The following is a 71,723-nucleotide window of genomic DNA, read 5'->3' on the forward strand; positions in this document are numbered from 1 at the left end:
TGCATTACAATATCAGCCTTCCCTGTGGCTCAGTTGGTAGAGCATGGTGTTTGGTAGAGCATGGTGTTTGCAACGCCAGCATGGTGTGTGCAACGCCAGGGTTGTGGGTTCGATTCCCACGGGGGGCCAGTACAAAAAAAAAAAAAAATGCATGAAATGAAATGAATGCACTCACTACTGTAAGTCGCTCTGGATAAGAGCGTCTGCTAAATGACTAAAATGTAAATTTACTGTAAATGTAATGGAAAAGCATAGTGCGTATCCTGCAGACTTACCGGTTTTCTTGGCGAAATGTTCTCATTATCAAATTGACAAATTGATCTTTTTAGATCGGGGTGAACTAATTTGGCAGCCTATGCCATGGTAAGGCTTCTGTTTGCCACATGGTCAATGACGATGACCCGGGCTTCATTAGACACAACAGTTCCCTGACGGGGCCCATGCCCACGTCTTCGACCTCTTATTGTTTTAAAAAACAGCCTTTTTGAGATGTTTTGAGTTGTGAAATTTTACCACATATTTGCGAAAATAGTCCCAAAGTGATTAAAAAAATCAGTGTTTCCCAAACAGCTCTAAGCACGCCACGTGGAAAAAGCAAGGGGGTGAGACCAGACACTGTCGAAGGCGGGTGTGACTAGCTCAGCGGTAAGAGGAGTGTACATGAAGGCAGGGTAAAGTGACTAGACATCAGCATAGATAATAATGTATTAGAGGTAGATATGTACATGAAGGCAGGGTAAAGTGACTAGACATCAGCATAGATAATAATGTATTAGAGGTAGATATGTACATGAAGGCAGGGTAAAGTGACTAGACATCAGCATAGATAATAATGTATTAGAGGTAGATATGTACATGAAGGCAGGGTAAAGTGACTAGGCATCAGGATAGATAATAATGTATTAGAGGTAGATATGTACATGAAGGCAGGGTAAAGTGACTAGACATCAGCATAGATAATAATGTATTAGAGGTAGATATGTACATGAAGGCAGGGTAAAGTGACTAGACATCAGCATAGATAATAATGTATTAGAGGTAGATATGTACATGAAGGCAGGGTAAAGTGACTAGACATCAGCATAGATAATAATGTATTAGAGGTAGATATGTACATGAAGGCAGGGTAAAGTGACTAGACATCAGCATAGATAATAATGTATTAGAGGTAGATATGTACATGAAGGCAGGGTAAAGTGACTAGACATCAGCATAGATAATAATGTATTAGAGGTAGATATGTACATGAAGGCAGGGTAAAGTGACTAGACATCAGCATAGATAATAATGTATTAGAGGTAGATATGTACATGAAGGCAGGGTAAAGTGACTAGACATCAGCATAGATAATAATGTATTAGAGGTAGATATGTACATGAAGGCAGGGTAAAGTGACTAGACATCAGCATAGATAATAATGTATTAGAGGTAGATATGTACATGAAGGCAGGGTAAAGTGACTAGACATCAGCATAGATAATAATGTATTAGAGGTAGATATGTACATGAAGGCAGGGTAAAGTGACTAGACATCAGCATAGATAATAAGAACATAAACAACATAGTAGCAGCAGCATATGATGTGTAGAAGTGTATGCGTGTGTGTGTGTGTGTGTGCGCGCGCGTATGTAAATGTGTGAGGGTTTTGTGTGAGAGTGTCAGTGTAGTGTGTGTGTATATATAGTCTTGTGAGTGTGCATAGAGTCAGGGTCAGTGTGGATAGTCCTGGTAACCACTAATCAACTATGTAGCAGTCTTATGGCTATTTAGCAGTATTATGGCATGGGGATAGAAGCTGTTGCAGAGCCTGTTGGTCCAAGAGCTGATGTTCCGGTACCATACACTTTCAAGCACAAGCTCTCTCTATCTCTCGCACACACACATGTATGTGTTGACACACACACACACACACACACACACACACACACACACACACACACACACACACACACACACACACACACACACACTAGTTTTGTTATGATTTGTTACGATAATACTTCGGTTTGTAGCCAGCCTTATACAATTGTTGTAAGGTTGCTTCAGCCTCAATTACAGGATGCTGCTTTGGCTTCATAATAGTATTTATTAGCATATTTTTTTTTGGCAAACAATGAAAGTGTACATTACAATATTAATAAAGCAGATACATACACTATGATACAACATAATTTGTACCACTAAACATTTAACAAAGATCTTAAAAGAAGAAGAAGATTTACAGTAGATTTTAGGAAGACCTCATATTATGGCTTTGGGCTGTAATGATCCTTCATTTTACTAACTGGAATGAGGCATTCATTTTCTATGGCAAAGCTGCTGTTATTTAAAGCTTTATCACATGCAGGTATACAGTAGCTGGATCAGCTTAAATTAGGGCGGAGAGCATCTTATGTTCATTCATATGTCCATTCAACCCTCAACACCAATCAGATCCTCCATCTAACCAGCGGACTGCATTTAACATGATGTAATCATGGTACCATGTAATAACATTTTGATAAACATGTTAATAATAATTGATTAAAATGTAATGTTATGTGCAGGACTTTTTCCTGATCATGTGACCTAACCAGGTCCTAGTTATAGGTCTTAGGCAGATGATTACGAAAAAAAAACTGCTAGTCCTACGATTCTTTATCTGTTTGGCCTTAAAAGTTGACCCGTTGGGTTTAGAGATGAGTTGAGGTTATAGGACAGGTGAAGCCTCATGGTAGTATGTGGCTGTAAGGTCAAGGTGTTGAGGTGTGGAGGTGTTTGGACTAAGGCTTCAGTGAGCATCAGAGCTCCTGATCAGGCTGCACTAAGGTCAGTTCAGTGGTGAAGGTGGCGAGGGACATGGGAGGTAGTGCAGTGGTGAGAGAGTCAGTTAGCCAATGCCCCCAAAATAACCCTATGCACTTGGGACCTGTAAGTCTATCAGAGGGCAGGGTGGAGCTATCCCCATATTGCTTAGGACTAGAGTCTGGAGAATGTCTTGGTCAAGTGAAACCCCTGGCCCTACTTACACCCATCCGATCCTTTCAGATCTAAGTGCCTAGGGGTGATTTTGGGACTGGGCCATTGTCTCACTCTCCAGGCAGGCCTGAGCTGGAGGTTGGTGGGACCAGGGAGACTCGAGGCCCCTTGGTTCATCTGTTGCCCCCAGAGCCGTTGTAGGCATTGTAGGGTAGAGGGTAGACACTGGAGGCCTGGTTCATCCAGCCGTGGTCCCCTCCTCTCCTCTGGTTCTCCTGCTGCTGCTGCTCTATGTACTGGTTCAGCAGTGCTCCCACCTGCTCCTGGTCCTTGAAGGGACTGGGGCGGAAACTGGCCCGCAGCCACGCCCGGTACTGGAGAAAGAAGAAAGAAAGAAAGAAAGAAAGAAAGAAGAAAGAAAGAAAGAAAGAAAGAAAGAAAGAAAGAAAGAAAGAAAGAAAGAAAGAAAGAAAGAAAGAAAGAAAGAAAGAAAGAAAGAAAGAAAGAAAGAAAGAAAGAAAGAAAGAAAGAAAGAAAGAAAGAAAGAAAGAAAGAAAGAAAGAAAGAAAGAAAGAAAGAAAGAAAGAAAGAAAGAAAGAAAGAAAGAAAGAAAGAAAGAAAGAAAGAAAGAAAGAAAGAAAGAAAGAAAGAAAGAAAGAAAGAAAGAAAGAAAGAAAGAAAGAAAGAAAGAAAGAAAGAAAGAAGAGACCATGTTCGATGGTTCAGATCAATTAGTGTTCTATGGTCCCCCAAGGGTGGGATGTCAGAACAGAGTGTTCTGGTGTCAGAGAAGAGTGCTCTGGTGTCAGAGAAGAGCAGAGTGGGCTGGTGTCAGAAAAGAGCAGAGTGGGCTGGTGTCAGAGCAGAGCAGAGTGGGCTGGTGTCAGAGCAGAGCAGAGTGGGCTGGTGTCAGAGCAGAGCAGAGTGGGCTGGTGTCAGAGCAGAGCAGAGTGGGCTGGTGTCAGAGCAGAGCAGAGTGGGCTGGTGTCAGAGCAGAGCAGAGTGGGCTGGTGTCAGAGCAGAGCAGAGTGGGCTGGTGTCAGAGCAGAGCAGAGTGGGCTGGTGTCAGAGCAGAGCAGAGTGGGCTGGTGTCAGAGCAGAGCAGAGTGGGCTGGTGTCAGAGCAGAGCAGAGTGGGCTGGTGTCAGAGCAGAGCAGAGTGGGCTGGTGTCAGAGCAGAGCAGAGTGGGCTGGTGTCAGAGAAGAGCAGAGTGGGCTGGTGTCAGAGAAGAGCAGAGTGGGCTGGTGTCAGAGAAGAGCAGAGTGGGCTGGTGTCAGAGATGAGCAGAGTGGGCTGGTGTCAGAGATGAGCAGAGTGGGCTGGTGTCAGAGCAGAGCAGAGTGGGCTGGTGTCAGAGCAGAGCAGAGTGGGCTGGTGTCAGAGCAGAGCAGAGTGGGCTGGTGTCAGAGCAGAGTGGGCTGGTGTCAGAGCAGAGTGGGCTGGTGTCAGAGCAGAGTGGGCTGGTGTCAGAGCAGAGTGGGCTAGATCAATCTCTGTGTGTGGTTGGCAAACGGATGGCAGACATTCCTGAAAACGAGGGACTTTCCTCGACAGCTCAGAGAGCCATAAGAGGTCCAACAGCTACGACCCCAACACACTCACTCTGGCTTTAACAACATTGTTTCTGGGCTTTATCCCAACTTGAGTTCTGTGCACGTAAATCATGCATTGATGTCATTGCATGTGTAACTTGTGAAAATTCAAGTTACACATGCTGATCTCAAGATGAGATGTGACCTTCTATGAGGAGTGTAAGTATCATATCCTTACACAGACAATGTCCTCTAAAATGGCCTAGTGTCTGTGTTTTCTGGGTTTAACGGTACACAGGGATTAGTCCTGGTTAGAGGGCCTCGAGGAGGCAGCAGGGGTTGGGTGGGAAACCCCTGGCAGAAGTCTCAGGTCTTTAGCCCAGCGGTCAATGGGTCCACATAGGGACCAGTGAGAGCTGAGGAAAGGGTGGGGAAAGCTAGCTCTGAATCAGAGCTTTACCAGGAACCTGCCTCCACTTCTGTCACTTCTCCTCTGACATTTCTGCTCACACAGTAGCTACAGGGCTCTCAGCAAAAACAGATCTAGGACCAGCTTAGATTGTAGTGACTGTGCAAGTGATGTCTCCCAATTCCATTGAAGCTTGTAGAAAAGTACACTTTACAAAAAAGGACTTAGGCAAATTGCAATTGGTTCAGAACAGGGCAGCACGGCTGGCCCTTGGATGTAGACAGAGAACTAATATTAATAATATGCATGTCAATCTCTCCTGGCTCAAAGTGAAGGAGAGATTGACTTTATCACTGCTTGTATTTATGAGAGGTATTGACATGTTGAATGCACTGAGCTGTCTGTTTGAACTACTGGCACACAGCTCAGACACCCATGCATACAACACAAGACATGTCACAAGAGGTCTCTTCACAGTCCCCAAGTCCAGAACAGACTATGGAAGGTGCACAGTACTAAATAGAGCCATGACTACATGGAATATGTGGTAGTGGTGGAGTAGGGGCCTGAGGGCACACAGTACTACATAGTGCCATGACTACATGGAATACGTGGTAGTGGTGGAGTAGGGGCCTGAGGGCACACAGTACTAAATAGTGCCATGACTACATGGAATACGTGGTAGTGGTGGAGTAGGGGCCTGAGGGCACACAGTACTAAATAGTGCCATGACTACATGGAATATGTGGTAGTGGTGGAGTAGGGGCCTGAGGGCACACAGTACTACATAGTGCCATGACTACATAGAATATGTGGTAGTGGTGGAGTAGGGGCCTGAGGGCACAAGGTACTACATAGTGCCATGACTACATGGAATATGTGGTAGTGGTGGAGTAGGGGCCTGAGGGCACACAGTGTGTTGTGAAATCTGTGAATGTATTGTAATGTTTTTAAAATTGTATAAACTGCCTTAATTTTGCTGGACCCCAGGAAGAGTAGCTGCTGCCTTGGCAGCAGCTAATGGGGATCCATAATAAATACAAATACACAAGAAATTGTATTTTAACGATATTGTTTTTTATTTCTTCTTTTCATATGTGTTCTATTTCTATGTCAGTCCTGGTGATTCTGTAAGTGTGACACACCATATGTTAATTGAACATTACCCAGCCCTCCTCTTACCAGAGTGGAACCACAGCCTGTGGGACATGCTCCATCTTGCCCTTATAGTAAATCTCTAACCATTTACGTCAACAAGTCCAACAGACCATCCAGATCTGCGGTTTCTGGAGGGAATCCAGGAAATAACCATCTAATCATTTGTTGTGAAACACCATATACAGTGGAGCAAAAAAGTATTTAGTCAGCCACAAATTGTGCAAGTTCTCCCACTTAAAAAGATGAGAGAGGCCTGTAATTTTCATCATAGGTACACGTCAACTATGACAGACAAAATGAGAAAAAAAATCCAGAAAATCACATTGTAGGATTTTTAATGAATTTATTTGCAAATTATGGTGGAAAATAAGTATTTGGTCACCTACAAACAAGCAAGATTTCTGGCTCTCACAGACCTGTAACTTCTTCTTCAAGAGGCTCCTCTGTCCTCCACTCGTTACCTGTATTAATGGCACCTGTTTGAACTTGTTATCAGTATAAAAGACACCTGTCCACAACCTCAAACAGTCACACTCCAAACTCCACTATGGCCAAGACCAAAGAGCTGTCAAAGGACACCAGAAACAAAATTGTAGACCTGCACCAGGCTGGGAAGCCTGAATCTGCAATAGGTAAGCAGCCTGGTTTGAAGAAATCAACTGTGGGAGCAATTATTAGGAAATGGAAGACATACAAGACCACTGATAATCTCCCTCGATCTGGGGTTCCACGCAAGATCTCACCCCGTGGGGTCAAAATGATCACAAGAACGGTGAGCAAAAATCCCAGAAGCACACGGGGGGACCTAGTGAATGACCTGCAGAGAGCTGGGACCAAAGTAACAAAGCCTACCATCAGTAACACACTACGCCGCCAGGGACTCAAATCCTGCAGTGCCAGACGTGTCCCCCTGCTTAAGCCAGTACATATCCAGGCCCGTCTGAAGTTTGCTAGAGAGCATTTGGATGATCCAGAAGAGGATTGGGAGAATGTCATATGGTCAGATGAAACCAAAATAGAACTTGTTGGTAAAAACTCAACTCGTCGTGTTTGGAGGACAAAGAATGCTGAGTTGCATCCAAAGAACACCATACCTACTGTGAAGCATGGGGGTGGAAACATCATGCTTTGGGGCTGTTTTTCTGCAAAGGGACCAGGACGACTGATCCGTGTAAAGGAAAGAATGAATGGGGCCATGTATCGTGAGATTTTGAGTGAAAACCTCCTTCCATCAGCAAGGGCATTGAAGATGAAATGTGGCTGGGTCTTCCAGCATGACAATGATCCCAAACACACAGCCCAGGCAACGAAGGAGTGGCTTCGTAAGAAGCATTTCAAGGTCCTGGAGTGGCCTAGCCAGTCTCCAGATCTCAACCCCATAGAAAATCTTTGGAGGGAGTTGAAAGTCCGTGGTGCCCAGCGACAGCCCCAAAACATCACTGCTCTTGAGGAGATCTGCATGGAGGAATGGGCCAAAATACCAGCAACAGTGTGTGAAAACCTTGTGAAGACTTCCAGAAAACGTTTGACCTGTGTCATTGCCAACAAAAGGTATATAACAAAGTATTGAGATAAACTTTTGTTATTGACCAAATACTTATTTTCCACCATAATTTGCAAATAAATTAATTAAAAATCCTACAATGTGATTTTCAGGATTTTTTTCTTCTCATTTTGTCTGTCATAGTTGAAGTGTACCTATGATGAAAATACAGGCCTCTCATCTTTTTAAGTGGGAGAACTTGCACAATTGGTGGCTGACTAAATACTTTTTTGCCCCAGTGTATATTGCGAAATAGGATGAACTGAATGTATCTCTGAAAGAAATATGGAATTATGTTCCATTTCAGTAACGCAATATGAATACAAAGAGGGAACTGTAGATTATAAGGAGACAAATAAAATTGTTCACACTAGTGTGAGCCTAATGAACCTAAACATTCAGTTTCTTTTTGCTTCAGTTGTCACATACCTTTTGGCACCTGTGTGTTCACTAATCAAGGTTATGCAGCTTAGATGTGTTCCACACTGCTGGGCTTCTGGTAGACAGGTGTTGAACAGCACATCATGGGCTTCTGGTAGACAGGTGTTGAACAGCACAGGCTTCTGGTAGACAGGTGTTGAACATCACAGGCTTCTGGTAGACAGGTGTTGAACAGCACATCATGGGCTTCTGGTAGACAGGTGTTGAACATCACATCATGGGCTTCTGGTAGACAGGTGTTGAACATCACATCATGGGCTTCTGGTAGACAGGTGTTGAACATCATGGGCTTCTGGTAGACAGGTGTTGAACATCATGGGCTTCTGGTAGACAGGTGTTGAACATCATGGGCTTCTGGTAGACAGGTGTTGAACAGCACATCATGGGCTTCTGGTAGACAGGTGTTGAACAGCACATCATGGGCTTCTGGTAGACAGGTGTTGAACAGCACAGGCTTCTGGTAGACAGGTGTTGAACAGCACATCATGGGCTTCTGGTAGACAGGTGTTGAACAGCACATCATGGGCTTCTGGTAGACAGGTGTTGAACAGCACATCATGGGCTTCTGGTAGACAGGTGTTGAACAGCACATCATGGGCTTCTGGTAGACAGGTGTTGAACATCATGGGCTTCTGGTAGACAGGTGTTGAACAGCACATCATGGGCTTCTGGTAGACAGGTGTTGAACATCATGGGCTTCTGGTAGACAGGTGTTGAACATCATGGGCTTCTGGTAGACAGGTGTTGAACATCACGGGCTTCTGGTAGACAGGTGTTGAACATCACGGGCTTCTGGTAGACAGGTGTTGAACATCATGGGCTTCTGGTAGACAGGTGTTGAACAGCACATCATGGGCTTCTGGTAGACAGGTGTTGAACAGCACATCATGGGCTTCTGGTAGACAGGTGTTGAACATCATGGGCTTCTGGTAGACAGGTGTTGGATGGAGTGGTAGGTGGCTACTAGTATCAATGCATAGCCACCAATGTGATAGTCCAACAAAAGATTGTAATGCGTATTTATTTAGTGATGTTCTTATAAATAACCTATACACTACTGTAATAAATTATAGGTAAACAAACTAGTGGCACATTATTTACATTAGATGGGTAATCATGATGTACAGTGTAATTTTTACGTTATATCAAAATAGTATTACAGACTTCCCATCATAAATTCAGGAGTTCCAGATGAACCAAGAAAGTTCCCATGTCTGGTAATAGAGAAGAGTTGTGTTGAGGTGTGTCACTGTGAAGTATGTATCCACCCACACAACCTTCAGGTGTCACAGCAACTCCCACACATTACCTCCATCCATAACCAGCCATACAACATACTCAAACCTCTTTACAAGAACATGCACTGTGTTACAAAAATACACACCAAGGAAGGTAGAATGAACAGTTAGACTACATATGACAAGGACAGACGGGAGACTTGAGTACCAAACCCAGCTTTGAGTCAGACTCTCCACCATCCCTTTATCAGTTTTCACTTCCGGATCATCAATTCATGAGAAAAGGATTACTCAAAATTGGAACAAATTATGTCAATTTCAGTTTTGTTTGCTTGAAAACGCCTCTCTGCTTTGAATCCATTCAAAGTAATTCAAAGTCAAAACTGAGAAACAATGATCTGGACACAACCCCTAAGACACTATCACACTTACTGAACCTTCCGCTCAACAAAACACCCACGTAATAACGCATTTATAATCATTTTTAACAACAGACATGCCTTAGTTGTATCAGTGTTTTAGGCAAAGTGTTGTGAAATAAAAAAAAAATACAATTGATCACCCCTATATACAATACTAGATAAAACTATTGGTATGACAATAGCAAATTCTCTCTAAGACACAGTCATGGGAAAAGCATGATGAAAGGAATCCCATTTCCCCTTTGATCCTCAAAATCACTGTCAACTCAACCAAACAATAAGAACAACAACAAATATTTCTTTCTTCTGTGAAGACATTTTGCAAGCCTCTGACAGTAATTACAGTCACGTGATGGTTAGTACCAGGCTAATGCAATTTCAGCAAGCCCCTCCAGTTCCCCTTCTGTATACGACACACACGTCCTGACTACCACTGGCTGGGTGCATGTCATCAGCTAGAGAGACAAAGCCCTTCTCAGCAACCTCCATACACAGCTCTCTTTGCAGCATGTTCTAGAAACGTGTGTGTGTGTGCATCTGTGCGTGTGCATGTCACACATCATTTCACAGGTTTGAAGTCTGATGTGTGTGGAAATAGCTGCCCCACAACAGGAAAGCCATTTTCTCACACCACTACATCTTCTGTGAATAATATGCAGATGGATATAAATAAACTGACAACACAGATACTCACTTTGAAACCAGCAAACACTTTGGTGTAGATCTAGTGACATGAGAGTGAAGGAGGTTGAAGTCACGGTTAATATACACGATGATGGTACTTCTAATTAAATAACTTATGTATTTCTGGTGGACCAGACAAAAGGCACATAGTAACAGTTTACACAGGATCTAATAGTCTTCTGTTGGCCTCAATACATCGAGGGTTCATAACCCATCTCAGGCATAACAGCAAGTCCAGACAAGCCATCAGCCATCACAGAGATCATCTCCCAGTATGATGAGTTTAGGAAGATCCCTGGTAGGTCATATAAAGTTGAGACAGGCAACCAGGAAGGATGGGCTCCAGGTTTACTGTCAGAGACCCACCTCCATCCACAGAAGTGAAAGTAAACCAAAAGTATGAACCTGACAGGGCAGGAGTGGCCTTGTAAAAAACAGCTGCATCATTAATGAGTGGGAGTAAGTGGGAGTAAGCTAACAGTTTGGCTTCCGAGTGGGTGTTAGAGAAAAGGTGGGCCTTAACCGGCATTCTTCTTACTCACTGAAATTGTTCACCGTTGATAGGCCTGAACTATGCAAGTCTAAATATTACACCTGAGCTGTGTTACAGGCTGTTTTTCTGCCCACATTGAATTGCGGGAAGCTGTAGAATAATAATAATAATAATAATAATTTGGGGTTGCTTATATTTGTCCTGTTATTTGTTGCATATCCCAACTCCCCCTGAGACACCCGCAGAGAGTGGGGTCACGTCCAGGGTCACCAATGTACAGCACCCCTGGATCATTAAGGGTTAAGTGCCTTGCTCAAGGGCACAGCGACTATATTTTTGTGGTTAGGGGACATCATTATGTTATCTATACAGGGTGTGTGTATGTATATTGTGTGTTTCAATGTGTATGTAACTACCTCTGTGACTTGGTTCATCTGGTACTCCTGTAGTTGATGTTGGAAGCCATAATTCGGGCCTACGAAGGAACGCACAGCCTTGACAGCCGACAGACACTCCTCCCAGCTGTAGGTGGTGACGGTCATCAGGTAGGCCACCACCATGGTAGTACTACGGGACACACCGGCCAGGCTGCATTATGGGACAGGGAGAGCATAGTCATGAGGGGTCAGGTACGGTCAACAGAAAGTTAGTGGTTTATGGTTAGGTGGTGTAAGTACCAGTGCACCAGACAGGCCCCTCCATTTAGACGACATTCGTGGATGAACCTGATGCTCTCTTTGAAATGCTGTGACCTGCAAAGACAAAAACACATAGCCTTATAGGTACAGAATAAACAGTGTAGTGTAAAAAGTGTATCGCTGATCATATCAGGATGTGGATTGTCTTGTCATAGGTGAGACTAGGGCTGTTAAGATGACCATATTACCGCCACACCGGCGGTCACGAGTCATGACCATTTAGTCACGGTAATTAGGCTTCTCCAAGCTCTGATGCTGCCGATGGTCATTAGTAGCCTACCTAACTTGCTAACTGCTTGGTACTCAGCACTCTTTTGTCCCTCTAATCCCTTTGACATCAATGCAAAATGTATTTGAAAATCTAAATCAAGCACTTCATGACAGCCCATGAGCTCATGTTGTGCAACATTTCTATAGGCTATGCAATTGCATGAGAAAATAGAGTGATGGCCTCTATTAAAAAGAGGAGGATCACATCAGCCTTCTATAGGCTAGGCCTACTATAGTTATTTCTCAACTTTCCTAATACTAAGCAAATTGATTATATTTACAACAGGAGTATAGCCTACCTGGCTGGCATGAAAATAAATAAACCACGAGAAAAGCATCCTCCATTCGCTATTTAAGTGCATAGATTACATGTATTTTTTCCCCCTGCCCCTGTTTCAAGACAGGGGTATGATAAATCAAAACTTCCCACATATATTATTTAGTAAATGTAAAGACAAGATTAAATCAAGAATAGTCTGATGGGTGACAATATTAGCCTATCACTTGTGAATGATTCCCAGATTAAGGCAAGAAACAGTGCATGGCTTTTTTGGGGGACTTTTTCAAATCATAGTCGCACACCTCATGTAGCCTAGCCCATAGGCCTATATGTTTTGATAAGGTTTGCATCACAACTGAAATGGCCAAATAACTTCTTAAAATGAAGCACATTAATCAGTTTTACAATGGGTGAGAGACTAACTGGCATACATATGCAGCGCATGAGTTTCAAGTTTGGGGAAAATAATTTTCACCATAAAAATTTACTTTTATAATAAAAGCATTACATTCATCATCGCATTTGCGGTCACTTTTGAGAATGGTGTTTTCCTGCTAATGGAAGATTTGCGTTTATAGCCTACTACGGTGTGCACATTGCTGCGCTTATAGTGTGAAGAAATAGCCTAATAGTTTAGCAACATTTTAAGCTACATTTTCGGGAGAAGGGAATTATAATTATTATATTCAGCCCAAGGGCACAATGGCCACTGGCTGCAAAATACATCGATTTTTGACATTACAGCCACACAAAGGGGATGCGACCGGAACCTTCTATGTATTATCAAGTGCTTGTCAAATTGTGAATGAGAGACTGGTGAAGTGTGTACAGCTTGTGCAAAAAACAAAGCAGAGCTCGTGCCTTTTTCATGCAACTTTTTTCAAATCAACATTAGAGTCGCATCATGCAGCCTTAGAATGTATTAAACATCAGAACATATAGCCCAATGTTTGTATCACAACCAAAGTTACATAAATAACTCGAAATTAAGTATTTAGGAGTACCTGTTTCTTTGTTAACCACTCAACACAGAATAACTGCATATTTGCATTCCTTTAAAATGTTTGGAGAAAATATCCTTTCTATTTTATTCAGCTATGTTGAATTGTATTCTTCATACTATACAATAATGTAAAACAATGCCGCAGAATTCTAAGCAAATCTTGTCTGCTAAATGAACTAGTGTAGCCCACAGCCATATGGCACAGCCAGATCAGGGCCTAACATAAGGACAACTCAGAGTATGCTATTATGTTCTTCTGAAATAGACTTCATTTTCTTCATATCATGTTTCTTTTGATCTGTCTAAAATACGTAACGGATTTATTGTGATGGTGTAGGCTATATTACATGGATTTATTAGACTTTTTAAAATGTAGATGTTCCAATGGTCTGCATCAGTGTGGAAGCCAGGAGAGTCTAAAACGTGTTTATGTTAATTAACGGTCAATTACTTGACAATCACTGGCTGACAAAATGTCATGACAGTCACAGCCCTCAGTGAGACCAGATCTATAACTATATAAATAGATTTCAGGTCACATTTTATGGGATATGAGAAGGAACAGGAAGAAGTGAAACTAAGGTGTAAAAGTCATCTGGACCCCATCTCTGCACAGCACAAGTTACTTCAATCCGTTTCATCTTAGTCATGACGTCCAGATAGATACCTGTCCTGTCTTATACCCAAGTAACCATGTATCTGTGTCCAATCATCACATCACTGGGAAGTCCCAGGGCATATTTTCTATAGTTCAGTAATTTAGCAGATGCTCTTATCTAGAACATTTACATTTAAGTCATTTAGCAGACGCTCTTATCCAGAGCGACTTACAAATTGGTGCATTCACCTTATGATATCCAGTGGAACAACCACTTTACAATAGTGCATCTAAATCTTTTAAGGGGGGGGGGGGGGGGGTAGAAGGATTACTTTATCCTATCCTAGGTATTCCTTAAAGAGGTGGGGTTTCAGGTGTCTCCGGAACGACTTACATTCGTGCATTCATCTTAAAATAGCTACTGTAGGTGAGACAACACATCACAATTGGATGAAGTACATTTTTCCCTCAACAAAGTATTTATCAGCAAAGTCAGTGCTAGTAGGAAAAGACATAACGATGTTATGGAGGGCGAAGGGATGGGTAGCTTACTCTGGAGATGGTGGTGGAAGTGATCCGCCCTATACAGTTGTCTTGTTTAGTAGCACTCTCCACTGGACACTACTAGGAGAACCAACAAGTATTTTCTATTCAACTTCCACTGTCATCCAAGAAAGTCATAATATCTCTCATACAACCCGTTGGTTTGTCAATTCAAGCACCTTTGATAGGACTGTGAGGTAATGAGAGTATAGGGGACTCCTATATGGCTTCCCCTCCCAGACTTTACAACCACTATCATTCCATCTTTAGAGATCATCTTTTCATGTAGATCAATACAGCATACACCAACTAACATTCTCCTTCCATCTACCATATACTGTGTCTTGATCTGTTTTTTGGTGTTGGTGTATGACTACCACACCAAACACTATTGGGAAATCGTAGTGAAGCGTTGCGCAATAGGAGAGTCATATGGTGGGGAGCATTGTCCTCTAACAGCAAAGGCTGCTTGGTTACCCAACCAACTCAACAGCCAGGGGCTAAAATAGATGGATTGCACGTTCCCTCCTTCTCACTTGGAGCCAAACTCTTGCTGAAAGATGTCTCCTCAGCACTTTTCAAATTATTTCTGGTCCAGCAGTTTCCGGCTATCTTGTTAAATGTGCAGAAATGTATTAGGTGGCGATTATTTTGTGTTTTGACAGGCTGAACTCCAAATGAAAACAAAAATAATTAGGATCTTACACCGAGTATACAAAACATTAAGAACACCTGCTCTTTCCATGACAGACTGACCAGGTGAATCCAGGTGAAAGCTATGGTCCCTTGTCTAGGAGATACACAATCCGTGTCTCAAGGCTTAAGAATTTTTCTTTAGCCTGTCTCTGCCCCTTCATCTACACTGATTGAATTGGATTTAACAAGTGACATCAATAAGGGACCATAGCTTTCACCTGGATTCACCTAGTCAGTCTGTCATGGAAAGAGCAGGTGTTCTTAATGTTTTGTATACTCGGTGTAAGATCCTAATTCTTTTTGTTTTCATTTGGAGTTCAGCCTGTCAAAACACAAAATAATCGCCACCTAATACATTTCTGCACATTTAACAAGATAGCCGGAAACTGCTGGACCAGAAATAATTAGAAAAGTGCTGAGGAGACATCTTTCAGCAAGAGTTTGGCCATTCAGAGGGTGAATGGGCAAGACAAAATAGTGCCTTTGAAAGGGGTATGGTAGTAGGTGCCAGGTGCACCGGTTCGTGTCAAGAACTGCAATGGGGGGGTTGGTATACTCAGTGTATATTTAAGCAATAAGGCCCAAGGAGGTGTGGTATATAGCCAATATACCACGGCTAAGGGCTGTTCGTGGTATACTGGCCATATATCACAAACCCCCGAGGTGCCTTATTGCTATTATAAACTGGTTACAAACGTAATTAGAGCAGTAAAAATACATGTTTTGTCATACACGTGGTATACGGTCTGATATACCACGGCTGTCAGCCAATCAGCATTCAGGGCTCGAACCACCCATATTAAAATCACAAATGAAGGACAGTGGCAAACTGTATGGTTGTATCCAAACAAAGACTCTGTGGTGCTTTAGTTTTGTGATATCTGGTAACTGAAGATATAGGACATGTCCACCTGATTCTAATTATAATTCTTGGATCTTGAGTGTTTAATAAAACAACACGAAGTGGGGGTCAGGTCCGCATCCTACCACAATCATTTGACACACTGAGACTCATCAGGAGCTCACAGATATTTATTTATTTCACCTTTATTTAACCAGGTAGGCCAGTTGAAAACAAGTTCTCATTTACAACTGCGACCTGGCCAAGATAAAGCAAAGCAGTGCGACAAAAACAACAACACAGAGTTACACAAAGTCCAAGCCCCTAGGGCCCCTAGCTATGTCAGTCCCTGGCCTGGTCTCTAAAAGCGGGGAACAGGGGGACGTGATGAAACCAGCGGGACGACCGTTAGCCCTGTTTTCCCAGCCTAGGGATTGTGACAGAGAGGGACTATAATAGGCCTGGTGACCGTGGCACAGCAGGATGTCACAGCAAGGCTTCCTTCCTGCTGCCTGCAGACCAGTTGGTTGCGACAGGGGGGTCAGAGGCACCCCAACCCAACAACAACATCCCCTCCTCCCCAACCTCCAACCACCCTCATCATTATCATCATCATCATCATCTCTCCTTCTTATTTTCCTCTGAGAAGACAAGTGATTGACAGACTGAGTTATGCTCTGCTTGCGGGAGGTTTAAAAAAAATACTTAGTAGTCGCGTTACGGAGAATGTCTAACACTAGTGTCTGTCTCTTTCTGACTGACTGGCAGACAGGGTGTTTCTGTCCAGGTATGAAAAGCAGGGTAGGACATCCCACCCTGGAAGTTATCCTTACTGCGCTACACAGCGTGCTACAATACTAATGTAATGAGCAGTAATTAATGTGGACAGTGGACACAGAACAAACTCAACAGATGGTGCTGGTCATAGGTACCAGGGGAGTAGCTAGCTCTCTCTTATAGGAGCTCTAATAGTGGTGCGTGGCACAAAGGTTATGGCTAAAGTATGACTAAAGACCAGAGTTGAATAACTGAAACCGGGTTACTGAGATTTACTGCCCAAACCAACTCCCTTTTCCTGGAGTAAATAACTGAGAAACCGGTAGATTATAATAAATGATTTATACGAACAGCATGACGTGAAATGGAACTGTTACATTATATGTGATGTATAAATCTGGCTTCTCTATGGCCTTCTATTTGATATCTGCTGGACCAATCATCTCGCCATGGTAACTTTTTTCTTGTGACAGGTAGACCCTACATTTGCTGCAGCATTGCCTATGGTAGAGTAATATAGGGACTGAATACACATCTAATTTATACATCTCCATCTGGCTTTCGGGGGTCACCAATTTTTTTGTAAAGATTATTTTATTTATTTCTTGCAGCTGCAGGGTTTTAAAACAGCCTATCACTCAAATATCGTTGCTCTCTCACAGTCTCTCTCTCTCCATCAATTATATTCAAATTTCATTTAAAAATAGATAATCCATAAAAAAAATACACACACACACACACACACACACACACACACACACACACACACACACACACACACTACCAGTCAAAGGTTTGGACACACCTACTCATTCCATGTTTTTTCTTTATTTTTACTATTTTCTATATTGTAGAATAATAGTGAAGACATCAAAACTATGAAATACCACATATGCAATCATGTAGAAACCAAAAAAGTGTTAAATAAATCAAAATATATTTTATATGAGATTCTTCAAAATAGCCACCCTTTGCCTTGATGACAGCTTTGCACACTTTTGGCATTCTTTCAACCAGCTTCATGAGGTAGTCACCTGGAATGCATTTCAATTAACAGGTGTGCCTTGTTAAAAGTACATTTGTGCAATGTTTAATCCTTCTTAATGCGTTTGAGGTAATCAGTTGTGTTGTGACAAGGTAGGGTTGGTATACAGAAGCCCTATTTGGTAAAAGACCAAGTCCATGTTATGGCAAGAACAGCTCAAATAAGCAAAGAGAAACGACAATCCATCATTACAAGATCAGTCAATACGGAACATTTCAAGAACTTTGAAAGTTTCTTCAAGTGCAGTCGCAAAAACCATCAAGCGCTGTGATGAAACTGGCTCTCATGAGGACCACCACAGGAAAGGAAGACCCAGAGTTACCTCTGCTGCAGAGGATAAGTTCATTAGAGTTACCAGCCTCAGAAATTGCAGCCCAAATAAATGCTTCACAGAGTTCAAGTAACAGACACATCTCAACATCAACTGTTCAGAGGAGACGGTGTGAATCAGGCCTTCATGGTCAAATTGCTGCAAAGAAACCCTGACTAAAGGACACCAATAAGAAGAGACTTGCTTGGCCAAGAAACACGAGCAATGGACATTAGACTGGTGGAAATCTGTCCTTTTGTCAGATGAGTCCAAAATTGAGATTTTTGGTTCCAACCGCCATGTCTTTGTGAGACGCAGAATAGGTGAATGCTGTGGTAGCCATGCTGGTTAAGTGTGCCTTGAATTCTAAATAAATTACCGACAGTGTCACCATCAAAGTACCCCCACACCATCACACCACCTCCTCCATGCTCCATGGTCGGAGCCACACATGTGGAGATCATCCGTTCTGCAGCGATACGCCATCCCAACTGGTTTGTGATTAGTGGGACTATCGTTTGTTTTTCAACAGGACAATGACCCAACACACCTCCAGGCTGTGTAAGGGCTATTTGACCATGAAGGAGAGTGAGGGAGTGCTGCATCAGATGACCTGGCCTCCACAATCACCCGACCTCAACCCAATTGAGATGGTTTGGGATGAGTTGGACCGCAGAGTGAAGGAAAAGCAGCCAACAAGTGCTCAGCATATGTGGGAACTCCTTCAAGGCTTTTGGGAAAGCATTCCAGGTGAAGTCGGTTGAGAGACTGCCAAAAGTGAGAATGCCAAAATGCCAAAAATGCCAAAATCAAGGCAAAGGGTGGCTACTTTGATGAATCTAATATATATATATTTTTTAATTTGTTTAACACTTTTTTGGTTACTACATGATTCCATCTGTGTTATTTCATACTTTTGATGTCTTCACTATTATTCTACAATGTAGAAAATAGTAAAAATAAAGAAAAACCCTTGGATGAGTAGGTGTGTCCAAACTTTTGACTTTCAGGAAATAAATCCAATGCAGTACTAGCTTTATATTTAGAGAATGAATGATGGGTTTATGCATAAGCTTCTAACTTATAGCCTCTGTCTTTGGCGCAATATGTACCTCCGCTCCACTGGCCTCTCTCCTTAATAAAAAACGCTCCTTAGCTCTTGTTGTCCCAGAAAAAGCTTGCCAGACATTTTTGTTGTTGTTGCATTTGTTATATTTGAAGAGGGATGCAAGCTCTTGTTTGCTGAACGTTAAATACAGTAGCCAATAGAACTCACCGGGAGTTTAAAAGAAGAGAGAACAGGCAATGGTGGTAGGCTAAAGCAGTTATTTGTTCAGACCCATAACCATTCAATCTTCGTGAAGAAAAGTGAAAGCCATCTGGATCTGATTCTAGCCCAACATTATTCAAGCATGTCATTACAATGAAGATAAAGACAATGAAACGTATTTCATTTAACTCTTGAAAAAAATAAGGAATGAAGCAACAACAGAGAGAGAGAGAGAGAGAGAGAAAGAGGAGGCTAAAATGCACATCGCACAACATTAGGGGAACTATTATTAAAGGTATATATGCTAATTAAAGAAATTTATATTAGGGCTGTTATGGTGACCATATTACCACCACACAAGTGGTCACGAGTCATGACGGCAGTAAAATTACAGGTGACCGTTTAGTCATGGTAATTAGGCTTCTCCAAGCTCTGATGCTGCTGATGGTCATTAGTAGCCTACCTAACTGCCTGATTCTCAGCACTCTTTTGTCCCTCTAAATCACTCTGACATCAATGCAAATGTAATTGAAAATATAATCAAACACTTCATGAGAGCCCATGAGCTCATGTTGTGCAACATTTCTATAGGCTATGCAATTGCGTGAGAAAACAGAGTGATGGCCTCTATTAAAAAGAGGAGGATCCCATCAGCTTTCTATAGGCTAGGCCTACTATATTTATTTCTCAACTTTCCTAATATTAAGCACATTGCTTCTCTTTACAACATGAGTATAGCCTACAAAGCTGGCATGAAAATGAACCACAGGAAAAGCATCCTCCCTTCGCTATTTACGTGCATAGATGTATTTTTTCAATAATGGTCTATTCTAAATCAAATAAAATGTCACACATATATTATTTAGTATTTGAAAAGACAAAATTAAATCAAGAATAGTCTGATGGGTGACAATAGTAGCCTATCACTTGTGAATTATATATTATCACTTGATGCCCCGCTTAAGTCAAGAAACAGCGCATGCCTTTTTTTTTGTGACTTTATCAAATCGTAGTCGCACACCTCATGTAGCCTAGCCCATAGACCTATAGGTTTTGATAAGGTTTGTATCACAACTAAAGTGGCCAAATAACTTCTTAAAATTAAGCATATTAATCCGCTTTACAACGGGTGTAGAGCCAAACTGGCATACATACGAAGCGCGTGAGTTTCAAGTCTGGGGAAGGTCACCTTCACCATAGAAATGCACCTTAATAATAAAAGCATTACATGCATAATTGCAGTGGCGGTTCTAGTTTGTATGGCTCCCTCGGCGAACCCCCCCTTCAGCACCATTCTGCACTAACTGTCATTTTTTTTAATCAGACATTTGGAACAACACACCTTTTATTTCACCTTTACTTAACCAGGTAGGCTTGTTGAGAACAAGTTATCATTTACAACTGCGACCTGGCCAAGATAAAGCAAAGCAGTGCGACAAAAAACAACAACAACACAGAGTTACACGTGGGATAAACAAAAGTACAGTCAATAACACAATAGAAAAATATATATACATTGTGTGCAAATGGAGTAAGGAGGTAAGGCAATAAATAGGCCATAGTAGCGAAGTAATTACAATTTAGCAAATGAACACTGGAGTGATCGATGTGCAGATGAGGATGTACAAGTAGAAATACTGGTGTGCAAAAAAGCAACAAAAAAAAAGTTAATAAAACAATATGGGGATGAGGTAGGTAGTTGGGTGGGCTATTTACAGATGGGCTGTGTACAGTTGCAGCAATCGGTAAGCTGCTCAGATAGCTGATGCTTAACATTAGTGAAGGAGATATAAGTCTCCAACTTCAGCGATTTTTGCAATTCGTTCCAGTCATTGGCAGCAGAGAACTGTAAGAAAAGGCGGCTAAAGGAGATGTTGGCTTTGGGGATGACCAGTGAGATATACCTGCAGGAGCGCGTGCTATGGGTGGGTGTTGTTAAGGTGACCAGTGAGCTGAGATAAGGCAGAGATTTACCTAGCAAAGACTTATAGATGACCTGGAGCCAGTGGGTCTGGCGACGAATACGTAGCAAGGGCCAGCCGACAAGAGCATACAGGTCGCAGTGGTGGGTGGTATATGAGGCTTTGGTGACAAAACAGATGGCACTGTGATAGACTGCATCCAGTCTGCTGAGTAGAGTGTCGGAGGCTATTTTGGAAATGACATTGCCGAAGTCGAGGATCAGTAGAATAGTCAGTTTTACGAGGGTATGTTTGGCAGCATGAGTGAAGGAGGCTTTGTTGCGAAATAGGAAGCCGACTCTAGATGTAATTTTGGATAGGTGATGCTTAATATGAGTCTGGAAGGAGAGTTTACAGTCTAGCCAGACAGTTGAAGAGCATGCATTTGGTTTTACTAGCGTTTAAGAGCAGTTGGAGGCCACGGAAGGAGTGTTGTATGGCATTGAAGCTTGTTCGGAGGTTTGTTAACCTGTTGGGTCTAGGGGGCAGCATTTGCACGTCTGGATAAAAAAAATGTACCCGATTTAATCTGGTTACTAATCCTACCCAGTAACTAGAATATGCATATACTTATTATATATGGATAGAAAACACTCTAAAGTTTCTAAAACTGTTTGAATGGTGTCTGTGAGTATAACAGAACTCATTTGGCAGGCAAAACCCTGAGACATTTTCTGACAGGAAGTGGATACCTGATGTGTTGTATTGACTTTAAACCTATCCCATTGAAAAACACAGGGGTTTAGGAATATTTTGGCACTTCCTATTGCTTCCACTAGATGTCACCAGCCTTTACAAAGTGTTTTGAGTCTTCTGGAGGGAGATCTGACCGAACAAGAGCCATGGAACGATGATGTCCCATTAGACACCTGGCGCGCGAGTTCATGTTGGGTACCCTCGTTCCAATACGTTATAAAAGAGTATGCATTCGTCCACCTTGAATATTATTCGTGTTCTGGTTAAAAAAGGCCCTAATGATTTATGCTATACAACGTTTGACATGTTTGAACGAATGGAAATATATTTTTTCCCCTCGTTCATGACGAGAAGTCCGGCTGGCTTACATCATGTGCTAACGAGACGGAGATTTTTGGACATAAATGATGAGCTTTTTTGAACAAAACTACATTCGTTATGGACCTGTGATACCTGGAAGTGACATCTGATGAAGAGAATCAAAGGTAATGGATTATTTACATAGTATTTTCGATTTTAGATCTCCCCAACATGACGTCTAGTCTGTATCGCAACGCGTATTTTTCTGGGCGCAGTGCTCAGATTATTGCAAAGTGTGATTTCCCAGTAAGGTTATTTTTAAATCTGGCAAGTTGATTGCGTTCAAGAGATGTAAATCTATAATTCTTTAAATGACAATATAATATTTTACCAATGTTTTCTAATTTTAATTATTTAATTTGTGACGCTGACTTGACTGCCGGTTATTGGAGGGAAACGATTTCCTCAACATCAATGCCATAGTAAAATGCTGTTTTTGGATATAAATATGAACTTGATAGAACTAAAAATGCATGCATTGTCTAACATAATGTCCTAGGAGTGTCATCTGATGGAGATTGTAAAAGGTTAGTGCATCATTTTAGCTGGTTTTATGGTTTTGGTGACCCTGTCTTTGACTTGACAAAACATTACACACAACTCTTGTAAATGTACTGTCCTAACATACTCTAAATTTATGCTTTCGCCGTAAAACCTTTTTGAAATCGTAAAACGTGGTTAGATTAAGGAGATGTTTATCTTTCAAATGGTGTAAAATAGTTGTATTTTTGAAAAATTTGAATTTTGACATTTATTTGGATTCAAATTTGCCGCTCTTGAAATGCACCTGCTGTTGATGGAGTGCACCACGGGTGGCACGCTAGCGTCCCACCTAGCCCCAAGAGGTTAACACAGTGTCCAAAAAAGGGCCAGAAGTATACAGAATGGTGTCGTCTGCGTAGAGGTGAATCAAGGAATCACCCGCAGCATTGATATATACAGAGAAAAGAGTCGGCCCGACAATTGAACCCTGTGGTACCCCATAGAGACTGCCAGAGGTCCGGACAACAGGCCCTCTCCGATTTGACACACTGAACTCTATCAGAGAAGTAGTTGGTGAACCAGGCGAGGCAGTCATTTGAAAAACCGAGACTGTTCAGTCTGCTGATAAGAATACAGTGATTGACAGAGTCGAAAGCCTTGGCCAGGTCGATGAAGAAGGCTGCACAGTACTGTCTTTTATCGATGGCGATTATGATATTGTTTAGTACCTTGAGCGTGGCTGAGGTGCACCCGTGACCAGCTCGGAAACCGGATTGCACAGCGGAGAAGGTACGGTGGAATTTGAAATGGTCAGTGATCTGTTTGTTAACTTGTCTTTCGAAGACTTTAGAAAGGTAGGGCAGGATGGATATAGGTCTGTAACAGTTTGGGTCTAGAGTGTCACCCCCTTTGAAGAGGGGGAAGACCGCGGCAGCTTTCCAATCTTTAAGAATCTCGGATGATACGAAAGGGAGGTTGAACAGACTAGTAATAGGGGTTGCAACAATGGCAGCAGATACTTTTAGAAAGAGAGGGTCCAAAATGTCTAGCCAAGCTGATTTGTAAGAGTCCAGGTTTTGCAGCTCTTTCAGAACATCTGCTATCTGGATTTGGTTGAAGGAGAGGGGAGGGGAGGCTTGGGCAAGTAGCTGCGGGGGATCCGGAGCTGTTGGCCGGGGTTGGGGTAGCCAGGAGGAAAGCATGGCCAGCCGTAGAGAAATGCTTGTTGAAATTCTCGATTATCGTGGATTTATCGGTGACAGTGTTTCCTAGACTCAGTGCAGTGAGCAGCTGGGGGAGGTGCTCTTATTCTCCATGGACTTTACAGTGTCCCAAAACATTTTGGAGTTAGAGCTACAGGATGCAAATTTCTGTTTGAAAAAGCTAGCCTTTGCTTTCCTAACTGACTGTGTGTATTGGTTCCTGACTTCCCTGAAAAGTTGCATATATCGCAGGGACTATTCGATGCTAGTGCAGTACACCACAGGATGTTTTTGTGCTGGTTGAGGGATGTCAGGTCTGGAGTGAACCATGGGCTATATCTGTTCTTAGTTCTACATTTTGAAAGGGGCATGCTTATTGAAGATGGTGAGGAAATTACTTTTAACCTCTATGGGCTAGGTGGGACGCTTGCGTCCCACCTACTCAACAGCCAGTGTAATCCCGTGGCGCGTTATTCAAATACCTCACCATTTTAAAGACAAGACTCTCGTTAATCTAACCACACTGTCCGATTTCAAAAAGGCTTTACAACGAAAACAAAACATTAGATTATGTCAGCAGAGTACCCAGCCAGAAATAATCAGACACCCATTTTTCAAGCTAGCATATAATGTCACATAAACCCAAACCACAGCTAAATGTAGCACTAACCTTTGATGATCTTCATCAGATGACAACCCTAGGACATTATGTTATACAATACATGCATGTTTTGTTCAATCAAGTTCATATTTATATCAAAAACCAGCTTTTTACATTAGCATGTGACTAGCATGTGACTAGCATTCCCACCGAACACTGCCGGTGAATTTACTAAACTCCGTACGTCACAAAAAACATAACAATTATTTTAAGAATTATAGATACAGAACTCCTCTATGCACTCGATATGTCCGATTTTAAAAAAGCTTTTCGGTGAAAGCACATTTTGCAATGTTCTCAGTAGATAGCCCGGCATCACAGGGCTAGCTATTTAGACACCCAGCAAGTTTAGCACTCATCAAAGTCAGATTTACTATAAGAAAAATGTTATTACCTTTGTTGTCTTCGTCAGAATGCACTCCCAGGACTTCTACTTCAATAACAAATGTTGGTTTGGTCCAAAATAATCCATCGTTATATCCAAACAGCGGCGTTTTGTTCGTGCGTTCAAGACACTATCCTAAAGGGTAAATAAGGGTGGCGAGCATGGCGCAATTCGTGACAAAATAAATCTAAATATTCCATTACCGTACTTCGAAGCATGTCAACCGCTGTTTAAAAATCAATTTTGATGCCATTTTTCTCATAAAAAAGCGATAATATTCCGACCGGGAATCTGCGTTTAGGTAAACAGACAAAGGAAAAGAAAGGATTCGGTCGATGCGGGCACGCGCCTAAGCCCATAGTACTCTGAGTGGCCACTTGCCAAAAGCGATAAAGTGTTTCAGCCAGAGCCTGCCTCGATATCGTTCAGCTTTTTCCCGGGCTCTGAGAGCCTATGGAAGCCGTAGGAAGTGTCACGTTATTGCACAGATCCTGAGTCTTCAATAAAAAGAGCCAAGATGAAACACTACTTCTCAGACAGGCCACTTCCTGCTTGAAATCTTCTCAGGTTTTGGCCTGCCATATGAGTTCTGTTATACTCACAGACACCATTCAAACAGTTTTAGAAACTTTAGGGTGTTTTCTATCCAAAGCCAATAATTATATGCATATTCTAGTTACTGGGCAGGAGTAGTAACCAGATTAAATCGGGTACGTTTTTTATCCGGCTGTGTCAATACTGCCCCCTAGCCCTAACAGGTTAAAGAACAACCAGGCATCCTCTACTGACGGGATGAGATCAATATCCTTCCAGGATACTCGGGCCAGGTCGATTAGAAAAGGCCTGCTCGCAGAAGTGTTTTAGGGAGCGTTTGACAGTGATGAGGGGTGGTCGTTTGACCACGGACTCATTGTGGACGCAGGCAATGAGGTAGTGATCGCTGAGATCCTGGTTGAAAACAGCAGAGGTGTATTTGGAGGGCAAGTTGGTCAGGATAATATCTATGAGGGTGCCCATGTTTACGGATTTAGGGTTGTGCCTGGTGGGTTCCTAATTTGTGTGAGATTTAGGGCATCTAGCTTAGACTGTATGGCGGCCGGGGTGATAAGCATATCCCAGTTTAGGTCACCTAACAGAACGAACTCTGAAGATGGATGGGGGGCAATCAATTCACATATGGTGTCCAGGGCACAGCTGGGAGCTGAGGGGGGGTCTATAACAGGCAGCAATAGTGAGACTTATTTCTGGAGATATTCATTTTTAAAATTAGAAGCTCGAACTGTTTGGGCATAGACCTGGAAAGTATGACAGAACTTTGCAGGCTAACTCCTCCCCCTTTGGCAGTTCTATCTTGATGGAAAATGTTGTAGTTGGGGATGGAAATCTCGGAATTTTTGGTGGCCTTCCTAAGCCAGGATTCAGACACGGCAAGGACATCAGGGTTGGCGGAGTGTGCTAAAGCAGTGAGTAAAACAAACAAGGAGGTTTCTGATGTTAACATGCATGAAACCAAGGCTTTTACGGTTACAGAAGTCAACAAATGAAAGCGCCTGGGGACACACAGGGCCTGGGTTAACCTCTACATCCCCCGAGGAACAGAGGACGAGTAGGATGAGGGTACGGCTGAAGGCTATCAAAACTGGTCCTCTAGTGCGTTGGGGACAGAGAATAAAAGGAGCAGATTCCTGGGCGTGGTAGGATAGATTCAGGGCATGATGTACAGACAGGGGTATCGTAGGGTGTGGGTACAATGGAGGTAAACCTAGGGATTGAGTAACAATAAGAGAGGTTGCATCTCTGGAGGCACTAGTTATGCTAGGTGAGGTCGTCGCATGTTTGGGAGGTGGGGCAAAAGAGCTATCTGAGGCATGTTGAGTGGTACTAGGGGCTCTGCAGTAAAATAAAACAATGATAACTACCCTAAACAACAGTTTACAAGACATATGGACATTAGAGAGAGACATAAAGCGAGGCATAAAGCAATCACAGGTGTTGATTGGGAGAGTTAGCTAAGACAACAACGGGTAAGACAACAGCAGCTAATCAGCTAAGACAACCACAACAGGTAAAAAGGCGATAGCTACACACAGAGCCTGAGTTTGAGGCTGGGGCCGACAGATGAACAAAATGGAGTACCGTGATTAATGAACAGTCCAGCAGGCATCAGCTAAGTAGCCAAGTGATCACAGGATCCAGTGAACAGCAATAGATGAAACAGGGACGCCGTTAGGCAATCGTTACTGCGCTAGCAAGCTGGAGACACGGCATTCATAAAGTTAGCAGGCCGGGGCTAGCAGAAGCGTCTTCACCGACGTCCAGCAAAGGCCGGTTGAGGGCACATTGGACAGAATTACGTCGGTGGACCAGTCGTGATGGATCGGCAGGGCTCCGTGTCGACAAAGGGTCCAGGCCAATTGGCAAAAGAGGTATTGTAGCTGGAGTAATTCTGTTTGCTAGCCGGGAGATGCGCCTGGCTCGAGGCTAACTGGTGCTAGCTTCGGGACAAGGGCGTTAGCCATTATAGCCACTCGGTAGCAGCGAGGTAAATAAATAATCATAACATTTAAAACTATATAAATATAAAAATACATACAAAAATAAGACTCATAAATATCAAAAAGAAGTAATAAAGACAAATAGAAACAAAATTGTGTTGATTTGGCACTTGAGCATCAATACATAACCCATCCCCCAACACTGTCAACCAAGAGTCAAGACTAAACCAATTCACCTTGGTGGTGTGCATACTTGCTTTTATATTATTCTTAACGATTTCACCACAAACAAGAAACAAATGCTATAAATTGTCTGTGAAACTATATATTCACAGTATTATGAAGGAATTGTGGTTTATTTGGTAGCATTTCGTAGTGTGATTGACTTTACTAATTGCATTAGTACTGTACAAAGTTAGAGGTGCGCTATTTGATAAGATTCCCTCGCTCCCCCTACCTCAGGCTTCCAGTGGGGAGACCTGAGTTCAAACTACGCCCAACACCCTCCCCATCTCGTACTTCTGAGTGGGAGACCTTCCAAGGCAGTAGCCTGCCTAGCTCACAAACGAGAATCAGGGTGCCCAGTCCGACAATGTTAATTGATCCACAGTCCCAAATGGTGACATGATATCATTGACGTGACATGCAAATGAGCGATAGAAAACCGATCGCGCGGCCGGTGCCGCCCCCGGGAAGATGCAGCCCTGGGTGGCTGCCCATGTCGCCTATACCTAAATCCGCCACTGCATAATCGCATTTGCGGTCACTTTTGAGAATGGTGTTTTCCTGCTAATGGAAAATGCGCGCTTATAGCCTACTGCTGTGTGCGCATTGCTGCGCCTATAATGTGAAAAACTAGCCTAATAGTTTCTCAACATTTTAAGCAAAACATTCTGATCAGTTGCGTCAGGCACATTGCTTAAAACAGGTTTTTTTTTATGCTAGTGGTTGGATTCATTTGGGATCTATCACATCCCACAACTGTCCCAGACTATGTTTGGAATATTTATTTCTCACACAGAGTAGGTCAACTTTTGTACTATGGGGATAGTAGATTGACATAGGCTAGTGCTTTTGCTGTTCGTTAGGCCTACTCATCTTGTTGGCTGACGAAAAGCAAATGTGGACAGTTATTCCAATATCTTCAACATGCACCTGGGAATTGGATACGGACGTGCGCAGATGCATCCCAGATGTGTCCATCTTCACTTGTGACCTGTGAGAAAGACCGTCACAGAGCCATGTGAGTGAGAGGTGCTTCGGCAAGCAGAAGGGAATTATAATAATTATATTCAGCCCAAGGGCACAACGGCCACTGGCCGCAAAAGGCATGGATTTGAGGCATGGAGTTATTTGCTTGACAATCACCAGGTGACAAAATTTTCATGACAGCCACATCCCTAATAATAATAATAATAATGAATAATTACAAATTAAATCAAATTCGCTAGCCTATAATTGCAACTTTGTAGGCCACATGTCCTGCACCAGCAACATATGTTCTCTCCCAGCTTCATGGTTTGAACAAGGTGCGTAATTCTAGTCCATATAATACAATACAATACAGTAATACAGTCTACACTCAAAAAGATTACTGGCGCTTGTTTCATTTATTTAGCCAAGAGAGCATAGCTACATCTATCGGCTTATGTTTTTCTGTCCCGCATAATGTGCGGCTATGTATTGGATAACGACACAATCATTTGGGCTTAGGCTCATAAAATGTCTTTAATGCAGAGCTCATAAAATGTCTTTAATCAGGCTCAGGTAGCATCAGGCTTGAATTTTCATGCCGATCAAAGCTCTAATCTATTCCAGACATACTTGCCCAGTGTACAAAATATTGTTCTTTCTATGACATAGACTGACCAAATGAATCCAGGTTAGAGGTCGACCAACTATGATTTTTCAATACCGATATCTATTATTGGAGGTACAAAAAAAGCCGATACCGATTAATCGGCTGATTTTTATACATATATTTGTAATAAATGACAATTACAACAATACTGAATGTACAATGAACACTTTTATTTTAATTAATACATAAATAAATCTATTTAGTCTCATAAATAATGAAACGTGTTCAATTTGGTTTAAATAATGTAAAAACACAGTGTTGGAGAAGAAAGTAAAAGTGGAATATGTGCCATGTAAAAAAGCTAACATTTAAATTCCTTGCTCAGAACATGAGAACATATGAAAGCTGGTGGTGCCTTTTAACATGAGTCTTCAATATTCCCAGTTAAGAAGTTTTAGGTTGTAGTTATTATAGGAATTATAGTACTATTTCTCTCTATACCATTTGTATTTCATATACCTTTGACTATTGGCTGTTCTAATAGGCACTTTAGTATTGCCAGCCTAATCTCAGGGGTTGATAGACTTGAAGTGATAAACAGCGCTGTGCATCCCAACATTGCTAAGAGCTGCTGTTTGAATGAATGCTTACGAGCCAGCTGCTGCCTACCACCGCTCAGTCAGACTGCTCTATCAAATATCAAATCATATCATATACTTAATTATGATATGACAAACACACAAAAATACGAGCCTTTGGTCATTAATATGGTCAAATCCGGGAACTATCATTTCGAAAACAAAACGTTTATTCTTTCAGTGAAATACGCAACCGTTCCGTATTTTATCTAACGGGTTGTATCCCTAAGTCTAAATATTGCTGTTACATTGCACAAACTTCAATGTTATGTCATAATTATGTAAAATTCTGGTAAATTAATTACGGTCTTTGTTAGGAATAAATGGCCTTTCAACAGTTGGCAACGAGCCAGGCGGCCCAAACTGCTGCATATACCCTGACTCTGCTTGCACTGAACGCAAGAGAAGTGACACAATTTCCCTAGTTAATATTGCCTGCTAACATGAATTTATTTTAACTACATATGCAGGTTTAATACTTGTGTATGGATTTTAAGAATAGGCATTGATGTTTACGGTTAGGTACATTACTGCAACGATTGTGCTTTTTTCGCGAATGCGCTTTTGTTAAATCAAGTTGAAGTAGGCTGTGATTCGATGAGAAATTAACAGGCACCGCTTTGATTATATGCAATGCAGAACAAGCTAGTTAACCTGGTAATATCATCAACCATGTGTAGTTAACTAGTGATGATGTGAAGATTGATTGTTTTTTTATAAGATAAGTTTAATGCTAGCTAGCACCTTACCATGGCTCCTTGCAGCCACAAGGTCCTTTTGATGCTGCACTCGCGTAACAGGTGGTCAGCCTGCCACGCAGTCTCCTCATGGATTGCAGTGTAATCGGCCATAATAAGCTGTTTACCGATTGTTATGAAAACTTGAAATCGGCCCTAATTAAATCGGCCATGACCTCTAATCCTGGTGAAAGCTATCATCACTTAATGATATCACTTGTTAAATCCACTTCAATCAGTGTACAAGAAGGGGAAGAGACAGGTGGAAAAATGATTTTTAAGCCTTGTGACAATTGAGACATGGATTGTGTATGTGTGCCATTCATTGGGTGAATGGGCAAGACAAAATATTTAAGTGCCTTTGAACAGGGTATGGTAGTAGATGTCAGGTGCACCAGTTTGAGTATCAAGAACTGCAACACTGCTGGATTTTTTTCACGCTCAACAATATTCTGTGTATATCAAGAATGGTCCACTACCCAAAGGACATCCAGTTAACTGTGGGAAAGCATTGGAGTCAACATGTGCCAGCATTCCTGTGGAATGCTTTCGACACCTTGTAGAGTCCATGCTCCGATGAATTGAGGCTGTTCTGAGGGCAAAAGGGGGAGCAAGTCAATATTAGGAAGGTGTTCCTAATGTTTGGTACACTCAGTGTATATGTTTTACATGCTTTGGAATGACACTTCCGGTTTTGGAGGGAAATATCAGGTGCCCGAGAGAAAAGTGATTTATTCTCGGGATGGAACATTTTTTAAATACCGGGAAAATATTCATCTAAAGACTGAATGTGAAAGTGATAATGGCATGGGTGGAAGGAGGGACACCCACACAGAGCAGAGCAGAGCTGAGGAGAACGCTCTCAGTGCTACAGGGACTCTACCCTCAGCTGTCAAGTCACTTGGAGAGACATCACAGGGTTACCATGTGATGCTAGGGCGACTCTGACACTACTTTTATTTTCAAATAACCACAATGTGTAATCAAGTGACATGAAAGACATGCCTCCAATGACTACAACAACACTAGAGTCGGAGTCCCTTACTACTGAAATGATTCTCGTGTGTTTCAGCATTTGTACTATTATTTTCATGGGTTGGAACCGGTTCAGGGAACAGAACCGAAAACCGGAAAATAATGGCATTTTTCAAGGAACAGAAATGGAACCGGGAATGAAAGTGATCCATACTGTTCTGGAACAGAACCTTTATTTTAAAAGCAAGGACACCCTTTAATAACGTTATTTTACGTTCCAGGCATTTTCTTTTCTTCGGTTCCAACCTGATTAGTTTTTATTTTCAACTGTTACATTTCTGCAACTTGTTTTATGACATTTTCAGTATTTATACTAAATGGTAGTATGCCAATGGCGACCCACCAAACATGAGAGCAGCTTTGAGACAGAGAAGTAAATGTTTTTGTCTGCTGCTATAATGACAGAGGGGGACTTGATAACACACGTGAAGCAGCAGCAGTCTATCTAGCTCATTTCACACAGTGGTGATGGGGTCTATATAAAACTACAGCCATTTAAAATACTGCACCATCTCCACACTCTTTCCTGGTCTGATAGCCAAGCCAGACAAGTCAAACTGAGATGTCTTTCTCTCAGAGTCCTTTAGACTTTCAGGTCTTATTATTATTGATCCCTGACTTGATACTGTAGGTACCTTGTTAATCTACATTTCATTTACATTTCAGTCATTTAGCAGACGCTCTTATCCAGAGCGACTTACAGTAGTCTGTATCTCTACCTGATACATATTGTATGAACCTTTAAAAGACTTCCAGGCTTATTTCAGTTGTTTCAACGACAAAGTGACTAATCTACTCTTCCTGCCTGCGTGACACCCTGGAGTCACAAACTGAAGATTTATGTTCAACTGATGTTGTTGAAACAATATGACACATGAGTCATGTCTTGTTCACAGGAAGAAAAGAGGGACCTCTGACGATGGTACACAGTGGAGTGGCTTGTGTTGGTGGATTTCTTTGACAATGAATGGCGTGTGTGTGTGTGTGGGGGGGGGGGGGGTAACTCACAGGTTCTGGCTAGACGCATCAGCTGCGTGGATACACAGGTAGGTCATGTCCTGTGAGAGGTAAACAAAAAGGAGTACAAACACAAAGGTCAGTTTTGTTCTGCACACAACACATACCATCTACATGGATTCACAGTACTGTTTATCAGCTGTATATCATTCACTTTCCGACAATTAGCATAGTAATTAGTAGGTAAGGTGTGTGGTCATCAACTGCACATTGTTGTTGGATGAGTCAAGTAAATGCACACACATACTCAACTGAGTACTATAAATGGACCCCATAGGTCAAATAAAACAAATATTTGATGCTTCAAGTAGAGTGAGGTGCTTTAATGAACAGTTTAAGCTTTGTCTAAAGCAGCGGTCCCCAACCTTTTTCTGCCACGGACAGGTTTAATGTCAGACAATATTTTCACGGACCGGCCTTTAAGGTGTGGCGGATAAATACACCAAATAATATGATACGACCGGCATAAAAACGGTGGTATTTTTTAAATATAATAATAAACGTGAATCCACTGTGTACTCGTATGCACCTTTATTAGCAGCGTCCTCGTAACATCGCACTAACAACATAACATGAGTAACATCCTCTCTGCCCCTAACGCTCTCTGGTCGCTATGGTAACGTTTAAACATGCCTTAAAAATAAGATACAACACAAAAACAAATATAAAGTGCATGAAAAATACAACTCATCATAACGCTAAATCAGTGGGAGCCCTGAGCTTGTTTCTCTGCAACGAGACGGTCCCATCTAGGGGTAATGGGAGACAATGCCACCCGAAGTGTGTTGCTAATGTCCAGTCTACTCCGTCATTTTGTTTTGGTTGCTGTCACTGCAGAAAATCCCGCTTCACACAAATAGGATGTCGGAAATGGCAACAGGGTTTTCAGTGCTGTTGTGGCGATCTCAGGGTATTATGCCATGACTTTAATCCAGAACACCAGCAGAGTCTCGAACATACTTTTAAGGCCGCCGTCATTTGCGATCTCCAGCAGTTGATCTTCTTCTTGCATAGACATGCTGGATTCACCTGGTTTGTTGACAAATGGGTCGCGGATCCATTCCTTGGCAGTTCGTGGGTCTTTTGTGGTTGGGAAGTAGCGCTCAAACTCTTTTAAAAGCAAAGACAGGTGATCGTGCACCAGCTGGGACAATGAAGGCTCGGGCTCAGTCTCTTCCAAAATCCCCGCGAATGTTTGAAACATGTCAAATATACCTCTGTTCACGCGCCGTCCCCACAAACCCAGTTTGGCTTTAAATGCAGCTACTTTATCTGCTAACTTGAAGACAGTTGTCATTTTCCCCTGAAGTGACCGATGAGTTCATTGAGCAGGTTGAATATGTGGCACAAGTAAGCGAGTTTTGCGACCCATTCCTCGTCACTGAAATGTGCTGCCAGCGGTGACTTTTTTTCTGAGAGAAATCTCTGCAGCGGCTCTCGTAATTCAAACACTCTGGCCAGATATCTCCCTCGGGATAACCATGTTATTTCTGTGTATAAGAGAAGGTGTCTGTGCTCCGCGTTCATTTTTCAAAATAAAACATTGTTCAGACTCAGATAATAAATAAAACGGAAATAATGTAAGTTATTTATTCTTTCTCTGCGGCCCGGTACCAAATGACCCACGGACCGGTACCGGTCCGCGGCCCGGGGACCGCTGGTCTAAAGTTCTACAGCCCAATGTCACTGGTATGTATTAAACTGAGACACCACTACCCCCAGCTGGCTTCAACTGTGTACTACAAAATCTATGTTTTCCACTTCTACAAAATGATGTCATACTGTACAGATTTCATTACACTACACAATTTCCATGAATCAAATCCAAGGAACTGAATACTGACCCAAAATGTTATTAGACGTCTCCCTAGAATTTGAGACAAAATCCCATATTCACTGACTGAGTATGAGGAAGTTAAAAATCATTTCAATGTTTAAGTCTGACTCATGTAAGACTTGTTATTCAAGGTTATAGTCAATGATCATGAAATCCCATTTTCAGTTCTTGACCAACTAAACCAGAATGAAGCCTACTCAAGACACAATAATTTATTCAGTCTGTCTGTGAAACTGGCCTTGTGTCCTCTATGGCCGCCTGCCCCACTCACCTCCAGCACGGGTTTAGCATTGTTGTACACAGACAGGATGTGGGTGATGTTGTTCTGGGACAAACTTTCTCTGTTCTCAGAGTCTGGGAAAAGACAAAGGGAGGGAGAAAATGTCTATCAGTGATTCTTCTCAGTGAATTTCTATGAGACCCTCAGTAGACAAAGCAATGCCATAATAAGAGAGGAAATGCATCATTTGAAGTGTTTAAGACCCAGGAGTGGCTTGCCCAGAAGCAGCATCTGTGACTGTGTAGCTGTAATTTGGGTAGCAATCATTTGGCCTTGTCACTTAAAGCTATTTTCACTGTGTGAGCAGTACTTGGACCATCTTGTGAAGCCATCATCAGTATGGCTAAAATTATAGCAGGGTAGATGTCACATTAAGCTGGTAGGGCAGAAACCCCCTTGGCTGAGGAGCAGAAATATTGCCCAATATTGTACATGATGTATGTGTTTGCCTTAAACATTTTGTGACTTTTCTTTTGATTAATCCCCAACATTACCAGAGGGAGTAAATATGCCATATTCTACTGATGGATACAGTATGATGCATGCAGCAACCTTAATTCAGGCCATGCCTTAGTTCATTGAGCCAAAAAGTTATTAGACGTCTTTCTAGAATTTGAGACAAAATCCCATATTCACTGACTGAGTATGAGGAAGTTAAAATTCATTTCAATGTTTAAGTCTGACTCATGTAAGACATGTTATTCAAGGTTATAGTCAATGATCATGAAATCCCATAGCCATAACCTGTGAGTTACACACCCCCCCCCCCCCCCCCCACACACACACACCATTCATTGTCAAACAAATCCACCAACACAAGCCACTCCACTGTGTACCATCTTCTACTCTATTTTGATCTATACATAACTATAGTCCACTCACTAGATATTCTTGTTATCTCTCCCTTGTAGCATTTGACCATACCTGCAGGTAACGTATCAACAACATAAGGACAGAGAACGTAAAGCTCACGTGCATCAATAACAGAAGAAAATGCCTGAGTCTCTTTGAAAGCTGCCCTGGATTCAAGCAAGCTGCTGCTGAGTGTTGTCTCTTGGGTGGGATGCCTGACTGTGCAACATATAAAACAACTGAATGGATTTCAACAGAATCTTGTTCTCACCTCTGATATTTCCCAGGTAGAGCCCATCAACAACCTGCAAATAGGAAAACAAAGAGACATTTCACTAGTTAGATATTCACAATTTGAGCATGGCCTTAACCTTAGCGATGCCCCTCATCTATGGTCGTAGACGTATTCAGGTGTCCAGTTTGGTCAAACAGTATTTTCCCAATTGAAAAAACAAACAGGAACCGTTCTCATAGCTAAGTCAAGCCTTATAGGGCATGTAATACATAGTATTGCCTGACATGACTGGGAGTGAGGAGCACTGAACCAACTCTGATGGTTAAGGCCATGTTGACACAAAGCTGTGTAATAAAGCTGTAGCGATCCGATCATGATCTCATCTAGACATTACAAGACTCCTGCATTATTTAAGACTTCAAAATAAAAAGTATATGCCTGCCTATGATGTTGTGTCCTCTGAAATTCAGATAAGCTTAGAGCTTCAGTCAGGGTGGAATTACAGTGGATTCCAGAGGTGCTTCTGGACACTCCCATCACTGTTAACGGGACACTAAGAAGTGTAATATATACAGTACCAGTCAAAAGTGGACACACCCACTCATTCCAGGGTTTTTCTTTATTTTTACTCTTTTCTACATTGTAGAATAATAGTGAAGACAAAAACTATGTAACAACAGATTCTTCAAAGTAGCCACCCTTTGCACACTCTTGGCATTCTCTCAACCGACTTCACCTGGAATGCTTTTCCAACAGTCTTGAAGGAGTTCCCACATATGCTGAGCACTTGTTGGCTGCTTTTCCTTCACTCTGAGGTCCAACTCATCCCGAAACCATCTCAATTGGGATGAGGTTGGGTGATTGTGGAGGCCAGGTCATCTGATGCAGCACTCCATCACTCTCCTTCTTGGTCAAATAGCCCTTACGCAGCCTGGAGGTGTGTTGGGTCATTGTCCTGTTGAAAAACAAACGATAGTCCCACTGAGCGCAAACCAGATGGGATGGCGTATCGCTGCAGAATACTGGGATAGCTATGCTGGTTAAGTGTGCCTTGAATTCTAAATAAATCACCACAATGACACCAGCAAAGCAATCCCACACCATCATACCTCCTCCTCCATGCTTCATGGTGGCAACCACACATGCAGAGATGATCCGTTCACCTACTCTGTCTCACAAAGACACAGCGGTTGGAACGAAAAATCTCATATTTGGACTCATCAGACCAAAGGAAAAGATTTCCACTGGTCTAATGTCCATTGCTCGTGTTTCTTGGCCAAGCAAGTCTCTTCTTCTTATTGGTGTCCTTTAGTAGTGGTTTCTTTACAGCAATTTGACCATGATGGCCTGATTCACGCAGTCTCCTCTGAACAGTGGATGTTGAGATGTGTCTGTTACTTGAACTCTGTGAAGCATTTATTTGGGCTGCAACTCTAATGAACTTATCCTCTGCAGCAGAGGTAACTCTGGGTCTTCCTTTCCTGTGGTGGTCCTCATGAGGGCCAGTTTCATCACAGGGCTTGATAGTTTTGGCGACTGCACTTGAAGAAACTTTCAAAGTTCTTTAAATTTTCCGCATTGACTAACCTTCATGTCTTAAATTAATGATGGACTGTCATTTCTCTTTGCTTATTTGAGCTGTTCTTGCCATAATACGGACCTGGTATTTTGCCAAATAGGGCTATCTTCTGTATACCACCCCTACCTTGTCACAACACAACTGATTGGCTCAAACATTAAGAAGGAAAGAAATTCCACAAATTAACTTTTAACAAGGCACACCTGTTAATTGAAATGCATTCCAGGTGACTACCTCATGAAGCTGGTTGAGTGAATGCCAAGAGTGCATAAAGCTGTCATCAAGGCAAAGGGTAGCTACATTGAAGAATGTCAAATATATTTTAATTTGTTTAACACTTTTTTGGCTACTACATGATTCCATGTGTTATTTCATAGTTTTGATGTCTTCGCTATTATTCTACAATGTAGAAAATAGTAAAAATAAAGACAAAACCTTGAATGAATACATGTGGCCAAACCCTTGACTGGTACTGTATATACAAAATATTTAAACACCCAACGATTGACAGATGACAACACGGGCTTTAAAACAGTCAAAATAGAAGGGCTAAGTGTTTTTCTTCATTTGATACCCTAAATCCAAACCTGTATGAGTTATCACGTTACTATATCAAGTGACAGTGTGTGATGAGTAGCCTACCCTTTGGTTTTATTCAGGGCACTATAGGACTTCAGCGTTGCATGATGTAAATAACATGACAAATAATCTATTCCGCGCATTTCTATGTGCAACGTTCACGCTCCTCGGAGGAAGTGCCTTGCTACAATCAAACGCCATTGAACAGAACAGCTACACTAATAACAAAAACACAGAGGCCCCTACCTTGTTCATTCCATTTCCCATGTCTCTCGCAGGCGATAAAGATTATGAAGTATTTAAAATACAGCTGAGTATTTACGTCTCAATGCAACAACGCAAAATATTGGAAAAGAACATGGACGGACTTTCACTAAGATGAAGGGGTGCGTGCGAATGATTGCGAAATGGTCGGTCGGTCACAAGCGAGACCACTTTGCGCCTCTGTAGATCAACAACATGGGTGTACTTTTGACCGCTTTGTCTTCATTGCTTCACAAGACGATCGCCATAATGCTGCTCTGTATAACCTCCGCTCCATAATCCTCTTCCGGGTTTCCTCCGATAAATGATTTCATTGGTACATGGGACCGTATTGCAAGCCAGTTCGCGCGGGTTTCGTGATCTCAGAGCTGGAAAGGATTATAAATTCATTCAGTACTACTGCTTTGTATTATGTCCTAAAGATATGCATTTTAAGTATTGGAATGATCTGATAGCCTATGCCTTTTTAATTCCTGTAAACCCACAAATGCTAGCCTAATCCAGGACTACAGCGTGCATTTCTTAAAAATGGCAACTAAAAACATGGTGCTTTACCACTTATTGACCCCAGTACGATTTTCACACAATTAGAGGCAAGAAAACAAATCTTGCCAGTTTTAAAAATAGGGAAAACCATGGATGTGGAAATATCACACCTATGCCATTTGTTCCTTGTAATAGTAAGCCCTACACATATACCTGACATGTAGGGCCTACTCCTCCAGTGGCATTTAACCCTCCACATGGTAGTATAACAGCAAAGTGGAGACATACTATTGGGTAAACATAGGAACTTTATTTTGCTCTATAATACATGATAACCTTAAGAGGAAGAGGCCTTCCAAAACGTACTGACTGAGGTAATGTGGACAATAGATAAATACAGACAAGGAATTGGTATGTTTGTACGTTTGTTGGTGTCATGGTATGTAACATGGTCCTCTGGATGGTTGGTTTACTTCTTCCATTCCTTGTTCTCATAGTCCCATTTGGCTGAGAAGCCCTCCACAGGGTTGATCCTCATGTCCAGCATCCTCTGCACCTCCTTCTCTTTCCATTCTGACTCAAAGGTGGGGGGGACAGGTCCGTACACTGCAGCGAGACAGATAGCTTGTTAGGCTCTGCCTCAAAGTTCACCTATAAACATCTATTCTCTAATAGTCTGTATTGAACATTTATCTACCAAGGTAATCATCATTGAGAACATTCTTTTTCACAATACCAACCTGGTTGCTTGTCAGTTAGAACAATTATGGTTGAGGCAATAGATTGGGCAGAGAAGACAAGCAACCCATTTATTTGAAGGGGCACTGAAGGCCAAATACAGTATTTAAATTGTGTCAAATAATATCTTGTATAATTATGTCTGAAAAATTATATATTGTATATCCATCTCACTGCAAAATAATGCTGACTTATTAACAGGTGGGTGGAAAACCATGAACATCAACATACACTGAACAAAAATATAAACGCAACATGTAAAGTGTTGGCTCCATGTTTTATGAGCTGAAATAAAATAGCCAAGAAATGTTCCACAAAAAGCTTATTTCGCTCAAATTTGTTTACAGCCCTGTGAGTGAGCATTTATCCTTTGGCAAGATCATCCATCCACCTGACAGTTGTGGCATATCAAGAAGCTGATTAAACAGCATGATCATTAAACAGGTGCACCTTGTGCTGGGGACAATAAAAGGCCACTAAAATGTGTAGTTTTGTCACACAACAATGTAACAGATGTCTCAAGTTGAGGGAGCGTGCAATTAGCATGTTGACTGCAGGAAGAGCTGTTGCTAGAGAATTGAACATCCATCTCTACCATAAGCTGCCTCCAATGTTGTTTTAGAGAATTTGTCAGTATGTCCAGCCGGCCTCACAACCGCATACCGCGTGTTACCATGCCAGCCCTGGACCTCCACATCCGGCTTCTTCACCTGCAGGATCGTCTGAGGGTGGGTGGGGGATGCCGAGGAGTATTTCTGTCTGGAATAAAGCCCTTTTCTGGGGAAAAACCTCATCCTGATTGGCTGGGCCTGGCTCCCCAGTGAGTGGGCCTATGCCCTCCAAGGCCCACCCATGGCTGCACCCCTACCCAGTCATGTGAAATCCATAGATTAGGGCCTAACTTATTTATTTCAATTGACTGATTTCCTTATTTGAACTGTAACTCAGAAAAATCTGAAATTGTTGCATGTTGCGTTGATATTTTTTGTTCAGTATATTACAACTGAATTATCAGACTCCATCCACAATAAATGTTCCCATTCCTTTTCTTATTAGAAGACATACCAGACTTCCTCTGCCATAGGACAACCAGTCCTGTCATGCCAATAAAGAAGAACATTCCTGCGATAACTGATTTCCACTCCTTTGTGCCCTCGTTCATCTCTGCGAAGCTCTGCTTGAAGCTAATGCGGTACACTGTAGGTAAAAAGAAAATGCAAGACTTGTTAGATAACATTTAACACAGCCTTAACGGGTAGGGATGTGCATCGCTCCTTACAAGCACGATTCAATATGCATCTAGATACATGGGTTCCGATACAGGAACGATATTTGTAGTTTGAAACGATTTGATTTAATTAGTGGAATGTGTCGATGCGATTAACAAGGGCATGAACATATTCATTTTCCATTCTAAATTAATATCTGATTGTGACGGAGCTGAGTTTGATCTGTCTGAGCTGACTTCTCTGAGCTGAGTGAACGAACCATGGCTTGTCGTTGCTGTGTGATAGAAAAGTATTTCTGCCGTGTGTGTAATGTGTGAGTTGATCCATAGGGCAGACTGAGCATCTACCACTATCAGATTAGGGGGGGCAATTTATGTCTTGTCCCCACACTGCTATAACTTGTCATATACCAGATACATTTTACTAGCTCAAAAATCTATCTTAAGAAATTAGCTTTTACAAATATAGCCAATTAATATAACCCAGCTTTTGATTTCACCTGTCTCAAAAGTGAATGGTATTGACCGTTTGGAACCAGAGCTGCTCTCTTCTCCCGTTCTGACCAGTGCGGCTAGCAAAAATGATTGCTCTCCTTGATATGAAATACACCTTTACCCTGTTCATATAAAAATGACCAAATCCATTAACTGTTTAAAGCAGAAAAAAAATATTTTGTATGGTGAACTTGGCAATCGAAAAACCCTAATCAGCAAGATGTGAGTTGTGTCCACTCCGGTAGCCTTCACAGTACCACATGTCAAACTATTTTCTACGTGCATTTGGTAACACAAACCAGGTTTCCATCCAACCTTTTAATGCAAGTAAAGTACATGTCAGAACACAAAAGATTTATGCCATGCCCGATGGAAAATTTGTCAGTAAACTTTCCAAATGTCGACAAAACAAAATATGCTAGACAAGGTAGGATCCTTTAATGGCTGTAAATTAATTATGCTTGAAATGTCAGTGGAAGCGCTTTAATGAGCAAATATTGATATAATAAGCAGTATATCGAAGTAAACTTGGAGTCACGCAATGATGTGTGATCCTCCCACATTAGGACTTGTCTGGAAAGCATGCAGTTTATTAGGATACAGATGAAATAAGTGATGAACTTCACAGGGTGGTGAAAGTGCAGGTTGATGCGCCCTCCCAATAAATAGAGGGTCTTATTCTGGTGACATGATCGTTGACGCTTGGCTGCCGTGACAAAAATAATCTCTCTATTTTGTCCATAATAATCTCATGTAGGCTATACTCACACTGTGTCTGCGACCTGATGGCTACAGTGCACGTGCCAATACCAGAGTGGGTACACTCACTATATTACAATTTTTTTTGTGAGAAAACCATCAGTATAGTTGAAAATGCAGTGGAAACCCATTTAACATGTATTTTCTATTCGGTACGTGGGAATTTAACCACAAAATGTATTTTTATGTGCACAACGCCAGCCTTTTATCCTCAACAAGTCAATTTGATGGAAAATTGTGTGAAGAAAATCTGCATATGGTTTTTATGTAGATTTGAGAATATTCCAATTGGATGGAAGCCTTGCTAAATGACCTAGCAATTACATAGGTTTTATTAATTGAAGGACAACCAATTTAATATTGCAAAAGCCATTTTAAAAACATCTAAATGCTGAAGGAGCTGTGCAGAACAGGGATAGGGTAACGCTAGCTCTTGTTGGAGCGAGCAGCTGCGTCTCCTGCACTGCGCAGTTATCTGACTTGTAGATCTATATCACATGCAGTTACATGCATAAAAGTGTGATAGGCTGAAGGAGAGGCTGCATCAATTCAAACAGATGAGGTATTTTCAGAATAAGGCAACAAAAAAAAGGGCGTAATAAACATTAGTGAACCGAGTCGTAACATTTTAATTGGTTCTTACCGATGCATGCTACATATTGATTGGTTTGGGCTCCCACGGACAGATGCATTCACATCTTAAACATTTGAACCGGGGACCGACGCGTATCGGTGAATCATTATATCCCTACTAACAGAACAGATAGGCAAACAATACTTCTTGTTTTGAGTAAGCAACAAAAACTGTCAAATATTCAACAACAAAGGTGAAAACCACTTACATGCAATCTTCTCCTCATTGGAGAGTGTGGCCCAGGAGCCTTTCTCCTTCTCCTTTAAAGACTTCTGCACTGCGCTCAGCTCTGTCACAAACTGGACGTCTGGGAGGGGGTTCTCCCGCCTGTCAAAGTAGGCTGGGAGAGCGTAGTCATCTACCTTGGCAACACCTGCAGGAAGCTCACCATGTTACTACATAGGACTGACACACAACCAATAGATACATGTATTCAAACCTGCATGGGACCTGCTTAGCAAATATGTGTATATGCAAATACATACTGTGTGCCTTTGGGAGCCGTGTAACTGCCTTTTCAGTTTACCTAAAAAAAACTTAAATCTCTAATTCTACAATAAGCTGGTATTGTCTGATTACTGTACATCTCCAAACCATGCTGGTGTATTTTATCCATTGTTAACATTTGTTTGTGTGCCAACTTTTTAGTGGTAGGTACAATTTACAGAGGGTGGTTTAAAGGTCCATACCATGAAGGTCAAGTATGTGGTGTGTGCTGCCAACATAGTCACTCACCATGTCCCCCACGTACACAGATTGATGTGGAAATGGCACGTTTGCCAACAAAGCTAAGGGCTCTGGTGGCCAGCATTCTGAAAGAAAATAACATGTATGAGAAAACCCTTGATGAAAAATGAATATCGCTAGCTACTAATGCAACAAAACATTACTGACCAAAGAATCTCAAAGAGGTTATTCTGATGACATGGAACTATAGCCGAGCGGCTAGCCATCAGGTCTTTGTAAAACAGTTTATTCTTAATCAATTTGTCAAAAAATAGCAACTGTTCAACAAGATAATTTATGAAACTGCACGCCTCCCTAATCTGACATTTAGCAACTAGTTATGGTCACTGCCCAAGCACACATAGCTAGCAACCAGTTTTTGTAACAAATAAAAATCTAAGAAACAAAACTGGCAAAAAAAATAGGAAAAACTAGCTAGCTATGTTAACCTAGATAAAGTTACCCAGCTAAAATGTCCACGCTAGAAAGTTGCCTAGCAAGCTAAACATAACTAGCCATCCATCAGCAATGAACATTTCAAGCTTACATTAACCAAACATTTCAATGGTAACAGACAGGCTAATAGATAGCTAGCTAACGTCTATGTTGAAAATAATGAGTTATATTCAACCTAGGCTAACGTTAGCTGAACTAGTACCTGGGATTGTGAAGGGGATGAATATGAGATTTCCTCCGACGCCCAGGATCCTTCAGTTCCAAGTCCCATTAGCCAGCTCTGCAAACTTTAATTATGTAAAAATGCGTTCTGGACTCATCAAGTTTCGCAGAACTACTATCGTTATTACTGATGTTACGCATGGCATGCACTTCCAAAAAAGGTCAACAAAAATGTGTTTTTACTTTGACCTTTTTTGGAAGTACAAACCATGCGTAATGGCAGTAATGACGATAGTTGCTCTATGAAACACCATATATTGTTGAGTACTGAACGTTTTGACATAATAACATTTGCAGAACTGGTTAATGGGACTTTGAATTGAAGGATCTGGACTTCAGAGGAAATGTCATCATATTCATCATCTCCTCATGCCCAGGTATTGGTTCAAACCAATCGTCGCAAATTGTATTATGGGGAGCTTCAGGCCCCGGAGTTAACATAATTATACACTTGCAAACTCAACTAAAAACGAGGGCTGCGGGGCTTACGTTGCAAACTTCCCTCGCTTGGCTAATCATTTGGACTGCCCTGTAAGTAAAAACGAATGTAAAAAGGTTAGAAATTGTGCTACTAATGCACATGACAGCACACGCACGTCTCGTAAAAGTAATTTAGCTCAGGGATTCGATCTTGCAACCTTACTAGTCCAACGCTCTAACCACTAGGCTACGCTGCCGCCCCATAATTGTTTTTGTTTGGTTAGCATTTGGAAATTGTAGAAATAAAAAACGTTCCTACTTCATAAAGTTCCAGCTAGGCAGGCTAAAGTTAGTTAGCTAATTAATTTGCTAGCTATCATACAGTAGGCGTATATTCATAATTATATAGTTAATATAAGTAGACATGCAATCATAATTGACTGTAGCGCATATAAAGCACCCTGAAAAACAATTATCTCAGGATGAACAAGTGACGAATTTCCGGGCAAGGGCGGTCCATTTAAAAATCGTTCCTTCCTCGCCCCGAAAGTATACTCGTCAGACGTCATCAGAAATGTCCACTTAATTTGAGGGCTGAGGGGATAGTGTGTCTTAAGTTGTTTGGAATGCAGCCTTTGTAATTGTCATTGAGATGCTTTGAAGCCACCGGTCGGCCATATTGGCACTGACAAGAAGGAGCAGTCAGCAATAGGAATGATTGGAATTCTACAGTATTTCAATGAAATGTTTCAAGGACAAAATTGTATGTATTTAAGTATATTCATTGTACTGGAGAGAGTAACATTAGTACTAAACAAATATCATTTTTGGAAAATGTTTTTATTTGTTTCACGGTCAATGTAAAAGTATGCATGAAGGTGTAATAGAATGAACGTGTCAAAAACGAATGTAGAAATTAATAAATGCATTTCTATTGCTTCCAAAATATTGAGGAGTACCACCAAGATAACTGTGCAGTGACCTCAACACTGTACCCCGTCAGGCATCCGGGGTTTATACACATTGGTCCAAACGATAGTTAGTTAGCAAGCTAACAATGCTAATCATCGCTAACCGGCACAAGGTCAAATACATGGCAGACATCCATCATTGTGTAATATTCCTGTTCCGGTCTAAAATCCACAGTAACACTACACATTACTATGAGGAGGAATACCCACAAAACGTTAGACTACATACAGGAAAAGGGCACCTTGCTAACGTTAGCTAGGAAGCTAGCCTAGCCAACCATTGCCTATTTGCCCCTTGTCTTGTCTGCCTTTCTCTTCAATGTCACATCTCTTCACTCGGCTCTCTCGGAAACATTGACAAATCCATTGCTGATTACACAACACATACGTAGCATGTTTATCTTCATTAAAAAAAACGATATAATATGTTCTATGCTGGCTGTATATCAGACGTCTAATAATTTAGAAAATTCACCCGCCATCTCTTACTTGTTCTCGTTTCGCCGACGCTCCAAAAACCCTAAAGGATGTGTGATTAACCGGAAATACGTAGCTAGCGCGGGATTATGGAAAACTATGGAAGGTCAATCGGTCATATGTAGTCACACTATTATATACATATTAAAATGTGTTTGTAAATTCATGTGAGTGGTGATTCATTTAGCTGTGCAATTGAATTTGAACTTTTACGACAATGTAGCGAAACTAGTGTTAATTTGCTACCATGTTGCGCAGCATTGGCATTCTTCCTGTCACGCGGTGTGCCCTGAGATGAACCAAAATGGTGTTTGTAGCCTGCCATATGGTGTGGGATTCAACCCGGGTGTGTGCTACCTTCGTCCCGCCAGCAAGAATAAGCAAGACCTAGCAAGAATAAGGCCTTGACCTCGGAGATTGCCCTTTAAAGTTAAAGTTTCGCAATGAAGATGGTGAAAAATAATACAAATGGTTGAAATTCGTAATATTTTATGAGGAAATGTTAGCAGACTTATAATTTTGTGAAAAAGGAATACAGTTAATCGCCATTATAGCACAAATCATATTATAGCATTGACATTATTGTTAACAGCATTAAAACATATTTTATTTAACTAGGCAAGTCAGTTAAGAACAAATTATTATTCACAATGACGGCCTACCAAAAGGCAAAAGGTCTCCTGCCAGTCACGTGAATTGACTGACAAAAATGGATTTAAGATGACTGGCCACTCTTTAAGTGCCGCCAAATGAACAGCGACATTCCTCTGGGTGTAAACTCTGTGGATTTGGAAACAAGAAGTGCTCCTGGGTAGTGGACCCCCTTTTACTGTGACACAACGTACAAATAATTTTGTAAGGTGCAATAAATGAGTACACACAAAAAATACATTGATGACCATTTCGGCTTAAAAAAAAAAAACATCAACACATAAATGACATGTCTTATATAATTACTTTGAATTATTATTTGTATGATAAGTAGTATACAATATATCGATAATTGTGCACATTTTCCATAATTTTCGCCCTAGTTATTAATTTACAAAGTATACAGGGCTGGATTTTTATTCTGAAGGATTCCAAATATCCGTGACCCAGAAGTACTAAATTATTCTTGCCTGTTTCACAGCGGTGTGTGTGTGTGGTATAGTACCGGTGCAAACCACCAGAGAGAAGCTAAGCAGAGTGAATTTGTAGTAAGATATAACGTTACCGTCGTGACCAACATACAGCATTAATGCACTGTAACATTCACGAAAAGTGACCTTTATATAGGTAGCTAGTTATAAGAGACTCGATTACCGTAGTCAACCTGGCAGAGCTGTCACTGTCTCTCTGGTATCGGGTATGATATCCGTTGGCTAGCTGTCAAGCTAGCAGTCTCCAGACCATCCTTGTACAATTAGGTAGTTTAGTGTTTATCTCGAAATAAGAATGAGTATTAAATTGACAACTCAGGCTTATTGCAAGATGCTTTTGCATGCTGCTAAATATCCTCATTGCGCCGTGAACGGATTACTGGTTGCTGAGAAACAGAAGGAGAAGAAGAAAGACAGCCACTCCACTCCAATCCTCTGTGTGGATTGTATACCACTATTCCACGGCACACTTGCATTGGCACCTATGCTGGAAGTGGCACTTACATTGGTGAGTGAATTGATCGTCTTTATCTTCTATTCACATGTCATGTTTCAAAAATGTTCATGTTACTCCACTGCATGTTCACCACTGCAAGTTACTGGGCCTGTTGAAGTAGAGGTGCATTACCAGCTAGCAGTCCTGCTGACGCGTCAAGCTAAACTCAACATCATAGTGAAGGAAGTTTCTGATAAACTCCACCAATGGACAAGTTATCAGAAACTTCCTTCACAGTGGTGTTGAGTTTAGTCAGCTAGTCAAACAAGCTAATCATTTTTTTATTTTCCAACTTCCAGATTGACACGTGGTGTAAAGAGAACAAATATGTCATAGCTGGGTATTACCAAGCCAACGAGCGCACAAAGGACTTCAGGTAACAAGAGTTTGATACAGGATCCCTTTCATGCTCTGTGGAGAGTTGTGTTGATATGATACACAATGTACTCTGTCTTTTGACTCCCACAGACCTAACCAGGTTGCTGAAAAAGTTGGGGCCAGGATTGCAGAGAACTTCAGCGAAGCAGCAATGATTATGGTAATCCTCTATTAGCTGTCCAGTATCAGAACTGCCACATTACCGAATTCACACATAAGACCTACACTGACCACTGTATTTCTAATAATGTTGTGTTCCTAAGGTGGACAGCACCAGATTCACCATGGGCTGCTATGAGCCCATATTAGCCATCTATGACCACCATGAAAACAAGTGGAAATGCAGGGACTGTAATGCGTAAGTGTTCCTGAGCTTTCCTAATATGTAATGTGGGCTAGATATATCACAGCTACTGAACAGCCATTTATCCAAAAAGATTTGGATGTGCAGACATTTGACAGTCTTAACAGCTATACCATATACACAGGCTGTCGACCTCTCAGAGATCCTATAAAATTACTGATTGGATCAAAAATGAGTTCTAATATGTAATTATATGGTCAGCCTTCCATACCGCATTGCAACACTGCAGCAGTTTTAGACTTGTGGAAGCAACATTTCTTGATGGGTGTCTTATTCCTGTCCAAAGAAAAAATATTTGGAACTACATGGTATACTATGCCAATATCTGTTAGTGAAATAGAACCTAGTGTGGTAGATATTTATTTTACTATTATCATCTATCCTGATGCCTAGTCACTTTACCCTGCCTTCATGTACACATCTACCTCAAATACCTCGTACCTCTGCACATTGATCTGGTATTGGTACTCCCTGTAACTAGCCTCACATTGATCTGGTACTGGTCCTCCCTGTATATAGCTCCACATTGACCTGGTACTGGTACTCCCTGTATATAGCTCCACAATGATCTGGTACTGGTACTCCCTGTATATAGCCTCACATTGATCTGGTACTGGTACTCCCTGAATATAGCTCCACATTGATCTGGTACTGGTACTCCCTGTATATAGCTCCACATTGATTTGGTACTGGTACTCCCTGTATATAGCTCCACATTGTACTGGTACTCCCTGTATATAGCTCCACATTGATCTGGTACTGGTACTCCCTGTATATAGCTCCACATTGATCTGGTACTGGTACTCCCTGTATATAGCTCCACATTGATCTGGTACTGGTACTCCCTGTATATAGCTCCACATTGATCTGGCACAGGTACTCCCTGTATATAGCTCCACATTAATCTGGTACTGGTACTCCCTGTATATAGCGCCACATAGATCTGGTACTGGTACTCCCTGTATATAGCCTCCACATTGATCTGGTACTGGTACTCCCTGATATATAGCTCCACATTGACATCTGGTACTGGTACTCCCTGTAATATAGCTCCACATTGATCTGGTACTCCCTGAATATAGCTCCACATTGATCTGGTACTGGTACTCCCTGTATATAGCTCCACATTGATCTGGTACTCCCTGTATATAGCTCCACATTGATCTGGTACTGGTACTCCCTGTATATAGCTCCACATTGATCTGGTACTGGTACTCCCTGTATATAGCTCCACATTGATCTGGTACTCCCTGAATATAGCTCCACATTGATCTGGTACTGGTACTCCCTGTATATAGCTCCACATTGATCTGGTACTCCCTGTATATAGCTCCACATTGATCTGGTACTGGTACTTCCTGTATATAGCTCCACATTGACCTGGTACTGGTACTCCCTGTATATAGCTCCACATTGATCTGGTACTGGTACTCCCTGAATATAGCACCACATTGATCTGGTACTGGTACTCCCTGTATATAGCTCCACATTGATCTGGTACTGGTACTCCCTGTATATAGCTCCACATTGATCTGGTACTCCCTGTATATAGCTCCACATTGATCTGGTACTGGTACTCCCTGTATATAGCTCCACATTGATCTGGTACTGGTACTCCCTGTATATAGCTCCACATTGATCTGGTACTGGTACTCCCTGTATATAGCTCCACATTGATCTGGTACTGGTACTCCCTGTATATAGCTCCACATTGATCTGGTACTGGTACTCCCTGAATATAGCACCACATTGATCTGGTACTCCCTGTATATAGCTCCACATTGATCTGGTACTGGTACTCCCTGTATATAGCTCCACATTGATCTGGTACTGGTACTCCCTGTATATAGCTCCACATTGATCTGGTACTCCCTGTATATAGCTCCACATTGATCTGGTACTGGTACTCCCTGTATATAGCTCCACATTGATCTGGTACTGGTACTCCCTGTATATACAGTGCCTTGCGAAAGTATTCGGCCCCCTTGAACTTTTAGAACTTTTGCCACATTTCAGGCTTCAAACATAAAGATATAAAACTGTAATTGTTTGAAGAATCAACAACAAGTGGGACACAATTATGAAGTGGAACGAAATTTATTGGATATTTCAAACTTTTTTAACAAATAAAAAACTGAAAAATTGGCCGTGCAAAATTATTCAGCCCCCTTAAGTTAATACTTTGTAGCGCCACCTTTTGCTGCGATTACAGCTGTAAGTCGCTTGGGGTATGTCTCTATCAGTTTTGCACATCGAGAGACTGACATTTTTTCCCATTCCTCCTTGCAAAACAGCTCGAGCTCAGTGAGGTTGGATGGAGAGCGTTTGTGAACAGCAGTTTTCAGTTCTTTCCACAGATTCTCGATTGGATTCAGGTCTGGACTTTGACTTGGCCATTCTAACACCTGGATATGTTTATTTGTGAACCATTCCATTGTAGATTTTGCTTTATGTTTTGGATCATTGTCTTGTTGGAAGACAAATCTCCGTCCCAGTCTCAGGTCTTTTGCAGACTCCATCAGGTTTTCTTCCAGAATGGTCCTGTATTTGGCTCCATCCATCTTCCCATCAATTTTAACCATCTTCCCTGCCCCTGCTGAAGAAAAGCAGGCCCAAACCATGATGCTGCCACCACCATGTTTGACAGTGGGGATGGTGTGTTCAGGGTGATGAGCTGTGTTGCTTTTACGCCAAACATAACGTTTTGCATTGTTGCCAAAAAGTTTGATTTTGGTTTCATCTGACCAGAGCACCTTCTTCCACATGTTTGGTGTGTCTCCCAGGTGGCTAGTGGCAAACTTTAAATGACACTTTTTCTGAATATCTTTAAGAAATGGCTTTCTTCTTGCCACTCTTCCATAAAGGCCAGATTTGTGCAGTATACGACTGATTGTTGTCCTATGGACAGAGTCTCCCACCTCAGCTGTAGATCTCTGCAGTTCATCCAGAGTGATCATGGGCCTCTTGGCTGCATCTCTGATCAGTCTTCTCCTTGTATGAGCTGAAAGTTTAGAGGGACGGCCGGGTCTTCGTAGATTTGCAGTGGTCTGATACTCCTTCCATTTCAATATTATCACTTGCACAGTGCTCCTTGGGATGTTTAAAGCTTGGGAAATCTTTTTGTATCCAAATCCGGCTTTAAACTTCTCCACAACAGTATCTCGGACCTGCCTGGTGTGTTCCTTGTTCTTCATGATGCTCTCTGCGCTTTAAACGGACCTCTGAGACTATCACAGAGCAGCTGCATTTATACGGAGACTTGATTACACACAGGTGGATTCTATTTATCATCATTAGTCATTTAGGTCAACATTGGATCATTCAGAGATCCTCACTGAACTTCTGGAGAGAGTTTGCTGCACTGAAAGTAAAGGGGCTGAATAATTTTGCACGCCCAATTTTTCAGTTTTTTATTTGTTAAAAAAGTTTGAAATATCCAATAAATTTCGTTCCACTTCATGATTGTGTCCCACTTGTTGTTGATTCTTCACAAAAAAATACAGTTTTATATCTTTATGTTTGAAGCCTGAAATGTGGCAAAAGGTCGAAAAGTTCAAGGGGGCCGAATACTTTCGCAAGGCACTGTAGCTCCACATTGATCTGGTACTGGTACTCCCTGTATATAGCTCCACATTGATCTGGTACTGGTACTCCCTGTATATAGCTCCACATTGATCTGGTACTGGTACTCCCTGTATATAGCTCCACATTGATCTGGTACTGGTACTCCCTGTAAATATCTCAATTCTTGTGTATTTTAATTTATTCATTACATTTAAGTCATTTAGCAGACGCTCTTATCCAGAGCGACTTACAAAATGGTGCATTCACCTTATGATATCCAGTGGAACAACCACTTTACAATAGTGCATCTAAATCTTTTAGGGGGGGGGGGGGGTTAGAAGGATTACTTTATCCTATCCTAGGTATTCCTTAAAGAGGTGGGGTTTCAGGTGTCTCCGGAAGGTGGTGATTGACTCCGCTGTCCTGGCGTCGTGAGGGAGCTTGTTCCACCATTGGGGTGCCAGAGCAGCGAACAGTTTTGACTGGGCTGAGCGGGAACTGTGCTTCCTCAGAGGTGGGGGGGCCAGCAGGCCAGTGGTGGATGAACGCAGTGCCCTTGTTTGGGTGTAGGGCCTGATCAGAGCCTGAAGGTATGGAGGTGCCGTTCCCTTCACAGCTCCGTAGGCAATCACCATGGTCTTGTAGCGGATGCGAGCTTCAACTGGAAGCCAGTGGAGAGAGCGGAGGAGCGGGGTGACGTGAGAGAACTTGGGAAGGTTGAACACCAGACGGGCTGCGGCGTTCTGGATGAGTTGTAGGGGTTTAATGGCACAGGCAGGGAGCCCAGCCAACAGCGAGTTGCAGTAATCCAGACGGGAGATGACAAGTGCCTGGATTAGGACCTGCGCCGCTTCCTGTGTGAGGCAGGGTCGTACTCTGCGAATGTTGTAGAGCATGAACCTACAGGATCGGGTCACCGCCTTGATGTTAGTGGAGAACGACAGGGTGTTGTCCAGGATCACGCCAAGGTTCTTAGCACTCTGGGAAGAGGACACAAGGGAGTTGTCAACCGTGATGGCGAGATCATGGAACGGGCAGTCCTTCCCCGGGAGGAAGAGCAGCTCCGTCTTGCCGAGGTTCAGCTTGAGCTGGTGATCCGTCATCCACACTGATATGTCTGACAGACATGCAGAGATGCGATTCGCCGCCTGGTTATCAGAAGGGGGAAAGGAGAAGATTAATTGTGTGTCGTCTGCATAGCAATGATAGGAGAGACCATGTGAGGATATGACAGAGCCAAGTGACTTGGTGTATAGCGAGAATAGGAGAGGGCCTAGAACAGAGCCCTGGGGGACACCAGTGGTGAGAGCGCATGGTGCGGAGACAGATTCTCGCCACGCCACCTGGTAGGAGCGACCTGTCAGGTAGGACGCAATCCAAGCGTGGGCCGCGCCGGAGATGCCCAACTCGGAGAGGGTGGAGAGGAGGATCTGATGGTTCACAGTATCAAAGGCAGCAGATAGGTCTAGAAGGATGAGAGCAGAGGAGAGAGAGTTAGCTTTAGCAGTGCGGAGAGCCTCCGTGACACAGAGAAGAGCAGTCTCAGTTGAATGCCCAGTCTTGAAACCTGACTGATTAGGATCAAGAAGGTCATTCTGAGAGAGATAGCAGGAGAGCTGGCCAAGGACGGCACGTTCAAGAGTTTTGGAGAGAAAAGAAAGAAGGGATACTGGTCTGTAGTTGTTGACATCGGAGGGATTGAGTGTAGGTTTTTTCAGAAGGGGTGCAACTCTCGCTCTCTTGAAGACGGAAGGGACGTAGCCAGCGGTCAAGGATGAGTTGATGAGCGAGGTGAGGAAGGGGAGAAGGTCTCCGGAAATGGTCTGGAGAAGAGAGGAGGGGATAGGGTCAAGTGGGCAGGTTGTTGGGCGGCCGGCCGTCACAAGACGCGAGATTTCATCTGGAGAGAGAGGGGAGAAAGAGGTCAAAGCACAGGGTAGGGCAGTGTGAGCAGGACCAGCGGTGTCGTTTGACTTAGCAAACGAGGATCGGATATCGTCAACCTTCTTTTCAAAATGGTTGACGAAATCATCCGCAGAGAGGGAGGAGGATTCAGGAGGGAGGAGAAGGTAGCAAAGAGCTTCCTAGGGTTAGAGGCAGATGCTTGGAATTTAGAGTGGTAGAAAGTGGCTTTAGCAGCAGAGACAGAAGAGGAGAATGTAGAGAGGAGTGAGTGAACGGATGCCAGGTCCGCAGGGAGGCGAGTTTTCCTCCATTTCCGCTCGGCTGCCCGGAGCCTTGTTCTGTGAGCTCGTAGTGAGTCGTCGAGCCACGGAGCAGGAGGGGAGGACCGAGCCGGCCTGGAGGATAGGGGACAGAGAAAATCAAAGGATGCAGAAAGGGAGGAGAGGAGGGTTGAGGAGGCAGAATCAGGAGATAGGTTGGAGAAGGTTTGAGCAGAGGGAAGAGATGATAGGATGGAAGAGGAGAGAGTAGCGGGAGAGAGAGAGCGAAGGTTGGGACGGCGCAATACCATCCGAGTAGGGGCAGAGTGAGAAGTGTTGGATGAGAGCAAGAGGGAAAAGGATACAAGGTAGTGGTCGGAGATTTGGAGGGGAGTTGCAATGAGATTAGTGGAAGAACAGCATCTAGTAAAGATGAGGTCAAGCGTATTGCCTGCCTTGTGAGTAGGGGGGGAAGGTGAGAGGGTGAGGTCAAAAGAGGAGAGGAGTGGAAAGAAGGAGGCAGAGAGGAATGAGTCAAAGGTAGACGTGGGGAGGTTAAAGTCACCCAGAACTGTGAGAGGTGAGCCATCCTCAGGAAAGGAACTTATCAAGGCGTCAAGCTCATTGATGAACTCTCCAAGGGAACCTGGAGGGCGATAAATGATAAGGATGTTAAGCTTGAAAGGGCTGGTAACTGTGACAGCATGGAATTCAAATGAGGAGATAGACAGATGGGTCAGGGGAGAAAGAGAGAATGTCCACTTGGGAGAGATGAGGATTCCAGTGCCACCACCCCGCTGGCTCGATGCTCTAGGGGTATGCGAGAACACGTGGGCAGACGAAGAGAGAGCAGTAGGAGTAGCAGTGTTATCTGTGGTAATCCATGTTTCCGTCAGCGCCAGGAAGTCTAGGGACTGGAGGGTAGCATAGGCTGAGATGAACTCAGCCTTGTTGGCTGCAGACCGGCAGTTCCAGAGGCTGCCGGAGACCTGGAACTCCACGTGGGTCGTGCGCGCTGGGACCACCAGGTTAGAGTGGCAGCGGCCACGCGGTGTGAAGCGTTTGTATGGCCTGTGCAGAGAGGAGAGAACAGGGATAGACAGACACATAGTTGACAAGCTACAGAAGTGTTGTTTCTTGTATTATTGTCTCCTGTGTCTTTAGAGAACTGTTTCACTTTGATATCCTTTTTCTTCTGTCCTGATTTTCTCTTTCTTTTCTTCTGTTAACTAGATATTCTTTGTTGTTCTTTATTCCTTGTTACTATTTTATTTTGAAACTCTGCGTTGTTGGGAAGGGCTCGTAAGCGAGCATTTCACGGTGAAGTCTACACCAGTTATTTCTGGCGCTTGTGACAAATGCGATTTGATTTGATTTGTGATTCTCGAAGGTGGAGCTGAGGTTCTGGAGTGTTGGTTGGTTTGTGTGTGTTCCAGGGACTGCTTTGAGGACTGGTGTGAGGCTCAGAAGATCACGTCGGCTCTGCTGGAGGGCAGGTCCTACGAGAGCCTGATTGACTTCGACAATCACCTAGACGACCTCAGGAATGACTGGACCAACCCTGAGATCAACAAGTCTGTCCTGCACCTGTGCTAAGCCTTCCAGTCGAGTGACTGCACTGCACTAGACAAAGACATTGCAGCCAAAACGGCGTTGGACGTGCTAATACTACTGTAGTGCAGGAATGCTAAGTCTTTGTTCCTAGTGAATTGCTCTCACAGGGAAGAGAGCTTTCGGAGCATTGGCCAGTTTAGTTTCATGGGCAAGCAGGACACAGGTACCATTGGGATCTTTGATCCCGTAGTAGGGAGGATCAAGACCTTGGTGTCATTCAATGCAACGTGTTAATTTTCTTTCTCATGGTTTTTGTACGCTAATAGTTAATGAAGATGTATGTGTAATTCTGAATGGTAGGGAAACATGAATATCATATATTTTGACTTATTGAATACTTTAGGTTCTTCAGAAATAGTAGTTACAGAGATGCTAGACATTATAAATTATTGTTCTGAGATGTGACTTATTGAAATATTACAGAATTGTAATCAACGAGATATGTTGTTTTATTTCACTACCTATTAAGTCTTAATGTTTATATTCTCAGATAACTGTTTTCCTCCTGTTTTTCTTATAAGAGATAGCTTAGTATTTATTTGTTAAAAGATGATCTGATTATTCTTTACTTTAATTGCTGAAATAAATTATGCTATTGGATAGGTAATAAACTGTAAATCACTCGGGATTAAAGCATATCCATGTTATTATTATTGATTCATTAATTATATATTTCAGGTTGGATTAAGATAAGTCTAAATAAACACATTTTGTAAAAAAAAATGTTTCGACAGAATGTACAAATAAAATGTAACTTTTCAGATATTGTGCAAGTTTTTAATGCCTTTTTCTAAAATCACTCCCTTACTCTAGCGCTGCCCTACACACTTGAAGGATCCATAGATCTGAATGAGCTGAGTGTTACATTTAGGATGCAGTGTTCCATCACTTTGGGTTGAAACAGCATACAGCGGATATGAATGGAAAATACTTTCCATTTTTATTTATTTTCCCCCCTCCTTTTTAGACCTTGTCTCATTGCTGCAACTGCCCAACGGGCTCGGGAGAGGCAAAGGTCAAGTTATGCGTCTTTCGAAAACATGACCCGCCAAACCGTGCTTCTTAACACCCGCCCGCTTAACCTGGAAGCCAGCTGCACCAATGTGTCGGAGGAAACACCGTTCAACTGACGACTGAAGTCAGCCTGCAGGCGCCCTTCCCGCCACAAGGAGTTGCTAGAGCGTAATGAGCCAAGTAAAGCCCCCCCCCCCCCCCAGCCAAACCCTCCCCTAACCCGGACGACGCTGGGCAAATTGTGCGTCACCCTATGGGATTCCCATAGGAATGCAGTGCCTTAGACCTCTGCACCACTTGGGAGGCCGGAAAATATGTTCCAATCTATGAGGGTCCATCAAGACAAGAAGAAGCTGAAACGTATCAAAATGTTCATTCTAAACAATCTCTGGTCGAAGTAAGGGGCCATGACAAATGGTATGGTGAAAAACTGATTCCTGAAAGAGCACATACCCCGAAGAACTTTCCATAACTTGAGAATATGATGGAACTACTACCATAGGGCCCCATTCCGACAGGAAATGTACACCTTTCTTACACACACCTTTCCTAAGCACTTCTCAGTAGTTAGTAATCAGACTTACCCAGTGCTTGGACTGAAATAGGTGTCCGTACTCATTTTGGGTGCCATTACTGTGTACATTTAGGTGCAGGAGCTCCACAATACTTTTGAACTAATATTCTATAAGATGAACAGGTGCTCAAGCAGTAGAACATTTGAGGTGGTTCCCTTGCATGTGCTGAATACATTTGGCCAACAGATTTTCTTCTGGAGTTTTCATTCAATAGGATTTATAGTACATTTATCTTAAGCCATCCCTTTAAATATGGTGTACCTTTAATTAGAATGTTGTAGACAGACTAGGAAACATGGAGAGAAGGGGCTCAGAATACAGGGATCAATGAAAGAAAGATGTAAATATATGGATATTTTTGTCTCTGTTTCAGCACCAACTGGTAGATTTTATGGTTAGGAAAGTATATATGAATCATTAATAAAACAGGTTTGGAGAGCCTTTATGCACAAAATATATTGATGAATTGAAAATAGTGGTTTGTTTCATCCTGAAAGTTGTCAAATTCGAGTTTAAACCACTAAATATTGGAAGGTGGAAAAAAGCAGACAATAGTGTTGAACAACAGTCCTGTGAATCTACCCTAATCCTCACAAATCATGGAACTGTATGATAATGGGTATGTGTGGTCTGAGTTCCATAATTATTCTAATAGGCTACATGTCCCACACTACTGCACAACGTTGCCCTTACGTGATCCACTAATGCTAGCGACCCTCAGTAACAGCTACACAGGCGTGACAGGAAAGAAAGGTCAATGGAATGGAATGATGCAAAATATCAGCTACAAATTGAAGAAAACGAACACTAAAGTGACAGTTGTAAATGTATTTGGGTATTACTGATAGTGGGTCCTGATAGTGGCTAATATTTAACATGATACAAATTGTAAAATAAAATGGCGAAAACTCCAGGTATATAATTAAAACATTCTGAAGCGTATACATCAACTCGGCAGGCTCAGCCCTACAGAAGCTTATAGCTTGGGTCTCCAAATTTCATCCACTTAAATTGTGAGAGCACACAATTACAATTCTGAATAACGGTACAGCTATTTGTAGCCTATTTAACTGTTCGTGTTTATATGATTTTCTGTTTGCTTCCACTTGACTGGTTTCACATTAGTCTCCAAGGATCATAAGGGAAAATCATATACAAAAATTGCTATGTCTACCCAGATCTGATCAATAGCTCTTTTCAGTTGATGAATTACAGTGCATGGAGAATGCTGTTATTTCTATGGGGGAAAAATGAAGTAGATGCTTTTTCCACTAGAAAACGGTAGGTTCGCTTGACCTTATTCATGGTTTCCTAGGGCATAAAGGTGGTGGAATAATGAGGGAATTGTGTCAAAGTCAGAATAGAGCATATCTGTAGACAAAAAGGAATACAGTTAATTGCCATTATAGCACAAATAATATTTTTATTTATCTATTTGTATTTTATTTAACCTTTATTTAACTAGGCAAGTCAGTTAAGAACAAATTGTTATGTACACTGATGGCTTACCAAAAGGCAAAAAGCCTCCTGCGGGGAAGGCGGCTGGGATTAAAAATAAATAAAGAAATAAATAAAATATAAATATAGGACAAAACACACATCACGACAAGAGAGAACACAACACTACATAAAGAGAGACCTAAGACAACAACATAGCATGGCAGCAACACATGACAACACAGCATGGTAGCAACACAACATGACAACAACATGGTAGCAACACAACATGGTAGCAGCACAAAACATGGTACAAACATTATTGGGCACAAACATCATCACAAAGGGCAAGAAGGTAGAGACAACAATACATCACGCAAAGCACCCACAACTGACATGATTGAGTCTTTGAATGAAGAGATTGAGATAAAACTGTCCAGTTTGAGTGTTTGTTGCAGCTCGTTCCAGTCGCTAGCTGCAGCAAACTGAAAAGAGGAGCGACCCAGGGATGTGTGTACTTTGGGGACCTTTAATAGAATTTGACAGGCAGAACGGGTGTTGTATGTGGAGGATAAGGGCTGCAGTAGATATCTCAGATAGGGGGGAGTGAGACCTAAGAGGGTTTGATAAATAAGCATCAACCAGTGGGTCTTGCGACGGGTATACAGAGATGACCAGTTTACACTGGTATACAGAGATGACCAGTTTACAGAGGAGTATAGAGTGCAGTGATGTGTCCTATAAGGAGCATTGGCAGGAAAATCTGATGGCCGAATGGTAGAGAAAATCTAGCCGCTCGAGAGCACCCATACCTGCCGATCTATAAATTATGTCTCCGTAATCTAGCATGGGTAGGATGGTCATCTGAATCAGGGTTAGTTTGGCAGCTGGAGTGAAAGAGGAGCAATTACAATAGAGGAAACCAAGTCTAGATTTAACTTTAACCTGCAGCTTTGATATGTGCTGAGAGAAGGACAGTGTACCATCTAGCCATACTCCCAAGTACTTGTATGAGATGGCTACCTCAAGCTCTAAACCCTCAGAGGTAGTAATAACACATGTGGGAAGAGGGGCATTCTTCTTACCAAACCACATTACCTTTGTTTTGGAGGTGTTCAGAACAAGGTTAAAGGTAGAGAAAGCTTGTTGGACTGTAAGAACGATTTGTTGTAGAGCATTTAACACAAAATCCGGGGAGGGGCCAGCTGAGTATAAGACTGTATCATCTGCATATAAATGGATGAGAGAGCTTCTTACTGCCTGAGCTATGTTGTTGATGTAAATTGAGAAGAGCGTGGGGCCTAGGATCGCGCCTTGGGGAACTCCCTTGGTGACAGACAGTGGCTGAGACAGCAGATTTTCTGACTTTATACACTGCGCTCTTTGAATGAGGTAATTAGCAAACCAGGCCAAAGACCCCTCAGAGACACCAATACTTCTTAGCTGGGACACAAAAATGGAATGGTCTACCGTATCAAAAGCGTTGACCAAGTCAATAAAAATAGCAGCACAACATTTCTTAGAATCAAGGGCAATGGTGACATCATTAAGGACCTTTAAGGTTGCAGTGACACATCAATAACCTGAGTGCAAACCAGTTTGCATACCATAGAGAATACTATAGACATCAAGAAAGCCAGTCAGTTGATTATTGACAAGTTTTCCCAACACTTTTGATAAACAGGGCAAAATAGAAATAGGCCTATAACAATTAGGATCAGCTTGATCTCCCCCTTTAAATAAAGGACGAACCATGGCTGCCTTCCAAGCAATGGGAACCTCCCCAGAAAGGAGAGACAGGATAAAAAGGTCAGAGATAGGCTTGGCGATGATAGGGGCAGCAACCTTAAAGAAGAAAGGGTCTAAACCATCTGAACCAGATGTTTTTTGGGGGTCAAGTTTCAGGAGCTCCTTTAGCACCTCGGACTCAGTGACTGCCTGCAGGGAGAAACTATGAGGCGGGCAGGGGAAAAAGAGGGAGAAGCATTGGGGATAGTCGTATTAGAAGGGGTGGGAGATCAGGAAATGTTGGACGGGCAAGGAGGCATGGCTGAGTCAAACAGGAATCCTGACTTAATGAAGTGTTGATTAAAGCGCTCAGCCATGTGCTTCTTGTCAGTAACAACCACATCATCAACATTAAGGGACATGGGCAGCTGTGAGAAGGAAGTTTTATTCTCCAGGTCTTTAACCATTTTCCAGAACTTCTTGGGGTTAGACTCACAGAGAGAACTGCTCCTTAAAGTAACTAACTTTGGCCTTCCTGATAGCCTGAGTGCACTTATTTCTCATTTGCCTGAATGAGAGATAGTCAGCCTGATTATAACATTGACATTATTGTTAACAGCATTAAAAATAATGATTACTAAATAGTTATCATGGAAATAACAGTTATAAATAACAAAACATTATTTTTAATGGTACTATTAATAATACTAGTAATAACAATATGAATAATATAATAATATAATAATTATAATAATCAACTGTAGAAAACACTTTTAAATCCCATTGTTAATTACCCCATTCGTATTGAACACTGTTCAGTCTTTTTGGAGATATCTCCGCCACACCTTCATTTCTTAGCTCTCCAGCCGGAACGAATAGCGGGTTGAATAGAATCAAGGTTAGCATACACATAGATAGAAAAGTGCATAAAAAGGGAATTAGCCTACATTCCATTTACGCACGCGTAACTCGGGTCGGAATCGACCCCATATTGTTTATTAAACCCATCCAATTATTTCAGGTGGCTACATGAAGTGTTGTTTCTATCTGCAGGTCTTTCTCTACCGTCTCTGGCCATGTTGTGCGTCTGTGCCTCTAGTGTGGGTAAATACTGCCACCCAGTGACGATTGTATGCAATTGACTGATTTGGAGAGGAGGCGGGACTTCCGCGTTTGAAGTGACAACACTCTGAATATTTCGCGGGAACTTGCGAAAACATCGATACACTGTTGCTGCGGAGATAACGTTACACGTAAAACGATAAAAGTAAGGTTATAATGGACCCTTCTGAGGTCGAATTCCTTGCCGAGAAGGAGGTAGTGAAGATTATCCCCAATTTCAGTCTTGACAAAATCTACTTGATCGGGGTGAGTTGGTTAACGTCTTTAGCATGGCTGACCTGTTTCTTGTTTAGTTACGACGTTAGCCTAGCTTGTTAGCTAGCTAGGCTATTTTTCTGGCCTGATCACGGATGTTGTTTAATAACTAGCTAATTCATAACTACTAGCTAGTTACATTAATACAGTCCACAGTAATTTACTAGCCATCTAACTAGCTTGTTACACTCCAGACTCCCATGTTTTTCTGCCAGATCCATGGGGATGGCACATGGCTAACTAGCTAACGCGTTACTGATACTGTACGTTTGTTTACTTTCTGTATGACTTAGAAGTGGATTTCTGTTTCCAGGGCGATCTTGGTCCTTTTAACCCAGGGCTACCTGTCGACGTGCCTGTGTGGCTGGCCCTCAATCTGAAACAGAGGCAGAAATGCAGGATAGTGCCACCAGAGTGGATGGATGTAGGTAAGTTAAGGAGACAGGTGTCTCTGAGGGTTTATCATAGTCCTGGTTAAATATCAATATGTATAAATTATGTTTGTTAATATATTCTCTACAAAGATGGTACCTCTACTTAAACCATTGTCAGAGCTGAACTTCTTTAATTTTGCATCTGTGTGCAGAGAAACTGGAGGAGATAAGAGAGCTAGAGAGGAAGGAAGACACATTCACCCCTGTCCCCAGTCCATACTACATGGAGCTGACCAAGCTGCTGCTCAACCAGTCAGTATCATCCTACACTTCCTAACTTTAATCTTGGATATATTTCCTTAGTTTGGATATAGCTATTGATTTATAATTTGACTGGAATTGGAAGGTGGCTCCTAATTGTGTGTGCAATGTGTTGTCATATATCCCTGTTTCTCTGCAGTGCATCTGATAACATTCCCAAAGCAGATGAGATCCGCACACTGGTGAAGGACATTTGGGACACGCGCATCGCCAAGCTCCGCCTCTCTGCTGACAGCTTCATCAGCCAGCAGGAAGCACATGCCAAGGTATCAATCAATCACTGAGGAAGTTCGATTAGAACCGGGGGGCACCGGGTTATGGCCCGTCATTTGACCGGCAAAACCGACGAGGGCGGACCTCCCTGCTCAAATGGAACAGTAGTCAGTGTTAAGTTCATGTTTTAAGTATCCCTATATTTCTGTTATTACGGGGCTATCACTCAGTCAAGAGTGCGCCTGCGCAGGAAATTAGTTCGTTGATGGACCTAGCCGTGAGTGTAATGGCTACCTTGTAGTGTGTTCATACAGTATAGTAAACTTTGTTAAACTGGAACCTTGTCGTTGTGTCATTTCGAGTTAACATTGGTAGCAGAGGATGGCTAATAACTACAATGTGCCACCTCGCTTCGGCGAGAAGAGGTCGTACGAAAGTTGGAAAAATGAACTTGGAATCTGGACACGGGTTACTAATCTGGACGCGAAAAAGCAAGCACTTGCGGTGGTATTATCGCTCGAGGGAAGAGCGAGAGATACAGCACTGGAAATATCCGTTGAGGATTTGAACAATGATGATAGTATGGGAACTTTGATCAGAGCACTGGATTCTGTATTTCTTAAAGAAGAGAAAGACCGTGCCTACGAGGCATATTCAAACTTTGACAGTGTTTCGAGAGATATTTCGGTTGCAATGACGGACTACATCATTGATTTCGAACAAAGGTACAATAGGATGCGCAAGTACGACATGGTTCTCCCGGATGCAGTGTTAGCTTTCAAGTTGCTAGATACTGCCTGTCTAGATGGTAGGGAGAAACAGTTGGCTTTGACTGCTTGTACTGTACTGACTTTTGCATCAATGAAGTCGGCACTAAAAATAATTTTTGGTGAAAAGACGTCTGTCGCGCCGTTAACAGATGGAATGCAAGCGAGTGACGGAGCATATTACACTGAGCAGCAGAGAAAAGGCGCCAAAAAGTCACGTTCTCAAGACAACCTGAAGAGGGCGCCATTTCCCGGAACAAATCCACTGGACAAATATGGAAGGAGATCAAAATGTGCTGTTTGTCAAAGCACTTACCATTGGGTTAAAGACTGTCCTCATAAAAATGAACAAGTTAAACTAACAGAAGAAAATGTAAACACAGATATAGAGCAGTGTAACATTACACTGTTTTCAAATGAATCTGCTTCTGATACTGAGATTTTTATAGTTGAATCCTTAGGATTTGCTGTGATTGATACTGCATGTACACGCACAGTGTGTGGTGCAAAATGGCTTGATAGCTATGTCAGTGAACTAAATATGAAAGAAGTACAAAATATGATTGACACACCAAGCAACAGAGCTTTCAAATTTGGAGATGGGAGAATTGTCCATTCTACCAAGAGAGTTAAGATACCAGCAAAAATTGGTCAGACTAAGTGTCACATTGAAACAGAGGTGGTCCCTGCAGATATCCCCTTACTATTAACTTCTTGGGGCTATGTGGGACGCTAGCGTGCCACCCGTGGTGCACCCTATCAACAGCAGGTGCATTTCAAGAGCGGCAAATTTGAAACCAAATAAATGTCAAAATTCAAATTTTTCAAACATACAACTATCTTACACCCTTTGAAAGATAAACATCTCCTTAATCTAACCACGTTGTCCGATTTCAAAAAGGTTTTACGGCGAAAGCATAAAGTTAGATTATGTTAGGAGAGTACATTGACAATAGCTGTGTGTAATGTTTTGTCAATTCAAAGACAGGGTCACCAAAACCATAAAACCAGCTAAAATGATGCACTAACCTTTTACAATCTCCATCAGATGACACTCCTAGGACATTATGTTAGACAATGCATGCATTTTTAGTTCTATCAAGTTCATATTTATATCCAAAAACAGCGTTTTACTATGGCATTGATGTTGAGGAAATCGTTTCCCTCCAATAACCGGCAGTCAAGTCAGCACCACAAATTAAATAATTAAAATTAGAAAACATTGGTAAAATATTATATTGTCATTTAAAGAATTATAGATTTACATCTCTTGAACGCAATCAACTTGCCAGATTTAAAAATAACCTTACTGGGAAATCACACTTTGCAATAATCTGAGCACTGCGCCCAGAAAAATATGCTTTGCTATACAGACAAACGGCCATGTTGGAGAGATCTAAAATCGAAAATACGATGTAAATAATCCATTACCTTTGATTCTCTTCATCAGATGTCACTTCCAGAAATCCCAGGTCCATAACGAATGTAGTTTTGTTCAAAAAAGCTCATCATTTATATCCAAAAAGCTCCGTGTTGTTAGCACATGATCTAAGCCAGCCGGACTTCTCGTCATGAACGAGGGGAAAAAATATATTTACGTTCGTTCAAACATGTCAAACGTTGTATAGCATAAATCATTAGTGCCTTTTTTAACCAGAACATGAATAATATTCAAGGTGGACGAATGCATTCTCTTTTATAACGTATTGGAACGAGGGTACCCAACATGAACTCGCGCGCCAGAGTCTAATCGGCCATCACCGTTTCATGGCTCTTGTTCGGTCAGATCTCACAGTAAAAGACTCAAAACACTTTGTAAAGGCTGGTGACATCTAGTGGAAGCAATAGTCAACCCCTGTGTGTTTCAATGGCATAGGCTTAAAGGTAATTCAACACATCAGGTATCCACTTCCTGTCAGAAAATGTCTCAGGGTTTTCCTGCCAAATGAGTTCTGTTATACTCACAGACACCATTCAAACAGTTTTAGAAACTTTAGGGTGTTTTCTATCCATATATAATAAGTATATGCATATTCTAGTTACTGGGTAGGATTAGTAACCAGATTAAATCGGGTACGTTTTTTTATCCAGCCGTGAAAATACTGCCCCCTAGCCCCAACAGGTTAAGCAAAGCTTCCCTCAAGAAGGCAGGGGCTGTATTAGACATAAAAAATGACAAGGCAGTGATGTTTAAACAACCAGTGACTCTTGAACTTACTACCTCACGCCACTATTGTGTAAACATTTTAGACAAAGACATCACACAGAGTCCATGCAAAAATGAGATTCGGACGGACACAGAGCACATGGAGATTCTGACAGTCACAGAGAACATGAACACAAAAGAAAAACACAAAGTATTGTTAAAGCTTCACAAACAGTTTGGACATGCTACAGTTGACAGACTTCAGAAGTTACTCAGCAGTTCAGGGAATAATGATGATGAGAGTATTTCCATTCTACAGCAGATAGTTAACAATTGTGAGACATGTCAAAAATACAGTAAACCTAAGCCCAAACCAGCTGTTGGTTTGCCACTAGCTTCCAAGTACAATGAAACAGTGGCTGTAGATCTACATGAGTTAGCACCAAGTGTGTGGTACCTTCACATAATCGACCACTTCACACGCTTCAGCGCTGGAAGCATTGTGAATACAAAGAAACCCAGTGACATCGTCAGGCACTTCATTCATTCCTGGATAAGTGTGCATGGCCCGCCCCAGAAATTGTACAGTGACAATGGAGGAGAATTCAATAATAATGAAATAAGAGAAATGGCAGAGAAATTCAACATGGAAGTAAAGACAACTGCTGCATACAGTCCATGGAGCAATGGACTTCTGGAGAGACACAATCAAACACTCACAGAGATCATGCTGAAAGTTAAGAAAATGGATGTGACTGGAACACAGCCCTAGATTGGGCTTTGATGGCAAAAAACTCAATGCACAATGTTCATGGTTACAGCCCATACCAACTAGTGTTCGGGCAGAACCCTAATCTTCCCTCTGTACTGGTTGACAAGCCACCAGCACTAGAAGGGGCCAGTGTGAGTGCATGGGTGGGACAGCACCTGTCAGCACTACATGCAGCGAGAAAAGCGTTCACTGAAGCAGAGTGCTCAGAATTCGCAGGGCTCTGCGTAAACGGCTACGATCCACCGATGAGAAGTACGAAACTGGAGACAAAGTGTACTACAAACGAGTTGACTGTCAAGAGTGGAAGGGACCGGGAGTAGTCATTGGCCAAGATGGTGTGGTGATATTTGTGAGGCACGGAGGCATCATTGTCAGGGTGCATCACTCAAGATTGCGGAAAGTAAATGATCAACAAGATAGAGGGGCTGTTGCTGAGAATCATCCTAATGAAAAGGAGACAGTAACAGACACAAACCTACCAGATGTCACATCCAATTATATGGACACTGAAACTGACACAGGAAATGGAGCAGAGACCTTCAACCATGCCACAGATAATACTGTTGAGCGTTTAAATGAGGAAAACATTCAACAACAGCCACATGTGTTAAGAGAACATGGTTGTTCCAATCTGAAAACTGGACAAACTGTTAAATACATGGACAGAGAAAGTGGTATTCCACATACAGCAACCGTCATTGGACGAGCAGGAAAAGCCAAAGGAAAACACCAGAACTGGTACAACTTGCAGTACTCTGAACCAGTTACACTTTCTGGTACAACAGGGTCAGCTGACCTGTCACTTGTAGATAATCTCAGAATTGAACCAATGGAAAATCGAAAAAAACAGAATGACATTCAAAATGATGATGTACTTGAAACAAAGGACGTGTCATTTGACTCAGCTAAGCTAGAGGAGCTCAGTAATTGGAGGAAAAATGGAGTGTTTGAGGAAGTTACAGACATTGGCCAAAAATGTGTCTCAACAAGGTGGGTGTGTACCCTTAAAGAGTCCTTAACTGGAATAGTGCCTGAAGCACGTCTAATGGCTAGAGGTTTTAAGGAGCTGGCTGCTAAAGAACTCCCAAAAGACTCACCGACATGCGCCTCAGAGTCACTCAGATTGCTGATGTCAGTGATCTGCCAGAAACAATGGAAACTTAATTCCATAGACATCAAATCTGCATTTTTGCAGGGAACAGAGCTGTCAAGGGACATTCACATCCGACCTCCGCCTGAAGCTAAATGCGAAGGAACACTGTGGAAACTAAAGAAGTGTGTGTATGGACTGGCAGATGCATCACTCTACTGGTACAATAAAGTCAAGGCAACAATGCTGAGTACAGGTGGAAAACTGTCACAAGTGGATCCTGCAGTCTTCTATTGGCTTACATTTTACATTACATTTAAGTCATTTAGCAGACGCTCTTATCCAGAGCGACTTACAAATTGGTGCATTCATCTTATGATATCCAGTGGAACAACCACTTTACAATAGTGCATCTAAATCTTTTAAGGGGGGGGGGGGGGGGGGTTAGAAGGATTACTTTATCCTATCCTAGGTATTCCTTAAAGAGGTGGGGTTTCAGGTGTCTCCGGAAGGTGGTGATTGACTCCGCTGTCCTGGCGTCGTGAGGGAGCTTGTTCCACCATTGGGGTGCCAGAGCAGCGAACAGTTTTGACTGGGCTGAGCGGGAACTGTGCTTCCTCAGAGGTAGGGGGGCCAGCAGGCCAGAGGTGGATGAACGCAGTGCCCTTGTTTGGGTGTAGGGCCTGATCAGAGCCTGAAGGTATGGAGGTGCCGTTCCCTTCACAGCTCCGTAGGCAATCACCATGGTCTGTAGCGGATGCGAGCTTCAACTGGAAGCCAGTGGAGAGAGCGGAGGAGCGGGGTGACGTGAGAGAACTTGGGAAGGTTGAACACCAGACGGGCTGCGGCGTTCTGGATGAGTTGTAGGGGTTTAATGGCACAGGCAGGGAGCCCAGCCAACAGCGAGTTGCAGTAATCCAGACGGGAGATGACAAGTGCCTGGATTAGGACCTGCGCCGCTTCCTGTGTGAGGCAGGGTCGTACTCTGCGAATGTTGTAGAGCATGAACCTACAGGATCGCTTGATCAAGACTGCAGTGTGACTGGAGTACTTGCCTGTCATGTTGATGACTTTATCTGGGGTGGCTCACAGACCTTTGCTACAACTGTGATTCCACACCTCAAATCTGTTTTCCAGGTCGGCCGTGAGGAGCATGATCATTTGTTATGTTGGCATGGAGTTTATTACAGTTGATGGGACAATACTGATGCAACAGGAGAGCTATATCAAGAATCTTCAACCCATTCACATGGATTCTTCAAGAGCCGTACAAAGGAATTCCCCTCTGTGGAATTGAAGCTGATCAATTGAGGTCAAAGATAGGACAAATTTTATGGGTTGCTAGACAGAGTAGACCTGATGTAATGTTTGATGGTTGCAACTTGGCATCTAACAACACGCCACTTTACAAACCATTCATGAGGCAAACAAAGTTGTTCGTAAACTGAAATCACAACAAGTGACTTTAAAGTTTCAGCATGTTGGAAAAGATGACTCTTTGAAACTAGTTGTCTTCAGTGATGCTTCGCTAGGGAACCTTACAGATGGAGGCACACAAGGTGGACATCTAATCGTGTTAATGGGTGAAGGAGGAAGATTCTCGCCTATCTGTTGGCAGTCAAAAAGGATCAGAAGGGTTGTCCGAAGCACACTTGCTGGAGAAACACTTGCTCTTGCGGATGGAATTGACAATGCGATCTTTCTTGCAACTCTTTTCTCAGAGCTTACCACTGGTGAGACAAAACGGCACATTCTACCTGTAGTTTGTGTCACTGACAACTACTCATTAGTTGATGCTGTGACGTTAACCAAGTCTGTCACAGAGAAAAGACTTCGTCTTGAGATTAGCAGCATCAAGGAACTTATTCAAGCACAGAGAATCCAGTGGATTCTGTGGTCGACCACAAAGCAACAGCTTGCTGACTGTCTGACTGAAAAAGGAGCATCCGGTCTTGTGCTCCTACAGGCTCTCCTCCTACAGGCTCTCCTCCTACAGGCTCTCCTCCTACAGGCTCTCCTCCTACAGGCTCTCCTCCTACAGGCTCTCCTCCTACAGGCTCTCCTCCTACAGGCTCTCAGTAATGGAAAGTGGCAGCTTGAGTAATACAAATAAAAACTGTCACACAACCCATTTGTAATGGGGAACTTGAATAATACTTGGACATTTAATTATGTTGTTGATGTTTAATTTGTCTTTAAAGAAAAGGGGAAGATTGTTAAGTTCATGTTTTAAGTATCCCTATATTTCTGTTATTACGGGGCTATCACTCAGTCAAGAGTGCGCCTGCGCAGGAAATTAGTTCGTGGATGGACCTAGCCGAGAGTGTAATGGCTACCTTGTAGTGTGTTCATACAGTATAGTAAACTTTGTTAAACTGGAACCTTGTCGTTGTGTCATTTCTAGTTAACAGTCAGCGCCACCGGGTCATATTGTCAACAAGGCAGCATGATAGACGTGGCATTAATAAGATGATAGAAGTAAAGTATAGTTAGATGAATGCATCTGTCTATGAACTTTGTGTAGAAACATGATTTCTTCCCTTATTTACATTCTCCTCTCTTTCCCTCTCCAGCTGGACAACCTGACTCTGATGGAGATCAACACGACACGGTCCTTCCTGCTGGACACTCTCAACTGCATGTACAAGCTGCGCTCCAACCTGCAGCCCGGCGCCAGTGGGGGCAAAGCCCAGGACCACCACTGATCTGTATTTACGGACGAGACCTGCGCCGCAGCCTCTCCTTCTCCTAAGCAAGATGGAGCAGACTTAGGCCTAGCTTTACTAAGCATTTGCACCAGCTGCAAAGTAAAATAAAATCTGCAATACGGAGAACGCGGACGGAATCATGGAATCCAGACATTAAAACAGAATTCAACAACATTCTAAAATGCATTGAACTTAGTAGGGAATCTTATTGAACATGAATTAGCCCAAGTTTATCATAAGACATGAACAGAATCCATCACTGATTTGTATTTCCTGCAACTTTCTGAAGAGTACATTTCTAAAATAATTATTCTGATGTGGTTTAAGCATTCTTGTGGACTTTTCTAGTTAAAAAGTGTTATTTTTTGGAGTGAAAACACAGGAAACCTGGAAAACAAAATGGAAATTTTGAAAAAATCTAATGGAATCAGGCAAAAAGTAAAACAGATTTTATAGTGCCCTAAGTCTGGTCCTAGTGAAGACAGAGCTGACCAGCAGTTCTTATGAAGTGGGAGCACTGATTCCTTAGTACAATGTGTTATCTCATTGGATTCGTTTCTAGTTGAAGCTTCGTCAGTCCTCTTCAACAGGTCATGGACTCCCTGGAGGAAACACCCTGCTTTGGTCTGGCTGATCCATGTATGGTTAGACTTTTCCCCCCCAAATCTGGGTTGACGCCTTTTAAAATATTTGTATAAATGTCATGCTTAGTAGAGGTAGCAGGGATGGTTTAGAGATAGATACCTTGTGTATCAGGTTTCTAGCCCTGTATGATTCTGAATAGACCGGTAAGTCTAGTTTGAGGAAGAGGAACAACATGATTTTATGGATGGAGGGGGGCAGGCCTACATTGGGAAATCAAAGAAGCAACATGTTATGTTTCAGTATGTGTGATTAAATATGTATATATTTTTGCTAAGTGTGTGTTGTGACAAAGTACATCCCCTTATGTTAGGTCAGGGGACACCTCATAACCCTAATTTCTACATGTATGCCCCTCTGGATACATAAGACTCTATGTGAATTCTGACCTTGAATTTAAGTTTGAGAATAGCATGCTAATCATACCGCTATTTGTTTGGGGTGGCGATTAAAGAAAAGAAGGTGTGGTGGAGTTGTGTCTACAGATATGCTGTATTCTACACTGTTTTTTTAACTTAATTACCTCCTAATTCTACCCCCATTACGCGTGATAAAACTAATAAGGCTGAGGAACCTGTCGGTTTCCAATAGAAATAATCCCATCCTCCATGCACTGCAATTTACAAATTGATAAGAGCTAGGTAAATGAGTAAGCCGTTTGGATGATGGGATTGTAGTTAGAAATTACAATTGTTTTAGATCTATTTTACCTTATAATCGCTGGAAACAAAATGTGAAACCAGTCATATGGCAGAAAACTGAAGCATATCAGCTTTTCCAGTTAAGTTTATTAAAGATGATCTGACAGACATTTTGCACTGTTTCGCTATTGGCTGTAGTCATGAATCTAGCAAGAGGTAATATTTTATTATTCTAGCTATGACCTTTGGCTTTCACCTGGAATTGTTTATTTATGTC

The 71,723-nt window shown here is 42.2% G+C and overlaps 4 protein-coding genes across 7 annotated transcripts; 2 read left to right on the forward strand and 2 right to left on the reverse strand.

The window, feature by feature from the left end:
- Positions 1-2,066: 2,066 nt before the first annotated feature.
- Positions 2,067-38,615, reverse strand: LOC106562285 (dual specificity protein phosphatase 22-A). 3 transcript variants are annotated; one of them, XM_082957816.1, is made up of 9 exons: positions 38,289-38,615; positions 36,621-36,839; positions 35,921-35,954; positions 34,789-34,871; positions 32,672-32,721; positions 11,556-11,630; positions 11,295-11,466; positions 10,396-10,425; positions 2,067-3,332 (listed from the first exon to the last, which is right to left on the reverse strand). In XM_082957816.1, the coding sequence occupies exons 5-9, from the start codon at positions 32,716-32,718 to the stop codon at positions 3,132-3,134; spliced, it is 525 nt and encodes a 174-aa protein (XP_082813942.1). In that variant the 5' UTR covers positions 32,719-32,721; positions 34,789-34,871; positions 35,921-35,954; positions 36,621-36,839; positions 38,289-38,615; the 3' UTR covers positions 2,067-3,131. The 3 variants fall into 3 exon arrangements, with proteins under 3 accessions (XP_082813942.1, XP_045545141.1, XP_013982537.1); XM_045689185.2 differs by lacking the exon at positions 36,621-36,839 and having other exon boundaries at positions 38,289-38,614; XM_014127062.3 differs by lacking the exons at positions 10,396-10,425; positions 36,621-36,839 and having other exon boundaries at positions 38,289-38,608.
- Positions 38,616-39,080: 465 nt separating this feature from the next.
- On the reverse strand, positions 39,081-46,192 carry LOC106562286 (cytochrome c oxidase subunit 4 isoform 1, mitochondrial). 2 transcript variants are annotated; one of them, XM_014127068.3, is made up of 5 exons: positions 45,931-46,192; positions 43,382-43,458; positions 42,855-43,019; positions 40,596-40,727; positions 39,081-39,398 (listed from the first exon to the last, which is right to left on the reverse strand). In XM_014127068.3, the coding sequence occupies exons 2-5, from the start codon at positions 43,455-43,457 to the stop codon at positions 39,262-39,264; spliced, it is 510 nt and encodes a 169-aa protein (XP_013982543.1). In that variant the 5' UTR covers position 43,458; positions 45,931-46,192; the 3' UTR covers positions 39,081-39,261. The 2 variants fall into 2 exon arrangements, with proteins under 2 accessions (XP_013982543.1, XP_082813943.1); XM_082957817.1 differs by lacking the exon at positions 45,931-46,192 and adding an exon at positions 44,540-44,559.
- An 832-nt stretch (positions 46,193-47,024) lies between these two features.
- LOC106562287 (ER membrane protein complex subunit 8) lies at positions 47,025-56,402 on the forward strand. Its single transcript, XM_014127069.3, has 5 exons — positions 47,025-47,568; positions 47,856-47,932; positions 48,025-48,094; positions 48,198-48,292; positions 55,464-56,402. The coding sequence occupies exons 1-5, from the start codon at positions 47,356-47,358 to the stop codon at positions 55,621-55,623; spliced, it is 615 nt and encodes a 204-aa protein (XP_013982544.2). The 5' UTR covers positions 47,025-47,355; the 3' UTR covers positions 55,624-56,402.
- Positions 56,403-61,606: 5,204 nt separating this feature from the next.
- On the forward strand, positions 61,607-71,614 carry psf2 (DNA replication complex GINS protein PSF2). Its single transcript, NM_001140217.1, has 5 exons — positions 61,607-61,763; positions 62,086-62,200; positions 62,359-62,458; positions 62,607-62,733; positions 70,029-71,614. The coding sequence occupies exons 1-5, from the start codon at positions 61,674-61,676 to the stop codon at positions 70,158-70,160; spliced, it is 564 nt and encodes a 187-aa protein (NP_001133689.1). The 5' UTR covers positions 61,607-61,673; the 3' UTR covers positions 70,161-71,614.
- The last annotated feature ends 109 nt before the right edge of the window (positions 71,615-71,723 follow it).

The sequence above is a fragment of the Salmo salar genome, chromosome 11, assembly GCF_965601325.2.
Source record: "Salmo salar chromosome 11, fSalSal1, whole genome shotgun sequence".
Lineage (NCBI taxonomy): Eukaryota > Metazoa > Chordata > Actinopteri > Salmoniformes > Salmonidae > Salmo > Salmo salar.

Bases quoted from the DNA above. Each gene is read 5' to 3' on its own strand.
- LOC106562285 (XM_045689185.2), bottom strand. From the start codon at position 38,309: ATGGGAAATGGAATGAACAAG. The intron at 35,955-38,288 runs GTAGGGGCCTCT...TCCTATTTGCAG, and splicing joins TGGGAAATGGAATGAACAAG to GTTGTTGATGGGCTCTACCT. The intron at 10,426-11,294 runs GTAGTTACATAC...TCATGTCACTAG, and splicing joins AGATGAACCAAGTCACAGAG to ATCTACACCAAAGTGTTTGC.
- LOC106562286 (XM_014127068.3), bottom strand. From the start codon at position 43,457: ATGCTGGCCACCAGAGCCCTTAGCTTTGTTGGCAAACGTGCCATTTCC. The intron at 43,020-43,381 runs GTGAGTGACTAT...AGCTTCCTGCAG, and splicing joins CTGTGTACGTGGGGGACATG to GTGTTGCCAAGGTAGATGAC. The intron at 40,728-42,854 runs GTAAGTGGTTTT...TTTTACCTACAG, and splicing joins CAATGAGGAGAAGATTGCAT to TGTACCGCATTAGCTTCAAG.
- LOC106562287 (XM_014127069.3), top strand. From the start codon at position 47,356: ATGAGTATTAAATTGACAACTCAGGCTTATTGCAAGATGCTTTTGCAT. The intron at 48,095-48,197 runs GTAATCCTCTAT...TGTGTTCCTAAG, and splicing joins GCGAAGCAGCAATGATTATG to GTGGACAGCACCAGATTCAC. The intron at 48,293-55,463 runs GTAAGTGTTCCT...TGTGTGTTCCAG, and splicing joins AAATGCAGGGACTGTAATGC to GGACTGCTTTGAGGACTGGT.
- psf2 (NM_001140217.1), top strand. From the start codon at position 61,674: ATGGACCCTTCTGAGGTCGAATTCCTTGCCGAGAAGGAGGTAGTGAAG. The intron at 62,201-62,358 runs GTAAGTTAAGGA...ATCTGTGTGCAG, and splicing joins ACCAGAGTGGATGGATGTAG to AGAAACTGGAGGAGATAAGA. The intron at 62,459-62,606 runs GTCAGTATCATC...GTTTCTCTGCAG, and splicing joins ACCAAGCTGCTGCTCAACCA to TGCATCTGATAACATTCCCA.